Source organism: Dermacentor silvarum, chromosome 11 (assembly GCF_013339745.2).
Source record: "Dermacentor silvarum isolate Dsil-2018 chromosome 11, BIME_Dsil_1.4, whole genome shotgun sequence".
Lineage (NCBI taxonomy): Eukaryota > Metazoa > Arthropoda > Arachnida > Ixodida > Ixodidae > Dermacentor > Dermacentor silvarum.
Genome location: NC_051164.1, coordinates 46,079,754 through 46,151,842, shown reverse-complemented (window position 1 = coordinate 46,151,842; position 72,089 = coordinate 46,079,754). Strand labels below are relative to the sequence as shown.

General features: G+C 47.0%; 1 protein-coding gene across 1 annotated transcript; it reads left to right on the top strand.

Annotated features, from left to right (window-relative positions):
• Positions 1-15,992: 15,992 nt before the first annotated feature.
• LOC125941300 (uncharacterized) lies at positions 15,993-70,079 on the top strand. Its single transcript, XM_049658292.1, has 4 exons — positions 15,993-16,105; positions 20,542-20,618; positions 67,382-67,508; positions 69,890-70,079. Exons 1-4 carry the CDS (start codon positions 15,993-15,995, stop codon positions 70,077-70,079), a joined length of 507 nt encoding a protein of 168 aa, XP_049514249.1.
• The last annotated feature ends 2,010 nt before the right edge of the window (positions 70,080-72,089 follow it).

Genomic DNA, 72,089 nt, shown 5'->3' with positions numbered 1-72,089 from the left:
TATGTCAATAGCCGAGGCTCGTAAGCAGCAAATCATTTCTTGGACGATCGACGCATGTGCTAGGCATTAACTCTCTGCCCGAGCGTAACTTGTTTTATTGGTTACCGTTCGCCAAATAGAGTTAGTTTCGTGACTCACGATTCTTGCTGTTGTGTTGTTCACCGTCACTACAACGTGATATCTCCAAGCGGTGCTTAATTGTGACCGGATACACCCTGCAAGCCGCGAAAACAACATAAACCTGGTCATGGGGATGTGAGCTAGCCACAGGCTACGACTACCGCAAGAGTACGGACGTCGACCCGAGAAGATTAGGAAGACCATGGTTCTGTGAACAGCCACAATGACAGTCCCCGTGTCGCTTGCAATGTTTGTGCTGCAATAACCAAGGTAGGCAAGGAGACACAATCAGTCAGGCAAGGAGACACAATCTTTCCAATACTATTCACTGCATGCTGCAAATGCGCAGTCGGCAACATAACCGCGTAGTGTTTTCGCCGAAGTGAAAAATCGGAGCACTAGGTTCCAATGGGCTCGGAAAAGCCACCAGAGCCGTTGTACCCGAAGAAATGCATAGTATGTTCTAATCGGCGCAACCTCATGTAGCCCTAATTGTTGACGTCGTCTGAGAGGAGTTCCAGCAGTCATTTAGAGTGCCTGAATTACCGCGGCTCACATCGGAAATGATGACATACGTCGTCGTCGTCCATCATCTGTTTCCCCATCCACGCCCGAACCAGAGCGCCGTAACTCCGCAATTCCATCGGCAGTTGCAGCCGCCAATGGACATGATCATCATACCATGCAACGCCGCGAGAAAGACAGACGTGTACCCGAACATCGCCCGCTCTGCTACCACTGCGGAGAAGCCGGCCATGTCTATTGGCGATGCCCATACCGTTAGATAGGACGACAAGGTTTCGCCGGCTACTCTCTGCGTCCACAGCAAGGCCGACGACCACGTCACATCGGTGACAACTTGACTGCAATTTAGTGAAGACCCCGACGACTTTCCCGATCCCCGTCGCCAACGCACTACCTCACTGCAGCGCCCACACTACACTGGCCCAATCCGTGGCCGGTCTTTGAGCCGATATCCGATGAACTAAAAGCGACAACTGATGGAGTTGCGGCTACTGTTCGTTGAAATGCCGAAGATCCTCCGCCGCCTACACAAGATCAATCTACATGACGTAGCAAGGACACGCTGCAATTCCGACGAAGCTCCTAATGCAAACACACGCCGCCGAAAGAAGACGTGACGACCGGACGTAAAAGCGAGACAATGCGACGCAGCCATGATCCGACGCCCATAAATAACTAACGCAAGACCATGCACCACCAACCTCAACGTGCGTCTCGATGACCACGCAGTCGACGCTTTAGTGCACACAGGAGCCGACTATTCCGCCGTGAGCGAATCCATCATCGCCTAGTCGGAGAAGGTCATCACTACATGACAAGGCGCCCAAATGCGGGCAGCCGGAGGTCACCTTATAAGACCGACTCGAATTTGCACGCACGTCGAACACAAGACGTGAGATGCCAGCGTTCTATACGTAACCTTCGCTTACAACGCCGCAGTGCAAGAAACAATTCCGATCACGGCGTTCAAGCTTGTTCGCGGAAGGATCCCAAAGCTCTCAACGTAATGCTACCGCACATCACCGCAGAAGAGGATCTTGGAGACGCCACCTGTTTGCAGCACGCCGAAGAAGCACAACTCGCCTGCCTACGCATCAAGCACCAGCCATGGACGGACAGTGGACGCTACAATCTTCGACCACAGTATATGGAGTACCAGTTTGGCCACCGTGTTTAGATTTGGACCCCGATAAACGGACGTGCACTCAGTGAAAAGCTACTTCGAACTGATTTCTGACCCTACAAGAAAACTAGATGCTACTTTGACTTGACTAATTTGGTCACCTTGTAATAAGCATTCATTCACAGACGTTTAAATTAATGTATTTATTCCTGGGATCGAACATATCATTGCCACCTTTCTTATCTCTAACTTTTACAGAATCAAGCGATTCGCATTCTCGCCTGGAGCAACCAACGTTCACATGTTACTGATCTGTAGCGGGAACTTCACATACTGAATATTGCCAATAAAATCGCATTTAGTATCTGCACATTTGCTTATCAAGCAGTTAAAGACCGCAACCTTCTAAATTGTTTTTATTATCCTAGAGCTTGAGAATTCAAATATTATGCGATTTTCCTCCAATAATAAATTTATACTCCCCAAGGTATGAAATAACTATGGTTCTCAAAGAGTAGCATTTGTTTGAATCAAACTTTGCAATTCCTTGCTTTATAACATTAAGTGTGCCTTCTCTATATCGTCATTGAAACATCAGCTTCGCAATTTCATGTTTAACCTATAGAACCGTATATCGAACATGGCTTTTAAACACAACTTCATTTCTGACGTTTGGAATACTGTTTGGTTCTTTTCCTACTTCAGCTTATCCCTTATCCCTATCGTTTTATATTGTCCATTGTATTATTCTTGCGCCTCGAAGTGTATTTCCATCTGTATTTGTATTTTGTGTTTTTATATTTTGCTGCTTTTCAGCTGTTAAGTAGTATTGGTGTTTTTTAACATTCTACACCCCCCGCCCCCAACAGTGTTTTCACTACGGGACATTTTTCTGTACTACATATCTATACTTATGTATCTGCACTGAGTATACAATAAACCTCAAACTTCAACTGTATGAACACCGTGACCATAGCGATTAGTTGTCGTCTAGGTGTACGACCCAGACAGCAAGATGCAGCCGTCACATTGGAATCATGCGGCATTCTCGAGGCCAAAATAAGCACGGCGGGCGCGCCGCAATGTCAAGGTAATGTTAACTGTGTTCTTCGACTCGCATGGGGTGGTGCATCATGAATACGCACCACAAGGCCAAACCATCACAAAGGAATACCACCAGGAGGAACTTCGTCGCCTCCGTGATGTTGTGCGCAGCACACGCCAGATTTATAGGCAGCAAAAATTTGGCAGCTTCATCAAGATAACGGACCTGCACATTCTCGTCATCTCATTTAGACTTTCTTCATAAAACACATCATTCCTATGGTTCGTAAGGCTTCCTGTTCCCTTGACATGGCTCTATGTGACTTTTGGCTGTTCCCCAAGTAGAAAATGCCGCTGAAAGGAAGCCGATTTGAGTCACGAAAAGGCATCACGCGGAATGTGAAGGTCCTGACTGATCACCATTCCAAAAGACGTTCCAGATGAGTTTCCAAGGATGGCGGGAGCGCTGGGAAAAGTGTGTGCCTAACCAAGGAGACTACATTGAAAGGTATTAGGGTATTGTACCTCCTAATCAATGTGTTTCTGCTCACTAAAGCTTGGACGCTTTTCGGACACGCCTCGTAGTGCTAATAGTCTGGAACTCGGAAGAGCGCCAACAAAGCTCACAATTGTATGTGCTAATGTAAAAGTTGCCGACAGGCATGAGACAGGCAGAGTTTTATTTTATTGAGGAACGCGTATTTAGGCACTGATTTAGTAGGCAGTGGAAACATCTGAGAGGTCATACGGCGGATCCAAACCTAGCCCAACAGTCCCAACCACGGAAAGACGTATTGGTAGCGAGTTACGTATTGTAGGGCCATCGTTATGTGTGCTGAACACTATTTTATCGGTTTAGGCGACAACCCTCTAAGAAACAGCTTACTCCTTCCCAAATACATAACATCAGGATGAGTGCCAGAAAGTACATAAGTTGGAAACTTCAACTCAAGTTACCGGGAAGATAAATGCCCTCTCTAGATTCCCAACTATATATATATGGCGCCCACGTATTTTTGAAGTACTGCCTGCGAGCACGAAAACGCCTATTTCCGTACCAATCAACGCACTCAAAAATAACGGAAATAGCCACTGCTTGCCAATTTGGCCTCACTGGCTAGCTTATGTGAAAGCACCATAAACATTCAGTGAATTTCCGCTCTGTGAAGGTGGATGACCAGCATAAGCTGATATGGTGATAAACTATACTCATTTAAATAAAGACACATACTGCATGAATTGTCATTTTCTACCATCTTTATTATTTTCTCACTAAGTTGACTTAGTTTGTGCTCATATGGTAGACGGCCATGGCTTCTGTAACGACGCTAGAAACGTTTTTCGCGAACGTCAAGTCTATGCAGTGCCGATGACGTGTGGTAGGCCTACAGATGTTTGTATGGCACTGAATGCCGAATCTTTCCCAGAGAAACGCCAAGAATCACTTTCCGTCTGGCCGAGACAGGTCTTTGTAGAAATCACTCACAAATACGATTGGAGTGGAGCCGGTAGGGGTGATGCAGCCGAAGACGTTTATCATCAAGTTCTTCAGGTCTCCCTTTGATGTCCCGGGAAAAACGTAGACCGTTGCGACAACGATTCCGTCCTGACTCTGCACGGCAAAGACATCGGCGTACTCGGCGGCAACGACGCTAAATTTTGAACCGAGGTACGCAAATATTTATTCTGCTAATTCGTGCTCATTGTGACGTCAGCTACGCACACACATTTCGCGTATCACCTTCGTTATTAAATCTGTCCGTCACGTAACACAATGAGCGGATCATATCCCCTTAAGCGATACCAGCAGTCATAGATGCGTTGCCAAATCAAGGATTACAGGAAGCACACTTGCACGCCTTAGGAAATATCTACAACGACTCCTTAGGTACAGTGGTTCTCCACAAGTAAAGGAGAAAGCTACCTATTGAGAAAGGGGTTAGGCAAGGAGACACAATATCTCCAATACTATTCAATGCATGCTTAGAAGGAGTATTGAAGTTCTTAGGCTGCGAAGCCTTAGGATTGGGGATCAACGGAGAATATCTCTGCAACGTTGGGTTTGCAGATTGACATTGTCCTGCTCAGAAACAATCATTAGTTGTAAGTGCACTTACAACTAATGATTGAGGACCTTAACCGAGAAAGTGTAAAATTGGGGCTGAAGATTAATATGCAGAAGACAAAGTTAACGTTGAACATACTGGGAAGGGAACCAGAATTCAGGATCCCTAGTAAGCCTTTACAATCTGAAAAGGAGCACGTGTATTGAGGTCAATTACGCACAGGGCACCTTGATCATGAGAAGAAAAGTTACAGAAAAATAAAATTGGGTTGGAGTGGATACGGCACGCATCGCCAAATCCTGACTGGGAGCCGTTAAAAATAAAAGTGTACCATCATCACATTCTACCGGTGATAACATAAAGGGCAGTAATGTGGAGGTAAACAAGTAAGCTCGAGGACAAGTTAGGGACATCAAAAAGAGCGGCGGAAAGAAAAATATTAAGCCAATTGTTAAGAGACAGGAAGATAGCATCAGAGAGCAAACGGGATAGACGATATTGGAGCGATATTGGGAAATGAAGCTGGGTAGGCCATGTAGTGTGTAGGATCTATAACCGGTGGGCCATTGCACTTACAGTATGGGCTCCACGAGAAGGGAAGCGCAATCGAGGATGGCAGAAAAATTGGTGGAGTTATGAAGTTACGAAATTCGCAGGAACCAGCTAGCGAAAGGCAGGGGTAATTACAGATCGCAGGGAGAGGTTTTCGTCCTACAGTGGACCTAAATATAGGCTGATGATGAAGATGACCCCCTTAAGCAATGGGTCATACCCCTGTAAACGTGGGCTCCTCATTACGACAACAGAAGTGACGTGAAATGCTACGCTGGAATGATGAGCGGCAGCGGAGCCTGCTGTGTAGAGACGACTACGAACGCGTGAGCAGTGGCACGAGCGCGTGTGGCACCAGCGAGCCAGCTGTGGAAGAAGACGACGAGTTCTTGGTCTACGAGCTCGGTCTACGTACACAGTCATATGCTGGAAACTAGCGTATAACAGCTCCGTTGTAAAACGATGCTTTGAAGAACAGATCGTTTAAATAAATGGTGCCCTAATTAAAAAAAAGCTGTTGTCCCCAGACGTGTTTCCAGTTCGGCGCAGTAAGATAAGAATGAGGCGAGTAGCAGACCACCACTTAGTTCTCAAAAACTATTACTGCGGAAATTCGAGATGTTCACAAAATGCCTTGAAATAAAAAAAGAAAACGTCAGAAAAAGTGTTGTTTCTTTCATTGACGAAATATTTAAACCGTCAGCTACATGAATTGTCGGTTGAGGGCGTCTTGGAGAACTGGAATTATAAACAGCAAAACCAATGGCCATGTTGTTGTCGCCTCGCAATAATTTAACACACAGTAAAATTATTAAATTATTTAGGGTGACGTTTCATGTCCATTCTGCTGTGTAAGCATCACACTGTGGTTTGCACACAATTGCACCGCAGGGACTTGTGTCTCCATGTGTTTGGTGGGCCGTGGTACCACTTACTCCAGCACATGGGCTTCGGATCCTCCGGTGCTTCCCCGTTCCCGGCTTAAAGCCCTGTCCGGGGAAAAGACGATCAGAGTAGTTGAGCCTATGCCGAGTGCCAGGGACGTTTAAGATACTTCGGTGGAGGCACACGTTTTCACTTGGGCCTTGCGTAAACGCCAGACTGACCCATACGGGAAAATTCGCCGGCCGCCTTTTCCTCTCCCCGTCTTCGATTGCTTTTAAGCGAAGCTTTATAGGCTCACAAGTGTCGGCGGCAGTGGTGGTGGCGTCACGCTGAAAAGTGGGCCAATCATAGTGACAGTGCGGAAAGGGTCCAAGCTCAAAGGCGCGTACCCGTGTCAAGTGGGCCGATCCTGGTGACTGTGCAGAATGAGTCCAAGCTCAATGGCGCATACCCCTGTGGGCTCGAAGGCGTGTAACCTGCCCTTGAACTACCCTTGTCACACGTGGGAGCCAAAGAGGCAAAATCACCAGCCGTTCCCCTGCCTAGAAAAGGGGGTAAGCGATGGTTGTCGTCCGATTCTAGCGTGAGGGCTTGTCAGTGAAGAGCCGCGAACCCAGAGTTGAGGGAGATAGAAAGAAATAACTTTATTTTGCCCAAAATGTGGTTAGAGGAGGGCGTAAAGACTCTAAACCTCCCCCCTCTCCACTTAAGACGGCGGCCGGCAGCTCCTGGGCCGCTGCGTCGTCTTCAGCGATTTGGAGTAGTCTTGCTTGAACATCCGGGTCCGATCTGAGCGGCATGGTCTCCCGTTGCTCCTCATCTCGTATTATTAAAGTTTGTTGTTGTGTTTCTGACCTGTTATTGTTATTTTATTGTTTCTTTCGGCATGCCCAGATTATGGTTTGAAGGTCATCCGTTGTTAAAATGCTTACATATGTCTGTGTATATGCCTGGGTGATAGTGACTGAAGGCAATGGTGTTAGGGAATGTGTTGGCTTGTATTAGCCGGCAAGCCACCAATTGCCACTTGTTTAACGAGAAATGTGCTTACGGGCATCTAAGCGTGCTAGTTTGTAATGATCTATGACTTTCCTGGAGGACACGAGCCTATCTCTGCCCGACCGGTGGATTGCGAATGCGTCCGTGTTGGTGTTGGTGACGTCGGCTCGGTCCGCGAAACCTCCAGCCGAGTCATGCGCATTCGCGGAACCCGGCAGGCCAGAGTGGCCCGGTGCCCAGATGATTTGTATTCCCCTGACTCCGTCCCTCTAGAAGCGCCTCTCTAGACAGTGTCTTTACGAGTATTTCTATTTTATAGGGTAGTTACAATCACTTCTCTATAGTGCATTCAACCTAATTACATATTGTTACGTGGAAGAACATGAGGGAACAATTTAAAAAGGTGAATTTACAAGGGGTAGCAAGAACTGGCCAACAAAAGCAGCATTTTATGGCTGGTAGATTCAATGCACCACAATTTTCGGGGAGGCTCTCGTTGCGATGCGACAGATCGACTCATAGAACACGCTCTTGTAAACTCCGGCGCCTGCTTATTAAATAAGCAGGCCAGTAATTGCAAGGTATCACACACTTCATATTCTTACATTCATTTAGCGCTTGACTCGGTTGTGCTTCTTCCTCACTTGGAATAGAATGCATCAAAATTACGACTTAAATAACCACTTCCTAGCAGCGTTTCCTTAAGTAGGCACGGCGGACCAACCCTCGGCATGTTGCCTTACGAGCAACTTTTTCGGTTCTTGCAGGCTTTCCTTTTTCAAGTTGGAATGGCCGCCCATCTGGATCTTCCCGTCTACAACAGCAGTGTTGACACGTGCAGCTACGATCAGGAAGTGCCAGAGATGTGTTGCCACTATCTTCATTGGGCTTGTGACGGCATCGCTGGAGCGCCATCTCCTGGGCTGTTCACGTCTTATCCGCTTGCTATAGAAGCCGCATCGCAGAACCTTTTTTTTTTTTAATTATCGGGCTTTAGCCAAAACCACGATCTGATTATGAGGCACGCCGTAGTGGGGGACTCCGGAAATTTGGACCACCTGGGGTTCTTTAACGTGCACCTAAATCTAAGTACACGGGTGTTTTCGCATTTTGCCCCCATCGAAATGCTGCCGCCATGGCCGGGATTCGATCCCGCGATCTCGTGCTCAGCAGCCCAACACAATAGCCACTGAGCAACCACGGCGGGTATCGCAGAATCTTCGCTTCAGTGGGCACGGCGGACCAACCCTAGGCATGTTGCCTCGCGAGCACCTTTTTTGGTTCGCGCAGGTTGGTGAAAGTTGTTGTACTATTAGGAGTGACTTTCGTGGCCTTGTGGTGTTGCCGTGCCCCATGAAGTGCATTGACATTGCTTGTGAAGTGTTTTGCGTGTGCATGCTACTTTTAAGTGAGGATGTGGAATTAAATACTGCCCGTACTACTCAGGAGATGCCAAAGTAGTTGCGGGAAGGTCAGAACACATTAGTTGCTGAAGTTGTACCACTTAGAACCCAGCAGATTAGTTTGCAGGACTTATTTACTGAATTTAATCGCCGGTTCACTGAGCTGGAAAGGAGAACCGCTCCCATAGACGAAATTGAAAAATCTGTTAAGGCTCATTCACACCGGCGACTGACAGTGGTCGCGCGACCAAGTTGGTCGCAAAGCGACCAGTCGCAAATGGTCGCAAATGGTTGCTTTTCTCGAAAAGCAACCATTTTGGGCCAGTCGCTCACTGCGCGATTTTTCAGTCGCGCGACCGTGGTCGCAAAGCTACTCAACCAATCAGCGCCGCGCTGAAAGTGATGTGTGTCGTCGTCCACGCCAAATGCAATGCCCGCGTCACGATATGCAGGCTACAGGCCGGTAATTGGTGTCTTGCCTTGTGATTCTGGGACGCAGCAGTTGCAGCAACGTGTCGAATGTACGCGGTCGCATTCGCTGGAAGCTAAACAGCAGGAAAAGAGAGCACAACACAAACCCTTTTTCCAGCTGCCGTTCGTTGAATGAGTACGCCACCCAAAGGTGAACAGCGGGTGAACAGCTTTGCTTTAATATTATGCACCGAATAATGCGCAATGCGAACTAGAGATTACAACTTGCTCTCTCTCGATAATACTCGTTGTCATGCGCACAAAGTTCGGGCAGGAGGCGGCTTTCCGGTCACTTCACGCGAGCGGAGGCACGGGCGCACCCACGAGCGTCGCGTTTTCTTCGGAGGCTTCCGCGCTGCCACAGCTGACACCCCGGCGGAGCACATCAGCACAGGGACGGCGTCTTCCTGTTCGCTCGAATCAAAATCCAGCCATCGCTCGAAACAAAATGCATGGCTGTTGCCGGAACGCGAAATCAATTTACATAGTGCCAGCGAAGTGCGCGCTGACTGCGTAGATCCCTAGAATTCTCGCTGAAGAACGAGAATGTCCGGGATTGCGACTTGCAGGTCGCGCTCAGCCGGGCTTGCCGATGTGAACATCAGTCGCCTTTAGTCGCTTTTTGTTCGCGAGTCGCAAATGGTCGCGCGACCTCCTCAAGTCGCCGGTGTGAATGAGCCTTTAGTTTCCTTCTTGAGAAGGTCGTTGACTTTGAGGACACCTTATCTAACCTTACTGTCTTCGGTGTACCTGAAAATTCAAAAGAGACTGAACAGGATCTGAAACAGAAAGCTGTTACTGAGGTTTTTTGTGAAAAGCTAAAGGCGTTCTGCAAATCAGTGGGAAGAATTCACCGCCTTGGAAAGATGGGTAAACTGAGACCTGTGATAGTATATTTTCAGGATTATAATGAAAAAGAAGTACTGAAAAACGCATATAAGCTAAAAGGAACGAAGTTATCCATCCACAATGACTATTCGCCTAATACATCGAGGAAAAGAAAGCTTTTGTGGAATAGCGCCAAAAGCGAAAAAGAACAAGGCAAGAGAGTAACACTTACACATAATAAACTGCGGATCGATGGTGATCTGTATTATTGGGACGAAAGCAAGAACTGCCGTGTTAAAATGCCGAGCCGCGAGAAGCGTTCCTATGAAAAGTGACAAGAGCAGACTCAAGAATCTTACTTTCGGCTCCTAAACATAAATGCACGCAGCGTTGTAAACAAAGCTTATGAACTTGAATGCATCCTTCTAAGTTATGTTCCCCACGTTATTGTAATCACAGAAACATGGTTGCACAGTGACATTGACGAAGAAAATGTTTTTCGTCGCTCGTATCAAGTTTTTCGAAAAGACAGACGTTCACGGGGAGGGCGAGTTGCAGTACTTGTGAAAAGAGATATACCGGCTTTACTGACGCACCAAATTGATAACTATGAAAGTATCACGCTGAAGTTATCATATCAGCAACGCCCTTTATTTATGATTGCAGTTTATCGTGCACCCGATTCTCCCCCTGAATTTTGGCATCGGCTGTGTGATGACGTGGCGAGCTTTCAGAATGACAGAATCATTATAGCTGGGGATTCTAACGTTCCAAATGCCGATTGGAATCGGCCATTCTCGAATTGTGACAAATGTGAACATGTTGATTATGTGTCTGACATTATGCTCAGTGCTAACATTTCCCAGATTGTTAATCAACCAACTCGCATTCAAATAATTCTACTTCAATACTAGATCTTATTTTTATCAGCCGTTCGATTGAAAATTACAGTATAACTGTAGAGGAAGGCATCTCTGACCACCGTATGGTATGTCTTACGTGCTCCCTCGAGGTGCAAACAACAATTGTCACGCCAGTTCTGATTAGACTTCTCTCTCGCTAAGGACGAAAGTATTCTGGATTATCTGCTTCATAACCTAGACAACTTTCAAGTACATGATGTCGAATCACTGTGGAATACATTTAAGGGCCTGTGTGCGTGCTGTCTTGATAATTTCGTGCCAAATAAAATTAAAAAACGCGCAAAAACAATCCTTGGGTAACGAGGGATATATTACACCTCAAACGAAGAACTAAAAGACTAAAACAAGCAAAATCAAATAATAAAACAGTGGAAATGGCACTGACAAGGTTGAACGAGGCAATCTATAACGCTAAGCACCATTACTTCAACTACATGTTTCCTAATTTCATTAGAAATTCTCCTGAGAAGTTCTGGCGATACCTTTCCACAAAAAAGAAGTCAGTTGATCGCACTATGTGCGATGGTGTGACTATCGATGACAAACGTAGAATAGCTGAGAAGTTCAGTGACTACTTTCACAGTGTTTTTTCTAGCCAAACTAAACCGTTACAGCGGAGTCTTAAAAGCTGCTACGAAATACCTACCATTATATCAGAACACGGTGTTGTTTGTATGTTACTTAATTTAAAGACAAAGTCTTCACCTGGACCTGACGATATACCGAACCCCTTTCTTCGCCGGTAGGCCGAGATACTTGCTAAATTTCTTATTTTTCGTGTGTCCCTGTCAACAGCTAACATTCCTACTGATCGGAAAATTTCTAGAATCGTTCCTGTCTTGAAAAAAGGAAACACCATGCTATTAACAAACTATCGACCAATCTCATTGACGTTGTCATGTTGTAAACTTCTGGAGCATGTCATCGCGAAGTACATAAACAAGTTTTTAGCCGATAATAACGTAATAATCCCGTTTCAACATGGTTTTAGAAAGCGTCTCTCCACAGTCACCCAGTTGACAACAGTTGTTCATAGTTTCGCCTTGGTTCTGGATAAGTCAGGTCAGGTTGACGTTATATTCTTGGATTTTAAGAAGGCATTTGATCTTGTATGTCATGCAAATCGAATCTTCAAGCTTCAGTCTCTAGGCTTACCCAAATTCATAGTTTCTTGGATTGAAGCGTATTTAAGCGACAGAATGTAGTTTGTAAGTACCGATGGCCATTACTCACAGCAACTACCAGTGAGATCAGGTGTAGCACAAGGAAGTGTCCTTGGGCCCTTGTTGTTCTCATTATACATAAATGATATTGTTGATGTAATTAGTGGGCCAGTTTGCATCCGACGTTTTGCTGATGATTGTGTGTTACTTATTGAAGTAAAATGTTGTGAGGATCAAGCAGTGCTTAATTATATTCACAGAAAATTCATAAGTGGTGTGAATAATGTGACATGGTTCTTAATGCCCAGAAAACTGTTTTCATGAAAAGAAGTAGGAAATTCCCACGTTTTCCCTTTCCGTACTCGCTTGCGTCGCAGCCACTTGTTGAGGTCACAAACTTCAAATACCTAGGTGTAACTATAACAAACACATTGAAATGGAATTCGCACATATCAAACGTTTGCGCGTCCTCCTTTCGCAAACTCTATTTCCCCAGACTTAAATTACAACAAGCATCGGTCGAGGCAAAACTTTTAGCATATTCGTCGCTTATTCGAAAGAAGCTTCAATATGCAACTTTTGTTTGTGATCCGCACACGAAGCTGAACATCGATGCACTCGAGAGGATCCAGCGGAAAGCTATCCGGTTTATTTATTCAAAGTATCGACAGCCAGACAGACTCCCCGACCACCTTAATGCGTCAACATGGCATTCAAACATTGCAGCTTCGGCGCAAGATTCAGCGATTAAAGTTTCTCTTTCAGCTGAAGCACAGGAAACTAGCTTGAAATCCAGATGATTACATATCGCCCCTCTTCACCCGAGAAACAACGCCACACCACGCTGTGTCCCTTACCCCTTTCAGTGCCAGAACTAATGCGTTAAAATTTCCTTTTTTTCCACGCATGGTAAATGAGTGGAACGTTCTTCCATCGGCGTGGCCACACAGCACCGAGATAATCGAGCAAATGGTTACATATGACGTAGTGTTTTTTTTTTCTGCTTTGTTGGTATCTTGTTTCCTTATGTGCTCATTTGTTATTGGGACGTTGTTGCCTTGTTTTTGGTACAGTATTAGGTACCTTTTCACTACCCTGATTGTATAACCTAACCTACAATTGGGTCCTTTATTGTAGAGTTTATAGGTGTGTAAAGGCATCCTCGTTTAGTTTCGTTTTGTTACCAATCTTTCTGCCTTATTTGGTTTTGTTCTTTTTATAGTACTTGGTGTAATTGTATTGATCCATCTGTATTGTATATACGCGTATACTTCTATTACTTTAATGTATCTATATCCACCCCTGCTAGGGCTTCTTGATGGCCTGCAGTGTTCCCTGAATAAAAATTAAAAAAAAAAATAAATGCAGCAACACGCTTGCCCGCATGCTCGTATTTCTGAATCAGCCGATTGGTCGCAGTTTACAGAATCAATATATTCGGTTCGGACGTGCGCACTAAGTTAAGAAAACACTACAGAATGGTGGTAGAAGTCATACTCATGGGCATGACTCAGCAAAAATGACAATGACTCAGCGAAAAAAGAATAATACTCAAAAACGCCTGAAATGGGTTAGGACGTTGGCATTAAGTGAAGCAAACACTAAAGAATTGTGGTAGAAGTCATAATCATTATCATCACTCAGCAAAAATGAGAATGACTCAGCAAAAAACGATTAACACTCAAAAACCAATGGAATGGATTCGAATGTGGTACTAAGTGAAAGAAAAGGCTAAAGATTGATGGTCGAAGTCGTACGAGGTGCTACCAAAAAGTTCCAGGAATTCAGTCGTAGAAAAGAAAATGTTGACCAAAAGGTCTAATCTGCCCTGTATCCTTCAAAGTAGTCTCCTTGAGTATGTATACACCGACCCCGCGTATCTGCAGTGATTTCATGTGTTCATGGAGGTCTCCAGGCGACAGTGTGTTGAGGTCCGCATGCGATTCCGAGTGGATCTCCTCAACAGTGTGAAACCGACGTCCTTTAAGCCTCAACTTGAACTTCGGTAACAAGAAAAAGTCACAAGGGGCGAGTTCAGGTGAACTGCGTGGGTGCGGAAGTACTGCGATTTGTCTGAAAGTCAGGAAAGGTCGAACAAAGAGTGATGTGTGAGGGGGCACATTGTCGTGATGAAGAAGCCAGTTGTTCTTCCACTCCTCCGGACGCTTGCTACGAATGCTCTCTCTTAAGCACCCAAAACATCAAAGTCAAGCTCACGATTCACGGTTTGTGAAGGGTGTAAGAATTCCTTGTGGGCAATTCCGTGTACGTAAAAAAAAAACAAGCAGTGAGCATGTACTTCACATTCCCACAAACTTGACGTGCCTTTTGCGGCCGCTGAGACTTTGGAGACTTCCATTGCGACGACTGCTGTTTGGTTTGAGGATAATAGCCATAAACCTATGTCTCATCCCCTGTTATTACACTGGAGAAGAATGTGGGATTGTCTCTGACTTGTTGCTTCAGTTCCTCACAGACTGAAACACGGTGCAGCTTCTGTTCGTCGCTGAGCAGTCTTGTCACGAATTTTGCAGAAATGCGCCTCATGTTCAAAACATCCGACAAAATTCGCAGAACTGTGCCGTACAACTGTCCTACAATGTCGCAGACATCATTCATTTACAGTTCGCCTGTGATTGTCAAGGATAGCCTTACGTACTTCCGTTATGGTTTCCGGTGTTGTGTTCATTCACGGGCGTCCAGAACGTTCATCGTGATCAACACACATTCGACCCTCTTTGAAGCATTTATGCCATAAGAACATCCTACTTTGGCACATGACGTCGACTCCAAAAGCGTCCTCTAGCATACGATGAGTTTCTTCCGCAGTTTTACCAAGTTTAAAGCCAAACCAGATCCAAATTATTCGCTTCTTGAAGTCTGCCATATTGGTTGCTGAGAAATGCGCCAAATCAGTGAAATATTGGGTTGTAAAACAACCCTTCGGAAAGCAGAACTTCTTCGATGCAAGTCATTCAGCACACTGATCCTCAAGGCATACTGCTAGCCACATCTAGAGGCAGAAATGTGTACCGCACTCAGTTTACCCGTGCTTTTCAAGTTCTCGAAACTTTTGGGTAGCACCTCGTAGTCATGAGTATGACTATGGCGTTCGCCTTAAGGTCGCTTATAGTCGGGTACAACATAAGAAGACAGGAGAGGTCCCGCCCAGATGACCGACGCGCGGCAGCCTATTGCCTCCGCGACTAAAGAAAAAGCCCCACCGGCGCGACTCGGCCCAGTTCGATGGGCGGGCTGCCATGTTCTCCGTCGGCGTGGTCACCGGCCCTCCGGCTTATGACGTCTGTCTATAGTGCGCGCTCATTGGTGGAGGCTCACGTGCATCCGCCTTTGACGGCCACATGCCGCTGCCTTCTAATGTTGTACCCGACTATAGGTGTAGCTAGAGGGAGTGCTGAGGAACTCATGACATGAATGCCATGACATGCGTGTCATGTTCGGCATGAAACAGCCGCCTACGTCTTGGTGCTCTGATGGTCATTTCGTTAACTTGGGGATGTCCCCTCACACTGCTTCGCATAACATCGATTCCCAGAGGGCGTGCGATCTGCCGGGTTTATTTTATTTTACTTGTGGAAGTGAGAGCTAGCTTGGTTAAATAATTTTGCGGAAAGATAGCAAGGGTTATCGGGGGGGGGGGGGGGGGGCTGTGCTAGCGTTCAAACATTTGCAATTTAGCTTGAGACTAGTGGCGTACTCTATATTGGCTCGTTTTTTTCCAGATATGCGCTGTCATTTTATTCAAAATCTCGAAGTGCCAAGATGTTTATTTGTTGGCGTTGTTTCTTGGCATTGAGTGCGCATGCGCGGGGATTCACCATCGCGCAGTTGCGAATATATGCCAATTCCTTGGCATAGAAACGTCCGTCATGGCTGAAAAAAGAAGCACGCCTCCTGCGTTCAGCTCCACAGACGAAGCAACCCCAAGTACAAGCCGTGACAACACCCAGGGTGCTTCATCTACTTTGGGTGCCTACAGAACGTGAGCTCGCTTTTCAAAATTTCATCGAATGCTGTCACCCACAGACTCGACCCAGAATAGTCTTTAACAGCTATACATTCGCTCCCACATAAAACGTGCCATTTTGGCAGCGAACTTGAGCTTTTAAATCGGCGGATTTCTTAGCTTTATGCGCGTCGATGCTTGGGCAGCGCTGAAATATCGCCATGCTCAACGCAAAGTCAGCGGTTAAGCGGTAAAGATACGATTTCTGTCACACCATGAAGCGAATGTATTTATCGAAGAAAATATTTTTTATTTATGTCTGATTATTGTACTTCACGTGGCTGTGCCGTTGCGGTGCTTTAGCTCGAAGTCCCGGCTTCAATTCCGGGTGCGATTCATTCCGGGTCCGTTTGCATTAATTGCCATTAGGCAACAAACGCATAGGACAAGCAATCGTGCCGAATGTCAACAGGTGGGTACAAAAGGGAATTTTTCGACTATGTAGAGTACGGCCCACTCCTGGAGGGAACACACGAGCGCGTGGCGAGCGGTCCGCGGAGCGCCAACTGCTGGCGAGATTTGAAAACGCGCAGCATCACATAGATTCACAAGGGTGGTGCATGCGTTGCGTCGTCTGCACGCGCATGCGCCGTGATAACGATTTGATCGGCGCAAGCGCTCACCTTGAGGTAACAGCTATGTAAGCGCGTGCGCGGCGTTCGATCAGTAGAAGCCACAGGATGCTCAAAGATGGTTCGTACTATCTTTGGGCGGTCGCGAGGAGGCCGCGCTTCGCGATAAATTCTGGAAAATGCTGGGGATGACTTGGTAGTGCTGAGCCCAGCCCAGAAGCCAGGACAAGCTAGGTGCCCATCAGCTCCGCTGTCTCTTTTTTCTTTTACGCAGTGTGAAGCAACTGATACCAACGCTGCCTCCCGCTTATTGAATAGGCGGAAATTTCTTGGTTGGAAGGGCAAACTTCGTCTTCAATTGTCTTGTCTGTTATGAAAAGTGGCCAGTTGCTGTGAGCAGTACGTGGAAAACATACGACTAGCTTAGCGGTTAGCATAGACACAAGGTACGCAAGTGACAGTCTTCGTTATCACTTTTGCCGAAGTTCCACAGTGAGGGGTTGCTCCGTAACCGTTATTGTGTAAATTTGCTCAGCTGAGAGCAGCGCTTGGTCCTATTTTCTTTGCTGAGGTTTGCGTTTTTTTCTTAGTTTATGTTTTTTTTTTTTTTGCTTATTACTGAGCATGGACGGGTGCCAACACACCAGCTTTGCATCCTTCTAACGTCGTGTGACTAGTTCACGCCCCATATACTGTTTTGCTGTACGGTTTTTCTCTTTTACCACACGGATCAAGGAATCCCGCAATACACATTCTATTTACTGATAAAGAGTCATGACTGGTTCGATCAACTCAAGGCAGTCCAGAAGGCCCACGATGCGGCGGTGAGGCTTGGCCTTCCCGTCCCGACGTGGGAGCGGCCCGCGGTCCTCCCTCCGTGAAAACGAGGGGTGACTACTTCAGGGCGTCAATAAAGTTTCCTACCTACCTACCTACCAAATGACGTGTTTTGCTCAAAAGCCCAAGCGGCTGTTCATTCTGTGTTAAACTGCTGAGCCGACATATCGCTTCATAGCGAATCTGTATATGGATACCCCGACAAATTTTGTGCGTCCATGCGCATACACCATCGCGTCGAGAAAAAAAAATTTTTCGTCTCCAGAGCTGGAGTAATTTTGAGTTTCTCCGTAACACAATGTTTTCTGTATGTTCACATTACAATCCCATGCTGTCATGTCTGCAGGCTGTGTAAGTCGTACTTTACCAATTTTCTGACGCACTTTGAAGAATTGAATTAGTTAAATTACGCACTTGCACCAGGCGGAATATCTACTAGAATGCCTATATATGCACCACTCCGGCGCACCTGCGTGTGCGCGTGACAAATGTGGGCACAGGATGCATCTGTCCTTGATAAGTTGGCTTTCTGTCCGTTGCATGGGTCGTGCAGTGTGTGCTGCGACCGTAATCGACTTCAGGGCAACATTAGAAAATTGCAATGACGTTCACTTCGTGAACGCGGGTTACACGAAAGCGTCAGTATGCCGCGAACCTGCAGCGCGCTGTCAAAGCACAATTGGAAAGGCAGCGAACGATGTCGTGGACGCTACATTTATCTCGACGGTGTGACGCCTATTGGTGGTGGCGCTTGTGTGACGTCGTAGACAGCTTCGCTGTACAGTCGAGTGTAAAATATTAGAGACCACGGGAGCGGCGACTAAGCTAAGACTAAGATGCATCGCTGCGCCTTCTGATGGCTGCGCACCTAAGTTCGAGTACAGGTACTGCGCACACGCGGCCTTTTTTACCTGCCAGCCTTCTCGTTCGGTCGCTTCAACCGCGCACGCACCGGAACGCGGGCCACTTCTGCAGTCGCCGTGGAATCAACCGAGTGATTATATCGCCATATCGTGACGAAAACACTTAATTTGTAGTGGCAGCGCAGGGAGCGCGCCACTCTCTACGCCTTGCCGCATGCTTTGCGTCACTTTTTCTGAAATCAAATTATGTGATAAGCTCAGGAAGCAGCGATGTCTTTTGCGCTCTACGATTCCACGGCGACTGCAGAAGTGGCACCTTGCACTCTCCCGCGTTTCGGTGCGCACGCGGTTGAAGCGACATAACGAGCAGGCTGGCAGATAAAAAAGGACGCGCGTGTGCAGTACGCGCTCTCGAACTTGGCCGCGTAGCCGTCAGAAGGCGCAGCGATGCAGTTTAGTACCGTTCCCGTAGGCTCTAAAATTTTGCCCTCGACTGTACATCCACTTTCACAGGGTGAAAAGGAGACGCAATGTAGAAGAATGCAGACGTTCCTAAAAGTAGGAACGGACGCTAAAAGACTTTGTTACGCACCGAACCTAATTGGTCAGCCAGTTTCAATTCAGAAAAGCAGCAAGCCTAGCCTGGATTTTTTTTTCGCTGTCAAAACGCACAAGGTTGATTGACCACTACGAGTCATTATCACTGAGAAGAGGACTTGGTAAAAAGCGGTTGCTTTGTTGTTGCATGAGAAACTTAGCCTGCTTACAGATGTCGACCCTTTTTCTTGCGAAAGACCCTAATGACATCATCGTGTATATTTCAAGTAACGAAAATGGTCTCAACATGTCCTCCATTCACATGAAAGACTTGTTCTGCTCTCTACTGCACGATACGCTGCTACTGTGCGTTAAGGACGGTACTGCCCACTTCGACTGTTTCATTCTATAATTCTTCTGCTTTTTCGGTGCGCGGCTTTCTTGAGCTGCTTGGATTCTACTTAAGATCAACGTTTACATCATGGAATGTGTAAATTTACATTGCAAAGTGGTTTGTACGTTGGTTATTGCATAACAACAATCTCAAGATACATTTTTCGTGCTTACAATGACCGACTTGTTGATAGCCACCTTGTAAAAGTTGGCTGTAAATGTTTTCCTCTTTGTGCATGACTTTTTGTCACTTTTTGCTGGTGAAGGTCAAGGTTTTGAGCCTGCTGTTTCTGATTCACTTTGCGAATTCAAAGAGTGCTTGTCGCCTCTTGTTCTGATGCATGAAATACCAGTGGATGCCTCGTTAAGGTTTTGAGACTTGCTACTTAGGTTTCTCTATATCTCGTTTGACCTGGAAATACGAGAACCGAGGGAACAAACCATTGTGCCTTATCTATCAGCACATGCGAAGTTGGTAAAACATAGCGTTTTGAATCTTTGCTTCCCAAATGATTTAAATAACTCTTGTGGCCACTCTTTACAGCGCAGTCTCCTTGCGCAGGCCTCCCGCCTGACATCTGCAGGGTATCTCGAGCTTTTGTTAGTGTCAGTAACAGGAAAGATATTAAAGAAAGTCAAGCAAGGAACCAAAGCACCAACAGACTACACTGCCAGAGACAAGATGCGAGTCAAGGTGTTCCGCACTTGCACAAGATTCCGCACAGTGGGAAGAAGATATGCAATAAAGTAATTGTTAAAGTTGTTTTTTTCTGCATCGGAGAAATTACCAGTGCTCTGCAGGCAACTGAATTTGGTAAATGTGCCGTAATTCCTAATCACCGAGAACAGCTCACCTGTGAGATTATAGAGGCTTACAACAGCGGTTGGGTGACCTTATCATCAGCATGCCCTCAGATTCCTCAACAAAAACGAAATCAAATATGTGGCCATGATGAGATAAGGGGTATTGAGAAGTGTGACGTCATGTAAATCGTGTTTTTATTTTTTGGTTCATGTCTAAAAGATATACTTCTGGCCTTTTGGTAAATCAGCGCCTGTGTTGTCTCATTTCTTCCGTCCTTGTCTTTTGCGCTGTGCAGTCATTCCGATATTGACTGACCAACCCCCACGAGATTCCACTTCTGCACGTTATAATTCCAACTTCTTTTGTCAAAGTAGTCTCTAAGACCACTACCTTTATTTATTGTAGGGTTTCTGATGGCCCTTGCCCTTACCAGTGGAACACGCAGCGCGGGCCAATACGCGACGGGACTTACAGCGTCGATGGTACGTAGGCGATGGCCGTTTGACACGGGTGCAACTTGCGAATGCACGTCACAACAAACATGGCACACAGCCGCAATGAATGCACCGTGGCAGCAGCGAATTTATTGCGCATAAAGACGCACTTTACCAACACCGCCAAGTGTCGACGGTTATCCAGCAAATGGAATTTCTGTAATTTTCACCTTTTTAATCTCTCGCATTATCTTGTTTTTTAAATATACGCAATGTTTGTACATTTAGGGAAGGTGTGTCCCTAGCTCCATTTCGTGCAGTACTGACTATAAAGTCCGCACTTGTAACGTACTTTCATGCTTTGTGGCATTGACCCGTGAATTAACGCTTCTCCACTGTTTTCCAAGCTGATCTGGTGTCGGCAACACGGCTGTTAAGTGTGCTAATTGAGCAATCTTTTTTTAAATTTCTCTGGTATTCTATCGACGGCCTACACAATGTTGTAGGGGATACCAGGCGTTTTTGTTTTCGTAATGAGCTGCTAAACAAGCACTGCTTACAGCCTGAGGTTTCTTAGTAACTTCAGCTACAGGAGTCAGTAAAGGGACATCGGATAAACGGCTACTGAAAGGAGAGTACGTCTTTGACTGACGCAGGTTTGTGTCATATATAGGAGGTCAAGAAAAAGCGTGAACATAGTGAAGCATCTCATGGACTTATGCCTGGATACTGCAGCAAATATAGTGGCTCGAGGGTTGAACGCTCAAGAAACCGAAATGCCGTTTGTGGCCTCGAACATTTTCCTGTTCTGTCCGGGGTGTGAGATGGAGCTTAGTATTCGTCAGAAGAGCCGAACATTGCAGAAGCTTTCTCGTTCTCGGCTCCCTCATCGGCACGAAGTTCTTGCATACGCTCAAGACAGAGTTTTAGAAAGAAAAAGCGCCATGTACGCAAGCACTGCAGTAACGTTCCCCTACGACTAAACACTTTTTTACCTCGCACCATCCATCTGAATGAAATGTTCATTTCCTATGAATCACCCTTCCACACATGCGAATGATCATCATTGCTGTTATTTCATGCCATACAGGTGCCAGTGACCATGGAAGCACTGGTTCTCTGCTTCAGGGGTCTAGCACCAGTGTCGATAACGCAAGGCCCAGCACGAGCCGTGCTGGCATGCCGGAAACACCAGTCATCTTAGAAGACGGCGCCAGGTAAGCACACATAAAAGTTTCATTGCAAAAAAACTCAAAGACGACAATGAATGCTTGCCGTGGTGCAACTATGCCTGCACGCTCTAACTGTTCCCGGGAAGGGCTAGCTGTGATGCCTGAAACATGCACCACGTCAGCAGTTTTCGTCATGCGACAGTTGGAGCTGGCGTCAACATACTTCATGATTACAACAACGCAACTGGACATGGACAGACTAAAAAAGGGCGCACACCCTACTGCGGAACGGTGAAGCTACACAATCTCGCCCGATTTTTCATTTTGTTAGCACGCTGCAATGTGCGGCACAACTAGCAGGTTTGTTAACAACTTACTTACTCCCCGTTATGGAATATATGAAGGTAGTCAGAAGCAAATGTGTTCATCTGAAAGAAGGTTCATCAAATCAAAGAGAGGATGTCAAATTGTACGAATGCACTGTAGCGTCAGTACGCAGGCAGTAATCAGTGTGGTCGAATTTAATCCGGAGTCCCCAATACGGCGCGCCTCATAATGAGATCGTGTTTTTGGTATGTAGATTGTAGAACCCGAGAATTTTAATATTTTAAATATTTTTGCCTCCACAAAAACTTTTAAATGGCCACAAGAAGAAAAATATTAGGTAGCACTAAGTTAAGTAGTTGCTGAGCCGCAGGTATCGCAGTAAGAGACCATGAAATATGTTAAAACGTCAAGAAAAGTATTGTGCAATCCTACCATTTTTAACTGGTAAATAGGCCTTCCCTATCTTTTATAATCTCAAAGCATATATTTTTTTACTTCTGCGCTTTCTCACTTTGCGCGACACGTAGCTGTGATACGTGAAACTTGACGTCACTGCGCCTGCGCACCGTATACTGATAAGACGGCATATTGTAGTGCTTGTGTTACCTATTAGCTGCTCCCTGACAAGCACAGAGTACCCTCATTGATCCCCATTCGCCCTCACTTCTTTCTCTCCGTCGAGAGTGCAAGAAATGACCAGTAAAAGTAATGTCAATAAGCTTGTCTCGACTTCGCCGGTGCTTAAATACTCCAGATACCCACGTGGCTTTAAGAAAGTATCTTGCAAGGCTTCACCATAAAAATGAAAAGACGTGAACAGATAATGCAGTAGGGCGTGGAAGGGGAGGATCCTCCTAGCAGGAATGACTAGCCGATGACATTTGCTCTGTGCTGCGCTTTGCGCACGCGCTCGCGTTGTCGATTGCTTAACCGCTCCATTGATCCATACGGCGCTGATTGGCACTTTGGTTGACGTGAACGCAATATTATAAAATTGCAGAGCTTCGTACTTCAAAAAAAAAGGTAAGGCGTGCAGACACAGACACGAGAGAAGTGGACAACACAAACGCAAACTATCAACTGAATGAAGCACTGAGGCGCAAAATGAGACGCAAAACTCATCCGCGCATGCTCTAGAATGGTAGCACCACGTGTCAATCGGGTACACGTGCCGGTCTATGTGAGAGATAACTGTTGAGGCAATTGATCTCTTCCTTACGTAAGCTAATCGAATGCGGACTCACGCACACACTTCCACCATTATTGATATGTCAAGCCTCGACTGTATCGCGCTTTCATCTAACTCTGGCGTGCAGTTACAGTCTTGGCAGCCTTTGCAGTGTAAGGAAAGATTGGAGGGCGATCGGTTCGCTATTTACTCCACGATCTTTTATGTTCCATTAGCCACTGACTGATACACCGCCCTGTTTGCCCTACGTAGAAATGGGCACAACTAAAGGGAACTTTCTATACCACACCCATATGACAGTCAGTAAAGTTGTTTTGATGTGCTTCACTGGTCAAATACCTGTTCTTTTATTAGCTTTCACAAGTTCCCTTTTCGTCTGCACGGCAGCGCATATCTTACCTAGCTCCTTGGAAGCATTAACAACACCACATGTACTTGCAACCTTGGTAAGCCTGTGCGATCCTGAATGAATGTAAGGAATAGCCACGACTATTTCCTTGCTATTACTGTTTTCTGTAATCACGTCCGTCCCCCGCGAAATCGGCTCCTTTAGGCGTTCAGCTACAGTGGCCACTGCCATGCTAGGATAACCTGCTTCTAATAGGCGCCGAACCTGTGCCTTAAAACTGGCGCTCATTTTGTGCATGCACGATCTGGTGAGAAAAGACTTCAGGCGCGACATGGCAATTCCAGTTTTACCTACTTTGGAATGCTTGGATTGAAAGTTTAAGAATGGCTTCGACGATCTAGGGGAGTACTGCCACCACACGTGAACCAAGGAAACGCCAAGAAACTGCATTACGCGTTTCTGAGGCAATTGCTTTCCAAACTTCAGTCCTCCTCCATTAAGTTTAAATGGCTCACACACTGAGGTAACAGCGGAATCAAAATCATCCCTATTGCAGAAAATCAAATAATCCTCAGCGTAACGAAATACCTCAATAACACAATCGCCCAAGGCCTTCTCTAAGTAGCTGTCAATCCTGCTCAGGTAAATATCACTATGAATAGGGGCAACATTTTAACCAATACAAATTCCTGATTTCTGCAGAAACACACCCATCTCTCCACCCAACCAGCGTCGACTTTAAGTACATTGAAAGAATTTCTAGAAAGGCGCCCGTGGAAACGCCGCATCTGTCTATAAAAAGATTTTTGTGCTTGTTCTTTAATGCACTCCTTTACGGAATTGAACAACCCTTCATGCGCAAGGAGGCATACAATTCTTCTATATTCATACGAAAAGCTGTACAATCAACGGGATTTTTTCGTCAGAAACTGAACTAATGCCTCAGAATTACGCGAGCGAACGGGGTCTGAGAAAACTAGTGAAGCTAAGCAGTTGTGCAGGTAACTAGCACACAGACCTCCCATGTCCCTTTCTCTGACGCTATAGCACGAATAGGAATATCTTGCTTATGGGTCTTCGCCGAGAAAAACAGTTCTGAGGTGAGCGATTTTGCTTTCTTGACATTAGTGACAATCCTATCTAGAATATGTCTTAAAGGGGCCCTGAACCACCCCTGGGGCTTTGTAAGATAACATAGTCCGCAGGTAACATACGCTGCTGTGAACATCACAGCCAAGTTTTGCTGTCGTATGCGATGCGTGGAGCTCGCAAGAAGGCCGCCAAGTCACCTTTCTCTCAAACGCTCTCATTTCAACAGAACTATGATCCTCACTCTCTTCTGTGTGCTTTGTTGCGCAATAAAGCACATTCCAATATGCGGCTGCTATTCGCCGCTGTTGTCTGTTACACCGCGGCCGCTGCGGAGTGCCGCCACGAGTCCACTGGCTAAGCGCACTGCGGCTCTCTGAGGACAGCCTCATTTGGCTTACGTTTAGCGCGGTGTCGGCACCAAATCGGCAGTTTGAACTACGCGCCACGGTGACGTTTTGAAGGCGGAGCGTTGTGGCCCCGCCGTAGCCTTCGCAGAGCAAGGCATTAAAGAAGAAAGGGGGAGCATAGCTGAGGTTGTGCTTTATTGCCAATAACTCCATTTATGTTAAACGCATTGAAGTAATTTTGCGGCAAAATATGTCTGAAATAGCCTATTTCCACCGCAAGTGTCTTTCTCCACTTCAATGAAAAGTGGTTCAGGGCCCCACGAACAGGAGGTGGACCGCACGTTGCTTAACTGCCGAAGGCTTGAGTTTTACTCGCTGAAATTTCTGTTCTGTAGCTGATAAGGCTTTTACTGAAAACATGTCATCTGGCATAACTGTGAAATAACCTTCCTTGTCCGATACTTGTGGCCAGGTTTAAAATTATATGAAACAGAGTGCCAACATCAGGCGGCCCGCCTGATGTTGGAGAACGGACAAGATTTGCACAAGCATTGCAACAGTTTGTCAGCCTATGCTTACATACGGTAGGTATGTAAACTTTATTGAAAGATGTAATGCTGGTGCACGAAAATATTTTACGAATATTTCATTTGAGGAAAAGTTTATCTGCTCAGCCATGACAATGCTTCAGGCCATGCCACATTCGAGGCGACGCCTCGGACACCCATATCCCGGCATTTCCAAGGCGGCACTATGCGCGTTAGGAAACTTGCATAGAAACTGGCGCCCTCTAGGTAATATTTGGTAAACTCTATGCTAGAGACTCGCGAGGCCTGCTCGCATAGTCGCCACCACAATTCTACTCTTAGCGTCGCGGCATATGTGCGGCCCAGGCAGACTCTTGGAAGTCAAGTGAACTTCTGCAGGTGGGAGGATAACAAATAGATGGCGAGCAGAGAAGACCGTGGTACGCATTGGCTTCCGGCTCATCCAGTGTTGTAAGTGGCCTGATCTGTGCTTCGCAATCACGTGTAAAAGGGAGCGACATGACAGAACGTTGCCATTGGGACAAACACCTGTAGTATCATGTGTCGGTCCTCCCCATCACGCCATCGTTGTGACACCGAGTATTCAAGGTCATTAGGATAAGTTTTATGGGTGTGTTTGTGTACTGGACACAAGCGTTTGGTTAATAAGCGAGTCTGAATTGGAATTTGCAGTCTAGAATGCAACAAGCCTTACTTTGTTTGTTCTAATACCTCGCTATAGCTTCGCTCTTCGGCGGTGACTGCGTTTTCGTGCCACAAGACGGTTTCTATTTGCATCTCATAGCTCGAAGTATATGCCCTGAGGCCAATATGCCTATGTGCCTGAATGGTTCTGGAAGCAAAGGTTTCAACATGGGCAATGGTGGCTGAACGGGCATACTGCGAATGTTGCATCTATTGTTAGCAGCATGACGATCTACATGGGCAGGAGGTTCTGTCATTTCTCTTACTTCCCATGTAATCATCGCGCTGCTAACCAGTTTCAACAAGCAGCCCGGTCGTCGCGAGATAGTCCCCTCGTCGAAACGTTGGCTTCAGCTACAGTCTTTGTGCTAACACTGTTAAACACCTTAGGGCTGAGTGCTCATGTTAATATCTCTTGTGTTCTAGAATTCCTGAGATCACCGAGGTTGGCCAATTCAACACGCAGCACCACCCGGCTGATGGCACATCCGCCGTCTACGGTAGGTGTCGGAATGTTTTCGGCTGCTTGTAAACCACGCCTTGCCCTGCAGGTGATTGGGGAAGCTACCGTCTCCTATCGTGTATGACACACTTGAACAGCATCGCCGCTGGCTCTAAGCTGCACGCTTCTGCCACTATCAATTGGCCCTGTACATTCTACACGGTTTCATACTCACAAACGTGAACCGTGGCCGCATGAACGTAGGTTCACGGGTGAGAAGAACATCATCAGCCTATATTTATGTTCACTGCAGGACGAAGCTATCCCTGTTATCTGCAAATACCTCTGTCTTGCGCTAGCTGATTCCAACTTGCGCCTGCAAATTTCCTAACTTCATCACCCCACCTAGATTTCTGCCGTCCTCCGCTCTGCTTCCCTTCTCTTGGTATCCATTTTTTTTACTCTAATGGTCCAATGGTTATCCATCCTACGCATTACATGGCCTGCCGAGCTCCTGTGTTTCCGCTTAATGTCAACTAGAATATCGGCTTTCCCCGTATGTTCTCTGATCCACACCGCCCTCTTCCTGTCTCTTAACGCTAGGTCTAAATTTTTAGTTCTATCGCTCTTTATACGGTCCTTAACTTGTTCTCGAGCTTCTTTGTTAACCTCCAAGTTTCTGCCCCATATGTTAGCACCGGTAGAATGCAATGATTGTACACTTTTATTTTCAACGACAGTGGTAAGCTCCCAGACAGGATTTGGCAATGCCTGCTGTTTGCACTGTAGCACAATTTTATTCTTCTGTAGGTATCTTTTGGTTGGAAGATATGATAGGTTAATCGCTGTGGCAATAGAGCTACTCGTGGCTGTACGATTCTGTACTGGCCACAAGGATGGTTGGCAGATTACTTGTGAGCAATCCCCGATGCACATTAAAGAAGGCTAAGACAGTGATATGCGCATTTAGGTAGAGGATTCCGAAAAAATGAGGCAGAATGCAACATGTGCCAGAATAGATTTTTCTGGCTATGTTAGAGGTGATAGTCACCACTGCGAAGCAGGTTGTCCCCATTTGCTGTTCAAGATATCGAGTCGACGTCGGGAGAATAAATAAAATAGCAGTGAATTTCTTAAAGCTTTGACATTAGTAGCAACGCTTTCTTCTTGGGGATGTGTTTTGAAGTGGATAAATACATGATGAAATTAACTGCGCTGCTCTTCTAGTCCTTACTTTACATTGAACGAAAAAAAAAGTGCCGTAGATAGTCATAATTATTGCATGCATCAAGAACAATAGACGTCGACGAAAGCGACGTACAACATTTTTAGTACAATCGGCGTCAAATGGAACTCAAACAAGGGTACATAACTGGATGTAAAGTAGGCGGTGTGTAGCTATCACCATTCACAGGCACGCACATCCGGTTTAATTGACCTCACTGCGCGATGATGGTCCCGCTATGCCGCTATATGTTCGTTTCTTAATGGCTTCCTTTTATTTGAATGCTAGAAAAGATGACAGCGTAGTAATGATGGCAGCTCCAACTGTAGCACACCCACCACTGTTCGCGTTTCATTTGACGCCGACAGCGCATATATACGGTTTCCGCCACTGTGCGATAATGCTCACTATGTACTTCGATATGCTAGCCCTGCTTTGTTTCATTTAGAGCGCAGATATTATGGCCCGTTAACACTGAGACAAGCGGCGGCTGGAGCAGCGTGGAACTCAGTTCGGCGGCGGTGAGATGCGCCGGAATAGCTCTTTCGGCGCCGATCGGTCCCAGACCGATTTTTGCGGCAGTTGCCGCCGGATTCCCTCACCCCGACCAATCTGAGTGCGAGTCAGAATTCGAAAGATGGCGGCCACGCCTGACGCGCTCGTCCGTCGCAGTCTTCAAAGTCCGTCGCGACATCGGAAATGCTCATCGTATTGGTGCGTAACGACCCCGTTCTTCTCGGAAAGCGCCACGTGAAGCACAAGGAAAACGTGACCGGACAAGGTGGCGTGACCAAGCTTTACACGCTCTTGGAAAACAGGACGAACCCACCACCACCGCTGGCGTCATCCCTTCGGCGAATGCGTCTTCTGCGCGTCATGCATCGCCAAAAAGGTGCTAGCTAGCAAACCTTCCAAGGCTGCCTCTTCTTGCTAAGGGCATGGCCGCTGAAAAGAGAGAGAGAGAAAGAAAGGTAAAGGAAAGACAGGGAGGTTAACCAGACATTATCTCCGGTTGGCTACCCTGTACCGGGGGAGGGGTAAAGGGATTCGACAGGAGAGAGAGAGAAAAAATAAGTACAAAAAAGGGGAAAAAAAGGAAAGAAAAAAATCACACACACACACACACACACAAAACAGAACTGTTTCTGTGGGCATTGTCACGCAGTCTGCGAAGGCGTTCTAGTGTTGAAAAGTGTCAACGTCCCATCCTACGTCACACAGTGTAGAGTCACAATTTGTCACTGAGTTCGGTGTCTCTTAAATAACATGGCCGCTGAATAATAAAGAAAAAGGTGCGGCCTACTGACGGGGATGGGACGCATCAGCTTCCACGGTCAACAGCGTTCCAAGCGCGTTCCTAGGGCGTTTTCTATGCGGTCCGAGGCATGTTCACAATCACTGGCGCCGCAATGGAGGACACCGCTGTCGATGTACGCCGCAGGCCGCAGGTCTTTTTTTTTTTTTTAGGGGCGAAGCACCTTAGGGCCGAGCCTTGTCCCTCGTTGTCCGTAGCTCTGGTTTGCATGGAGACCACTACGGGCGCTGCGGTGCACAAGGGCATTCGTTCCCGACGTGCGCTCTCTTTCTCTCTCGTCCGTAGCTAGGGGCGCTGCGGTGCAAAAGGGGACAAGGGCGTTCGTTCCCGACTCGCGCTCTTTCTCTCTCGTTCCCGACGCGCGCTCTTTTTCTCTCTCGTCCGTAGCTAGGGGCGCTGCTGTGCAAAGGGCACAAGGGCGTTCGTTCCCGACGCGCAATCTTTCTCTCTCATTCCCGACGCGCGCTGTCTTTCTCTCTCGTTCGTAGCTAGGGGCGCTGCGGTGCACAATGGCGTTCGTTCCCGACGCGCGCTCTTTCTCTCTCGTTCGTAGCTCTGGTTTACCCGAATTATCCCCCGGTGCTTCGCCCACTCATCATCATTAACTTTGTGGATATGTGTTTTTTTTTTTAATCCAGCGGCCGTGCTGAGGATTTATCAATGTCACGGCAAACAGTGATGAAGAGGTGCAAAATAAAAATCATGAGCCATTCCATACTGCGAAAGGGGATGACCAGCCAAGCTGTTTAGCACACGACGCAAAGGTGACACACAATGGGCAAGCCGAGTATAGTCCACACTCCCGAGGAGCAAGGCGCCTACGAAGAGCCATGGCAGCAATACGACGAGAATGCAGTCGTAGTCGGGAGTGAGCACTACACGCAGCCTCCCCATTACGACGAGAGAAGAGAAGTCATATTCAAAATGGAGAACGACACCTTGTCTTATACTCACGCGCGACGGTGCCGCCGCCCCAGAAGAGTGGGAGGAAACTTGACACGAAAGCGGTTGGAACGCTGGTAAAGAGAGGGCGCTGCGAACGTAGACATGGCGAACGCGGGTCGGTCTTTTGGCTTAAGGTTCGATCGTAGTATCTGTTGTTAACCGGTCCTAGGTGTGACAAGTGTAGTTCAAAGGGCCCCAAACCACCCAGAGGTGTTGCAGTTGTGCACGAGTCTACAGCGAACACGTAGCCGCGAGAATTTTTCGAAATGGTGCCGTAATAGCGGAGGTACAGCGTTTGATGATCGAAAAACGGCCCTCGCTCGTTTCGTTCTTTCTTTAGCTACTGTTCTCGTCGGCTGGTGTCTCCTCCTCGCCGAGTGCTGCTCCAAGTGTCACGTGACATACGTCATCGCCAACGCGCTTCTCAAAACACCTCCCACTTGCGGTTAAGGCACGCCCACGCTAGCGGCAAATATACCGACGGCGAACCGGTCTCCCGTGCCCTAGAGCGCCTGCCGCGCGAGGGGTGTCCAAAGTAGACGGTAGTTGGGCTGGCGCACCGCCCGCGGCACGATCAACGGGCCAATCGACGGCTGCGAAGCTGCGCGCCTCCGCCACCGGTGATGAAAAACATCGGCTCCAGTTTCTGTTTCAAGGAAAATAATTTTTCCTAGATAAAGTGGTGCGTAAATTGTACATTTTATGAAAAACGATAACCACTGTCAAACGTTAAACATGAACTCGAGAGCTCCGATACTTGTCGAGCTCAGCTGCAATGCACGGCTACCGACCGTAGACGACCGGCTCGCATCGCAGCCGACGGCGCCGCTACTATAAGCGTGTTTTCTTCTTCGTGTACAATTATTTCGAAGAACGATAACAACGGTAAGAAAAATATTGCGGCTTGTGAGCGTCGGTAATTCATTCCGAAGCGCCGTCCGTTTTCGCTTTGAAGTGAGCCGGAAAAGGCCTAGCCACGTTATCGGCGGTGGTAGCGTTGAGGCTACCGCACAAATAGGTCTCGGTCTCATCCTCTCTACGCCTCACGTTTTCGTGAGGAAAACTGCCGTCGAACGGCGGCCCGCGAATGGCAAACGGCATGCGGCGAGTTACCGTGCCGGTGACGGGGACGTGGACTCAGCGCTTCACCGCTACCCGCTGTTGCTGCAGTGCCAGCCCGTGTTCATGCGAAGCGTGCCGCTATAGACCCTGTGTTGCGCGCTCGTCTAGAAAGGCCAACACTGTCGCACTCTGTTCGCGCAGCTAATCAGACCGGTAAGCACGACTGTGTTGGATGGAACGCGAGTGATTTGGCACTTGCGTTGCGGGCTGTAATTACAGATTCGCAAGGGCGCACAAGCGAGCAACACGACAAGGTAGAGCAGGGAGCGCGCGTACCTGCTAGCAGTCAAACTGGAAGTGGTATGTTCTTGTTCGACCAATGGGCATCGCCCCGACGCTGACATCACCAGATTCACCCTGCTGACCTCGTGGAAGCGTAGAAGGATGATCTGTCGGAACCATGAGACGGAAAGCGGAGGAGGAGGCTATGGCGAAAGCGTGGGAAGAGCGTAGTGCGCCGCCGTTGGCTATGAGATGGCGCCAGAGTAGAGCGCATCGTCGGTTCACCGATGATCCCACTGGTACCATATCTGGGAACACGCTGCATGAGCGCAGGTCTTTCTGCGAATAGCGCCCACAGTCTACTTCTCGTGATCTCACGATTAGAGAGGCAGTCGCGCCGCACTTAGCTCCGTTTGCAACGTGCCGCAGGAGACACTGTCCGCACCAGCCAATAAATATAGCGAAATTAAAACACGTATAGAACTTCACTCCTATTTCGCATTAGAGAGTATCGTAAACGTCGGTGAATTTTTTTTTTAGTTTCGCTTTCGAATAAGAGAACAAGAAAATAAACGACAACATCGCAGTATAGGGGAACGGATCATTCCGTAGTACTGTCAAGCAGGACGCTTCGGTCTCGCTCTCCGCGGTTCGAGTCTCTTGCCAAACAGACGAGGAAAATTACATGCCTTTCTTGACGTCATTGCGATATTGAGTTGCGGATACCCAACAAAACCAAAAATTCCCCATAAGTCATATCCCACGATTCAAATCAACGATTCATTTTGCCATAGTATGCGCGCACTTTGTGGTCTAAGTTTGTTTCTTTCTGCATGTAAGGAGAAATAAACGGCCTCAATGCAGAGGCACTGGAAGATGTATGCCTCCAGCTATTTTATTTGCCCTAAAGAAAAATCCAAAATATGGTTTTAGCAATATGGTTTCAATAATAAAACGAACTCTAAAGTTTTCAAAGGTCATTTTGGCAACGCAAACAAATCCGAAGAGGTAAAAAAAAACGCACAATATACGTGATTCTCTCTGCATGAGACCATCGCTATTATTTTGATTACATGTCCGAATTATTAAAATCGTCTGTAACTACCTAGCGACCTTTTCTCGCTGACCTCGGTAATCTGCAGGTGGCAAAGGTAACTCTAAGCTAGAATCTCCGTTTATTTATTCATCGGTTCGTCACTTCTGTTATGCCATCTGTGTCAAGACGCTAATATCACACTGACATGCAGTTTTCAGTACATCAGCTTCACATTATCATATAGCAAAAAAATTCACCGACGATTACGATACTCCCTAATGGAAATTTTTGGGGCAGCTGTTCAGGTGTTTTGAATTTGCGATTTTATTTGAATTCGTCATTCCGAACTACAGGATCGCTGAGCCTCTGCTCGGGCACCTTGCTTAGCAGCAGCGGCAGACGAAGCAATCACCCCAGTTCCATCGCTCATTGTTCAGAAAGAGAACGTGAACACGGGAACACGTGGCTCGCGCGGAGAACATTCTCTAGCGGCGGCGGCGCAGGCGAAGTGGCGCGTGCGCAGTAGGTCAGAAGCCAACGGCAGTGCTTTGTTTCCATATATGGTATCGGTGGACGCGCTCGCCGCATGCCATGCTCGACGCCATTGAACACGGCTTGTGCAGCCCTTCGCTTTCCTCCTCTGCCTTTCACTATGCTCAACGAAGGAACGAGCGCCAAGAGCTGCGCTCGAGAAGAAATTCTTTTTGACAAGAATCTCCTGTGGGCATAAACGAGCCATCTGCGGAACAGGACGATGACGCTCGAGGCAATGCTGATAATTTTGTGCGTACGTGGACTCCCCCGAAATCTGTAAATTATAACAGGCCTCACTTCAAAAAATCAGACTGCTGCCGCACGCATACTTATATCGTTCTAAAGCCACCCAGCTTTTTCAAAACGTATATCGCGTGAGTAGCGTGCTAGTTTCTAGTGTTCTTTTGGGGCGCTGTTGGACTGCATTGTCTTCCGGATTTGCCCCAATTCTTCAGTATGTTCATGCTAGCAGCTGACGCTTCGTAGAAACTATGCGACGTTGTACCGACTGCATGATTGGCCCAGGTCGAACAGGTTTGAACCTTTTATTGTCGGAATACAAATACCACTGCAGCATTAATGTAAAACGAGTGATATAAGTATAATTTTACACAGTATGTGATTGTAAAACGCTAACACTTACCGCAGATTAGGTCACAATCCGCCTTTCTCTCGGTAATGCCCGTTGAGTATCTCTGCAGAATCCAATAATCGGCATATGTAAATATGCGTCAAACGGGTGCAGAAATCGTGCGGTTCCCACCACACGATCGCCTTCAAGGTGGTCGCATTGGTGCTTTTGCCACACACTCGACTACTATTACGCGAACACGTTGGTCCGCTTGACAAGGTTCCGCGGAACCCCAAACAATGCTGGACAATGCGAGGTACCCGCAAAATGATTCGCATCACGTTGATGTTTCTTTTTTCTGTACAGAAATACGTTTTACAAATCTAGATACTACCCTCGATCCGACCATCAGATGGTCAGGAAGCTGAAGCCAAGCAGTATTTTTGAAAGGGAAATTTGTCATCGACCCGCGTGTAGCACAATTTTACAATGACAACCCAGGCGGGTTTCTCAGAACGAGAGCTGTGCAGTAGATGAGAAAAAAAGAAACGTTCTTTTTTCGTTTTTTCTTTACAGCATGCCGAATAAGCACGAATTTTTCTTTGCCAGGCGGATAACAATTTTCTCTTGCATGAACCTTTCCCTGCTTTTCGGGGTTAACTTATATGTCATCAGCCGGATTTCGTGCGATTGAATTGGAAGGTAAACTATTGAGAGTTTACTTTAAATTCAGCTCTGCCTAAGGCCAAAGCCAGTGATGTTACGAAAAACTTTCACATTTATTCAGAAAAACTGAGAATTAGGAGCCAGTACGAGTGCAATAAATTCCGAAACCGATGCGGATTTCCATCGTACAATTTCTTAAGAACAGCACAAACTGTTACGTAGTGACCGGTCCGTGGATGCTTGTTATATCTTGTTTTGTGACATGCAACACCGGCGGCTGACGCCAAGTAGCCTATCAGAGCTAATACATTATGAAAACGTGACAAGAAACTGAAAAAAAAACAGGTTTTGCAAGGTCAGTTAAGCTCTAGTCCATATTCAGAAAATACAGAGCAATAAAACGATGAACAACTCCGAAAACGCATACTTCTCTTCCTGCTTCTCTTGCTTGCATTTACAGAATCACTTCAGATGGCAGCAATGCTGTCAGTGTTCCTTAGTCCTAAGACTCTACGAAAACTTTTCGCTTCCCGCGCGTTCGTAGCGCGGAATTTCGCACATGTGCGAATCAGCACCTATGATTGCAGGGCATACAGACAAGATAGGAAACGGAAGCGCCGGTTACCCACTTCCGGTGTACAGCAGCAGCGGCGACTACGCAGGGCCCAGTACAAGCCACGTGGCCATGGAAGAAGCGTCGCGCATTTTGGGAGACGACGTTAGGTGAGTCAAACTATTATAAGAATTGCTTTCAATACAGCAACTCATTAAGACAAAACACAACGCTGTCTATGACGCAATTAGGCTTGCACTATTGAACTTGGGCGAGGAATGAAAGTTTTGATGCCTGAATATGCCAAATATCAGTGGCTGCTATGACAGTATCCAGTTGGCGTAAACAGGAGCGCTTTAGCTCAAGACCTACTACCTAAGCACATCGGAAAGGAGAAATTAATTTGATCGGCAAAAAATACCATTAGTGAAGTTTGTGGCATTAAAAAAATTTGATATTGTAATTGAAGGAAGTTTATTTCCCCTTTCTGTCGCATACTTTTAAGGAAAATTGTAGGTGTTGGGCTGCTGAGCACGAGGTCGCGGGATCGAATCCCGGCCACGGCGGCCGCATTTCGATGGGGGCGAAATGCGAAAACACCTGTGTACTTAGATTAAGGTGCACGTTAAAGAACCCCAGGTGGTCCATATTTCCGGAGTCCACCACTACGGCGTAGCTCATAATCAGAACTGGTTTTTGCACGTAAAACCCCATATTCTAATGTAATATAGGAACTCAAGCATCTAAATTACAACTTCAATTTAGCAATGAAAACAACGTCATGCATCTCTAAACTGCTCCTAATAACACAACTAAAGTAATCCACTTGATGTTTTACGCAGTGGTCCGAAATATACTATATTATGAGTAGATCCTTTGCAAATCCTGTACACATTGTAACAGTTTCACGCAAATTACTATTGAATATATGAACTGGTCCGCTTAGGATTCTCTAAGAGATGCCACTAATCAAACTGCGGTATATTTTCTTGGTGCTGTTAAATTTGTAAATTCTATTCTTTCATTTTTAAACTAAGCGGTTTCCAAATATTGGCAAGTTGAAAACCTTAATCAATATTCTGATTGATACAGCCGGTAGAATTCCAACTGTTTAAATCAAATAATATACAGCACTTTTCTTGAGCCGAGACCGGTTCCCTGAAAACGCTGCTGGCGCTGCGGTGGCGAGTTGTTGACTTGTCCTACATGTTATTTATTTATATATTATCATTATTATTGCGTTCTTATCTGTTTGCATTTACTTACCATGTTATAATTTACTCATAACATCTGGCCTAGATTCCCGGCAAGGTGGCAGGATTACAAAAGACGTACGATGTACTAGAGCACTGCACGGGCCGATTTTTTCAGCCCGGGCCCGGCCCGGGCCCGTTTTTACGTTGGGCGGCCCGCCCGAGCCCGATCAAAATATTTATGGCGAGACCCGGGCCCGGAAATAATCTACGTTACCCGCCCGGCCCGGCCCGCCACCCCTTTACCTTAGGCCCGGCCCGAGCCCGACACGAAACCTGCCCGAACCCGGCCCGAGACCGAAAAATAATGTTTCAGATTTGAGACGCCCGAGAATAACTCGCTGCACGTTACATGCACACCACCAGAAAGCCCGAGCCCGGCCCGGGCCCGCGTGAGAAAACTCGAGCCCGGCCCGCGCCCGGGTCAAAAAGCACACGCCGTGCCCGAGCCCGTGAAAAAACTGTTCTACCCGGCCCGGCCCGGCGCACGGGCCGGGCCGGGCTCGGGCTTTCGGGTAAGCCCGAGCCCGTGCAGTGCTCTACGATGTACACATGAGTTGAACCACACCGTAATATTGCATGAATTACGCGAACAATAACCAGCATAAATACAGGTAAACAAATAAATAGTATATTAACGGCACAATAGTGAACAATGTTCATCTAAAGCTTAGCGCCGAAATTTAAAGAAACAAAAGCAGGAGAGAAGACATACACTAGGCACTGGGACATAGAGATCGCTTTCAAGATAATGCACGCGCGGCCCCGCCATACGCAGTTGCTGCAGGAGTAGAACGCGCACCCCTGCCTCCTCTTTCTGGGGTGCCTTGCGCGTGATAGAAAACTGCGCACTTCCTCCCCGCTTTCCCTGCTTGCGCGCGCGGGATTGAGCCACCATTGTCGGCTCACCCTCGCACGCTTTCACTCGCACGCTTTCACTCGCACGCTTTCGCTCGCACATATACAGCAAAGGGCACGCAGTGACGATGTTACCGCCCTTGTACTTCATACGGAGCATCACGGCGACGACGACGGCAGAAATGCGCCTGGAGTGTCCATATCATTGCTCTTGCAATAGAACGCTCACGGCCACGGACAATGTAAGATAGAAGTACTGGTTATGTTTCATTAAAGAAGACTGCAATGAGGGTTTTAATGCATATTTGCAGAATCAGATGAAAAAGTAACTTCCTCGGCAGCATAGTTCAACCAATGTGCGTGAAACTGGATTATTAAAATATTTGCGCTCACTGCGTATCAGGGCATAGATTTTTCGTGCGTCAATTGCTCAATGCCTTTCACAGGAACGGTTTAATGTTCGAAAGCGAGTCGAATGTTAAACGACTTGATACAATGACTGCACATAAACCTAAACCCGGTAGTTTCAGGGCGAAATCCTTAAATATGTTTCAAGGTCGCTGTGAGGTACAGAAAAAGTCAACGAGCTCACCTCGCTCCTCTCGCTTGCCTCGCAGTCGTGCCATTGCTCGCGCGTTCGTCGTCTTCTACCGCAGTTGGCCGGACGTCGCTCATCAGGCCAGCGTTATCATAGTGCCCCTCGCGCTCACGCAGGAGGGCATTGAAGGAAAGGGTCCCGACGGTGCTGGAGAGAAGGTGGGAAATTTTAGCGGTGGCCTGGGAGAGCGCTGACGGAAAAGGCAACTGCGCGCTGGGGAGGAGGAGGGAACTGTCAGCAGCAGTGCAGGAGAGGCGTTGAGGGAAAGCGCATTGGCACGCCGGGGAGGGGAAGAAAATGTCAGCGGCGGCGCCAGTAGAACGTTCTGAAAATGGCGGCAACGCGGTTGCGGCGCGCTCGCGCCTTCTATAGGTCGGGGCGTGGGCCCAGAGCTTCATTCCTCATCGCTGTTGGTCCAAACTAGGCTTTCGCCTTCACATTCTTGGAATGTTGGAAGCATTGCCGGTAATGTTTTTACGTATTCGATATGTAGGGATTCGTTATGACATATGATGTACTACGTGGAGCCAGGCCACCTATACTTGTCAGAAATAGCGTGAATAGCGCGCCTTTAAACTATTTAAAAATTTTGGTAACACACAAGGGGTCCTAAACACGCAGACCTAATTTAGCTCAGCCAAAACAGTCTCTTTCAATACCTAAAGTCTCACTTCGGAGGGCATATTTCTGTACTTCGGCCTGGATACTCTTTGCTAGCGTGTTGAAGTCCCAGATGTATTTGTATTGTTTAGACCGCCCGAGCTTCTTTACTAACCATCACTGCCAGATATTTCAACTCACCTTGACCTTTTACAAATAGGCGATATATGATGCATTAAAAAAAGGCTTTTTATTACTTGCGATTTGAACGAACATAGTTCGCGATTTTAAATTTAGCATCATAGAGCACCAAAAGCACCGGTGTTCAATTTGAGCCAGTCGAGAGCTCAAATCCAGGGCTAAATGTAGAAGCGCAGCAAGTTGCCTCTAAGATTGAGCAAGTCGACTTACCATTACGGCGCGATTTAGAGAGGGATATAAGGAAGACAGGGACATTAACCAGTCAAGAGTCCGGTTGGCCATTATACATCGGGAAAGGGACAATAGGAATACAAATAGTGGAGAGAGAGAGAGAGGGTGGGTGTATGAAGACGTGCACGGACCGTACTAATGAGGCAAAGGCGTTCGTACAAACCAGATGTTCTCGGAAAACACAAAAGTGTCGTTACTACCTTCTGAGCCGATGATCGGTGGGGACGGTGTTCTAGTATAATCTGTTCACTCAGAGGACGATCATATAGTTTATTGATGCGATGATCATAGATTGCCTGTGTGCTTTAAGTTGAGGACAGCGGCACAATAACTGGTCAATGTTTTCCTCGCATCCGAACACCTCACGTGCAGGATTGTCAGGCATTCCAATTACTGTTGAATAAGCGTGTGTAACTCCCAAGCACAACCGACACAGAAGAGAAGCCACGCGTCGGCTCAGTCCGGCTGGAGGTCCGAGTTGCCGCGAAGGGTTTAGTCTGTACAGCCTGGTGCGCCTTGTATGTAGGGTATTCTACTCCGCTAACGAGAGTGTGCGTGCTAGAATATGAAGCGGTCTCGCAGCGTCGGTCCTTGAGAAAGGATTTAGTTTGTCACCCACTCAACTGGCAAATCTCTATTGAAAATCCCGGTATTGCCCATCATCATTTTTATGCTGAACATTGCGGGACGAGTGCTGGGCATACTGGATAATTTGCTGGGCGTTGTGTATCTCATCGTGGCTATGCTGGGTGGACGATGCGTGTTATAGATGGTTCCCGGTAGATGCTGGGCAGATGGTGGAGTAGCTGCTGGGTGACTTGCCTCAATGGTGGGTGTACTGGGTTGATGGTGAAATACGTACTGGGTGATCTGTGCAAATGGTGGGTGAATTATGGTTGTACTGGTTGGATGGTGGGTGAGCGGTGTGCGTGCTGAGTGAATGGTGCGCGTACTGGGTGGATGGTGGGAGGACAATGGGTGACTATACAGGCTGTTTCAGCAAACACTTTCAAAAATGTTTAAACGTTGCCTGTGGCAGATTGCACAATTCTAGTTGATGAGCTGGTCCACTCGAAGAGGCAGACATTGCAAAAAAAGAAATGCATAATCAACCATACAATAAAGAAAAATTCACAAACTAAGTTTTAACTAATTACCTATTGTCTCATAGTCCAATTTTCAAATTCTATGCGTTGAGTTCGCAAGGCGCATTCACGAATTATCAGGATGACACCAGTTTGGAGATATTCCCAAACTTTACGGAAAAAATGTATAAAATATCTACCACAATTCCATTCCTGATCTGGTCTACTCGAAGAGGCGGTCATTGCTTGCACAAAGAATTCAACTCTTCTGTTCAAGTACCAGTGTTACACTTTAAGCCGTTAAATCAACGTTGGAAGTGGTTTATTTTCTACCATCAGTTAAATTAAACGTCTTCAGTCACACCCTCTTTGGAACTTCATCATGTTAAGCTCAATCTTCCTCACTACATGCACATTTTGATAGTGATGTCTGGTTTTTACTCGAAGGGTGGTTGCATTCGTTATCTTTTCTGCATAAACATTAGGTTGTTTTTCAAGGGAAACCGCCTGTGGAATGGTCTTAAAGCTGAATCTGATTGGTGCATGGATTGAGAAGAGTGCATATCAGGGATGTCAAGCTTTTTTCATGAATGCCTTCTCCGCAAAAAAGCTCGGAACGTTCTTGCATTTTGCAGAATCAAGTATATTTATGTATTCCCAAATGCCCCACAGGGTGTTCATTTTTAAGTTTTACTGAATTTTTAAAAGTTACTTGTGGCAGGTAGAATAATTCTTATCATTGAGCTGGGTTATTCGATGAGGCGGACATTAGTAGCACGAGAAATTGAAACACGTATTGAACTAATTAACAAAATTTCACTAATTAACTTCTTAGTGAATTACTTTAAGACACATACTGCCATTTTCGAATTGTAGCCGGTGAGCTCGTCAGGTGTACCCACTTGGAATTAATTGCCAGAATGACACCAGTTTGGAGATATACGCCATCGAACTCGCCATGAAAATGCACTGTTTTCTACGTACTTTTTACCAAAATGCTGTTATATACATGGAAGCACAAAAGAACCTGTAACGCCCATGTATTTCGTCCCACACGTTGGCAAATATCTCGAAACGGGTGTGATCCTGGAAGTTCATTTCAAGTGGATGCGTCTTGCAAAGTCACCGGTTGCAATTCGTAAATTGCAATATGTGCCGTAAAGTAATTAACTAAGACGTTAATTACGTGTTTTAAATACGTGTTTTTATTCACACGCAACCGGCTATCCATTTTGTAGGCCTTGTTCGTCTACTTGCAGGAATGCTAATGGAACTGGAGAAATGGAACAGCAAGATGTCTGCAGTGTCTGTGGGAAGGTTTCAAGCAAACGGGATGCCTTGCAGGGGCAGGCCACCGGACACACGGGCAATGAAGCCCACATTTGCAGACCATGTGACCCATCCGCTGTCGCGAAGCAAAAGTTCGTAAAACATTGCCGGAAGCGTAGCGGCAAGAGTCACAAATGCGAAACGTGTGGTAAATTGTTTCACCGGGCTGACCATCTAACTGCACATTACCGCACGCACACAGACGAGAGACCCTACCGATGCGAAATCTGTGCTAAATCATTCCGCCTGTCTCATCATCTAGATAACCACCAGCTCACTCACACAGACGAGAAGCCTTATGTCTGTCAAGAATGTACTAAACCATTCAAAACCAAGCACCAACTCAAACGTCACCTCAACTCGCATCGTAGAAGGGACACACCTTTCGTTTGCAAAATATGTAGTAAATCATTTAAGTACAACTCGGGTCTCAATCGTCACCGCTGCAACCACGTGGATAAAACGGCCTATCAGTGTACGCAGTGCGGATTTCCTTTTGCACAGAAAGGATTCCTCAGGAGACATGTGTGCGGGAAGGTTACGTGTTACTTCTGCGGACGTTCTTTAAGAGATGGGGAGGAACTGATTACACACCTAGCGACGCATACGAGTGGGCAGCCGTAAGTGTGACTGGTGCGCAAGTGAAGTAAATCGCCCGCGGAATTAGCATAGGAACCAGGAAGTGACGCCGTGCAGGAAAACGTTGACAATCTTCCATAGCAGTGAAAAATTAACTAAATGCATCGAGTGCAAAGACCAGCTTCTTTTGAATTTTTACACACCTGAGTGAAATACGCGATGTTAATGATTCCATCTGGTTTTTTGATATCACGAGACAGGACGTCGTCGCCAGAACTATTTGGGCTTCTTTAATGTCGGAGTGCTGCAGGTCGTGGCCAGAGCTCACTGTTTGCATTGCTATGTTGTTCGAGAACGTAGCTTTCTCAAACTCATTTCAAGACAAAGCCTAATGGGCTGAAAGTTTATGTTTTGCGTGAATAGAAGGTTGCAATGTCCACACACGAACCTTGACTCCTGGTATGGTTAGAGAAAAATTTGGTGCGAGTGTTTTGACAATGTACTAGTGAACAAGATTTAAGGGACCATTTTCTTAATATTCTGCCATGTGAATAGAAGGAAACCTCTCAAATTGGGAGGTGTTTAAAAAGGAGAGACTGTTTACTTGTCAACTAAAACGTTGTCTCTTCCAATATTTGAGGTCTTTAGGCCCTGCTGCCTTCGAGCGACAACACTTACAGATGCTTTTACGACTATAGCCACCTTGTACACTTATGTGATTTTATTTCCTTTAAGTTTTGTTGAATGCACTTACTGCTGTGGTTCTCTCTTTGGCTCTTGTATTCGTACCGGATATCTTTGTTCTATACCAAGAACTAAGCTGATGACGGTAGTGAGACTCAATTAGATGCAAGTCGTTTGGAGCTTCACTATATAGCATGTTCTTCCACTACGAAAGAATGTAGTTATTGTTTTATTGCGGTGTATACCCTCTGTAAGTTTTATATGGCAGTTGTTTATCCACTGGGAAGTCGTCTGTTTTAGCTTGCACTGCTGTCTAGTGTCAGCTCTCGAATCTTTTTAGCCTGGTGTGACAAACGTATGCATGCAAGAAATGACATAAGATACAGTTTTTAGTTATATTGACATGCGTACTTCTATATCTTGTTCCTGGGAACGCATTTCATAGGATAAAAAATATACCCGCCGTGGTATTTTACCTGCCGCGGTATAGCTAAGGCGTTGCGCTGATGAGCACGAGATGGCGGGATTGAAACCCGGCCGCGGCGGCCGCATTTCGATGGAGGCGAAATGCAAAAACGCCCGTGTGCATGCGTTGTTGTGCACGTTAAAGAAACCCAGGTGGTCAAAATTAATCCGGAGCCCTACATTACGGAGTGCCCCATAATCAAAACTGGTTTTGGCATGTAAAACCCCCAAAAAGAAGATATGACAAAAAATGCTAAGTTACCGCTAAGCGAATGACGCGCCTACATGGATCGAAAGGTTCTCGATCTTTCTCGCCGATTTGACTTTTCTCTATGTTGTATTCGAACTCTTTGTAATCAGAGTGCGCGCGCGACGTGGTAAAAGTTGTACATTTTGGAAGGCACGCGAGCACCAACGATTACGATGGAATGTTCGACGTATCATATGTGAACAAACGAGGCTCGTAAGCAGCAAATCACTTCTTGGACGATCGATGCCTGTGCTAGGCATTAACTCTCTGCCCGAGCGTAACTTGTTTTATTAGTTACCGTTCGCCAAATTGAGAGTTAGTTTCGTGATTCACGATTCTTGCTGTTGTGTTGTTCACCGTCACTACAACGTGACATCTCCGAGCGGTGCTTCATTGTGACTGGATACACCCTGCAAGCCGCGAAAACAACATAAACCTGGTGATGGGGATGTGAGCTAGCCGCAGGCTACGACTACCGGAAGAGCACGGACGTCGACCCGAGAAGATTAGGAAGACTATGGTTCTGTGAACAGCTACAATGACAGTCCCCGTGTCGCTTGCAATGTTTGTGCTGCAATAACCAATGTACGCAAGGAGACACAATCAGTAAGACAAGGAGACACAATCTTTCCAACGCTATTCACTGCATGTTCAGAAGTAGTCAAGCGCTTAGATTGGGAAGGCTTAGGAGCGATAATCAACGGCGGATATCTCGGCAACCTTCGGTTTCCGACGACATTGTCCTTTTCAGCAACAATGGGGACGAATTACAACACACGATTCAAGACCTTAACCGAGAACGTGTAAGAGTGGGGTTGATGATTAATATGCAGAAGGCAAATATAATGTTCAATGGCCTTGAAAGGGAAGAATTCGGGATCGCCAGTCAGCCTCTAGAGTCTGTAAAGGAGTACGTTTTCTAGGTCAATTACTCACAGGGGACCCTCATCAAGGGAAGGAAATTTACAGAAGAATAAAATTAGGTTGGAGTACATACGGCAGGCACTACCAAATCCTGACTGGGAGCTCATCACTGTCGTTGAAAAGAAATGTGTGCTGTTATTGCATTCCACCGGTCCTAACATATGGGGCAGCAACAGGAGTTTAACATAGAATCTATAGAACAAGTTAAGGACAGCACAAAGAGCTATGGACCGAAAAATGTTAGGCCTAACATTAAGAGACAGGAAGAGAGCGGTGTGGATCAGAGAGCAAACGGGGATAGCCGATATTCAAGTTGACATTAGGAGGAAAAAAATGGAGCTGAGCCGGCTATGTAATGCGTAGGATGGACAACCGGTAGACCATTGGAGATTGTATTCCAAGAGAAGGGAGGCGCAGTCGAGGACGGCTGAAAACGAGGTGGGGTGATGAAGTTGCGAAACTTGCAGGCGCAAGTTGGAAAAGGCTAGCTTAAGACAGTGGTAATCGGAGATTGCAGGGAAAGGCTTTAGTTCTGTAGTGGACATGGATATAGGCTGACAATGACGATGAACCAAGGGAACCACTGATGATGCGCAGATGATGGTTTGAAGATCGGGAATGCTCCTTGGAAACCTATGCAAGATTTGCCGAGTATAGGAATTGAAACAGGGACGACAAGCTGTGGCATGACTATTTCTTAGTAAAAGGCACCACCGGGACTTAGTTCGAGAATTGAGAGTACAGCGTAAGAACGCGGGAACAGTTACGTAGATGCTCCCTAAAAACGTTTACGAGTGCAGTGCGCAAAGAGGCTGCCGAAGCTCGGCTGGAAACTCGTTTGCAGCTACCGAATGAGAACATCGCAATCGTCATGGAACGGAAGAACTATCTATTCAGCCACGCCAATGCAGACATATCTTAGAAGAAAACTTGTTTACTCATGTACGGTTTGAAGCAAGTGCTTTACGCAGGAATAATTCGTAAACCAGGCAAGCCACGGGCATCCACAAGACGCTGAAAATGCGCAGTCGGCAACATAACCACCTAGTGTTTTCGCCGAAGTGAAAAATCTGAGCACTAGGCTCCAATGAGCTCGGAAAAGCCACCAGAGCCGTTGTACCCGAAGAAATGCATAATATGTTCTAATAGGCGCAGCCTCATGTAGCCCTAATTGTTGACGTCGTCTGAGAGGTGTTCCAGCAGTCATTTAGAGTCCCTGAATTGCCGCGGCTCACACCGGAAATGATGACATACGTCGTTGTCGTCCGTTATCTGTGTCCCCATCGACGCCCGAACCAGAGTGCCGTAACTCCGCAATTCCATCGGCAGTTGCAGCCGCCAACGCACATAATCATCATACCATGCAACGCCCCGAGAAAGACAGACGTGCACCCTACCATCGCCCGCACTGCTACCACTGCGGAGAAGCCGGCCATGTCTTTTGCCGATGCCCATACCGTGAGATAGCACTACAAGGTTTCGTCGGCTACTCTGCGTCCACAGCAAGGCAGACAACCATATGACACCGGTGAAAACTTGACAACTTGACTGGAACGGCGTGATAGGAAACAATTCCGATCACGATGCTCGAGCTAGTTCGCGGAAGGACCGCAAAGCTCTCAACGTAATATTACCGCACGTCACCGCCGAAGAGGATCTTGAAGACGCCACCTGTTTGCAGCACGCCGAAGAAGCACAGCTCGCCCGCCTACTCATCAAGCACCAGCCATGGACGGACAGTGGACGCTACAATCTTCGACCACGGTATGTGGAGTACCAGTTTGGCCACCGTGTTTAGATTTGGACCCCGATAAGCGGACGCGCACTCAGTGAAAACCTACTTCGAACTGACTTCTGACCCTACAAGAAAACAAGATGTTACTTTGACTTGACTAATTTGGTCACCTTGTAATAAGCATTCATTCACAGACGTTTAAATTATTGTATTTGTTCCTGGGATCGAACATATCATTGCCACCTTTCTTCTCTCCAACTTTTACAGCATCAAGCGATTCGCATTCTCACCTGGAGCAACCGACGTTCACATTTTACTGATTTGTAGCGGGAACTCCACATACTGAATATTGACAATAAAATCACATTTGATATCTGCACATTTGCTTATCAAGCAGCTAAGGACCACAACCTTCTAAAATGTATTATCCAACACCTTACTAATTGAAATATTACGCGATGTTTCTCAAATAATAAATCTATACTCCCCAAGGTATGGAATAACTATGGTTCTCAAAGAGTAGCATTTGTTTTAATCAAACTTTACAATTCCTCGCTTTATAACATTAAGTGTGCCTTCTCTATATCGTCATTGAAACATCAGCTTCGCAATTTCATGTTTCAACTATAGCACCGTCTATCGAAACACAACTTCAACTCTGTCGTTTTGAATACTGTTTGCTTCTTTTCCTACTTCAGCTTATCCCTTCTCCCTATCGTTTTATATTTTCCATTGTATTATTCTTGCGCCTCGAAGTGTATTTCCATTTGTATTTCTATTTTGTGTGTTTATATTTTGCTGCTTTTCTGCTGTTAAGTAGTATTGGTGTTTTTTAAGATTATACACCCCGCGCCCCCGACAGTGTTTTCACTACGGTACATTTTTCTGTACTACATATCTATACTTATGTATCTGTACTGAGCATTCAATAAACCTCAAACTTCAACTGTATGAATACCGTGACCACAGCGATTAGTTGTCGGTCTAGGTGTACGACCCAGACAGCAAGATGCAACCGTCACATTGGAATCATGCGGCATTCTGGAGGCCAAAATAAGGACGGTGGGCGCGCAGCAATGTCAAGGTAATATTAGGGTTTTTATTCGACGCGCATGGGGTGGTGCATCATGAGTACGCACAAAGCCAAACCATCACAAAGGAATACCACCAGAAGGATCTTCGTCGCCTCCGTGATGTTGTGCGCAGCAAACCACCAGATTTATAGGCAGTAAAAACTTGGCAGCTTCATCAAGATAACGAACCTGCCCATTCTCGTCATTCAGAATTTCTTCATAAAACACATCATTCCTATGGTTCGTAAGGCTTCCTATTCCCCTGACATGGCTCTATGTGACTTTTGGCTGTTACCGAAGTGAAAGGAAGCCGATTTGAGTCACGAAAAGGCATCATGCGGAATGTGAAGGGCCCGACTGATCACCATTCGAAAAGACTTTCCAGATGCGTTTCCAAGGATAGCGGGAGCGCTGGGAAAAGTGTGCGTAACCAAGGAGAATACATTGAAGGGTATTAGGGTATTGTACCTCCTAATCAATATGTGCTTCTGCTGACTAAAGCTTGGATACTTTTCGAACACGCCTCGTAGTGCTAAATGGTCTGGAACTCGCAAGAGCGCCAAAAAAGCTCACAATGGTACGCGCTAATAAATTTAGAAATTGCCGCCGACATGAGACAGGCAGATTTTTATTTTATTGAGGAACGCGTATTTAGGCACTGATTTAGTTGGAAGTAGAAACATGTGAGAGGTCATACGGCGGATCCAAAGATAGCGCCATACCCATTGACTGCTCAAAGATTGCCCCCAATTAGTCATGTGAATGCAGAACAGTCCCAACCACGGAAAGACGTATTGGTAGCGAGTTACGTATTGTAGGGCCATTGTTATGTGCGCTGAACACCATTTTATCTGTTTTAGGCGACAGCCCTCTAACAAACAGCTTACTGCTTCCCAAATACATAACATCATGATGTATGCCAGGAAGTACATAAGTTGGGAACTGCAACTCAAGTTACCGGCAAGATAAACGCCCTCTCTAGATTCCGAACTATATGGTGCCCACGTATTTTCGAAGTACTGCCTGCGAGCTTGAAAACACCTGTTTCCGTACTAATCAACGCACTCAAAATTACGGGAAATAGCCACTCCTGGTCAATTTGGCCTCGCTAGCCAGCTTATGCGAAAGCAGCATAGACATTCAGTGAATTTCTGCTCTGTGAAGGTGGATGACCAGCATAAGCTGATATGGTGATAAACTATACTGATTTAAATAAAAACACGTACCGCACGAATTGTCATTTTCTACCATCTTTATTATTTTCTAAGTTGACTATAGTTTGTGTTCTATAGGGTAGACGGCCATGGCTTCTGTAACGACGCAAGAAACGTTTTTTGCGAACGTGAAGTCTATGCAGTGCCGATGACGTGTGGTAGGCCCACCGATTTGTATGGCAATGAATGCCGAAACTTTCCCAGACAAACGCCAAGAATCACTTTCCGTCTGGCCGAGACAGGTCTTCATTGGAATCGCTCACAAATACGATCGCAGTGGAGCCGGTAGGGGTGATGCAGCCAAAGACGTTAATCATAAAGTTCTTCAAGTCTCCCTTTGATGTCCCGGGATAAGCGTAGACCGTTGCGACAACGATTCCGTCCTGACTCTGCACGGCACAGACATCGGCGTACTCCGCGGCAACGACGCTAAATTTTGAACCGAGGTACGAAAATATTTATTCTCCTAATTCGTGCTCATTGTGACGACAGCTACGCACACACATTTCGCGTATCACCTCCGTTAAAAAATCTGTCCGTCTCGTAACACAATAAGCGGATCATATCCCCTTACGCGATACCAGCAGTCATAGATGCTGTGATGTTCTTGGGTGCAGGATCACTCCAGAAAGAGATAGAAGCAGCACGCAGAAGCACAAACACACATCAGACTTGTATTGGACACACGTAATACTTTGAAACAGCACATAGGCAACAGTTCCCCAAAATAAGTTCTATAAGATATGCAGCTAATATAAGTTATTCAAATGTAGTCGGCCTACAGTTCATGTAGAAGCAGGTGTCGCCATGTCGGAGACGTCGAGGAACCGGTGTTGGACAGCAGTGTCGGACAGCAGTGTCGGACAGCAGTGTCGGACAGCAATGTCGGACAACAGGGTCGGACGGCTGGGTTGGACAGCAGGGTCGAACTACAGGGTCGGATCGCCTTGTGGAGCTCATGTGGCCCTGCGCCACAGTCGATGTAAAGCAGCCTCCGCGTGTCCAGTTACCCGATGGCGGGGTTTGCGCCCCGGAGAACACTGCGGCAGCCCACCGGGTCACGTTCACAGCTGGCGAGGTAGCCCTGTGGCCGCTCACCCGAACGCTCGATCAGCCAGGCTCAGGACCGCCAGCCCTCCTGGACCAGTTGCCCAGCAGAAGAACTGGACGAGGTAACCCTGTGACCGCTCACCCGAACGCTCGAACAGCCAGGTTCAGGACCGCCAGCCCTCCTGGACCAGTTGCCCAGCAGAAGAACTGGACGAGGTAACCCTGTGACCGCTCACCCGAACGCTCGAACAGTCAGGCTCAGGACCGCCAGCCCTCCTGGACCAGTTGCCCAGCAGAAGAACTGGACGAGGTAGCCCTGTGGCCGCTCACCCGAACGCTCGATCAGCCAGGCTCAGGACCGCCAGCCCTCCTGGACCAGTTGCCCAGCAGAAGAACTGGACGAGGTAACCCTGTGACCGCTCACCCGAACGCTCGAACAGCCAGGCTCAGGACCGCCAGCCCTCCTGGACCAGTTGCCCAGCAGAAGAACTGGACGAGGTAACCCTGTGACCGCTCACCCGAACGCTCGAACAGCCAGGTTCAGGACCGCCAGCCCTCCTGGACCAGTTGCCCAGCAGAAGAACTGGACGAGGTAGCCCTGTGGCCGCTCACCCGAACGCTCGAACAGCCAGGTTCAGGACCGCCAGCCCTCCTGGACCAGTTGCCCAGCAGAAGAACTGGACGAGGTAGCCCTGTGGCCGCTCACCCGAACGCTCGAACAGCCAGGCTCAGGACCGCCAGCCCTCCTGGACCAGTTGCCCAGCAGAAGAACTGGACGAGTTAACCCTGTGACCGCTCACCCGAACGCTCGAACAGCCAGGCTCAGGACCGCCAGCCCTCCTGGACCAGTTGCCCAGCAGAAGAACTGGACGAGGTAACCCTGTGACCGCTCACCCGAACGCTCGAACAGCCAGGCTCAGGACCGCCAGCCCTCCTGGACCAGTTGCCCAGCAGAAGAACTGGATGAGGTAACCCTGTGACCGCTCACCCGAACGCTCGAACAGCCAGGTTCAGGACCGCCAGCCCTCCTGGACCAGTTGCCCAGCAGAAGAACTGGACGAGGTAGCCCTGTGGCCGCTCACCCGAACGCTCGAACAGCCAGGTTCAGGACCGCCAGCCCTCCTGGACCAGTTGCCCAGCAGAAGAACTGGACGAGGTAGCCCTGTGGCCGCTCACCCGAACGCTCGAACAGCCAGGCTCAGGACCGCCAGCCCTCCTGGACCAGTTGCCCAGCAGAAGAACTGGACGAGGTAGCCCTGTGGCCGCTCACCTGAACGCTCGAACAGCCAGGCTCAGGACCGCCAGCCCTCCTGGACCAGTTGCCCAGCAGAAGAACTGGACGAGGTAGCCCTGTGGCCGCTCACCCGAACGCTCGAACAGCCAGGCTCAGGACCGCCAGCCCTCCTGGACCAGTTGCCCAGCAGAAGAACTGGACGAGGTAGCCCTGTGGCCGCTCACCTGAACGCTCGAACAGCCAGGCTCAGGACCGCCAGCCCTCCTGGACCAGTTGCCCAGCAGAAGAACTGGACGAGGTAACCCTGTGACCGCTCATCCGAACGCTCGAACAGCCAGGCTCAGGACCGCCAGCCCTCCTGGACCAGTTGCCCAGCAGAAGAACTGGACGAGGTAACCCTGTGACCGCTCACCCGAACGCTCGAACAGCCAGGTTCAGGACCGCCAGCCCTCCTGGACCAGTTGCCCAGCAGAAGAACTGGACGAGGTAGCCCTGTGACCGCTCACCCGAACGCTCGAACAGCCAGGTTCAGTACCGCCAGCCCTCCTGGACCAGTTGCCCAGCAGAAGAACTGGACGAGGTAGCCCTGTGGCCGCTCACCCGAACGCTCGATCAGCCAGGCTCAGGACCGCCAGCCCTCCTGGACCAGTTGCCCAGCAGAAGAACTGGACGAGGTAGCCCTGTGGCCGCTCACCCGAACGCTCGAACAGCCAGGCTCAGGACCGCCAGCCCTCCTGGACCAGTTGCCCAGCAGAAGAACTGGACGAGGTAGCCCTGTGGCCGCTCACCTGAACGCTCGAACAGCCAGGCTCAGGACCGCCAGCCCTCCTGGACCAGTTGCCCAGCAGAAGAACTGGACGAGGTAACCCTGTGACCGCTCATCCGAACGCTCGAACAGCCAGGCTCAGGACCGCCAGCCCTCCTGGACCAGTTGCCCAGCAGAAGAACTGGACGAGGTAACCCTGTGACCGCTCACCCGAACGCTCGAACAGCCAGGTTCAGGACCGCCAGCCCTCCTGGACCAGTTGCCCAGCGGAAGAACTGGACGAGGTGGCCTCTCAGCTGGTGCTAGATTTGATTGGGGTGCAGACGTAGTGACGCGGCGAGGAAGCTCCGCCATCGAACGCCGAACCTCGCGCACTTCTCACGCCACGGGCCACGCTCTCTCGAGCCACGCTTCTTGAGGCGCCACTGTCGACGTTCACCAATCGGTGTCGATGATGATGATGACGACCTTAAAGTACATACCCACCCATGGGTATTGGCCAAGAGTCGTCGTCCTCTTCGCCACCACACGGCACACTGTCTTCATATGTTTGTGTTTGCCACTCCCGCGTGCAATATATTATGACACATGCATTGCCAAATCAAGGATTACAGAAAGCATACGTGAATACCTTAGGAAATGTCTACAAAGATTCCATAGGTACAGTAGTTCTCCACAAGTAAAGTAGAAAGCTACGTATTAAGAAAGGGGTTAGGCAAAGAGACACAATATCTCCAATACTATTCACTGCATGCTTAAAAGGAGTATTGAAGTTCTTAGGCTGGGTAGCCTTAGGATTGGGGATCAACGAAGAATATCTCAGCACCGTTGGGTTTGCAGATTGACATTGTCCCGCTCAGCAACAATTGGGGACCACTTCCCACTAATGATTGAGGACCTTAACCGAGAAAGTGTAAAAGTGGGGCTGAAGATTAATATGCAGAAGACAAAGCTAACGTTGAATATACTTGGAAGGGAACCAGAATCCAGGATCCCTAGTAAGCCTTTACAATCCGAAAAGGAGCACGTGTATTCAGGTCAATTACGCACAGGGGACCCTGATAATGAGAAGAAAAGTTACAGAAGAATAAAATTGGGTTGGAGTGGATACGGCAGGCATCGCCAAATCCTGACTGTGAGCCGTTAAAAATAAAAGTGTACCATCATCACATTCTACCAGTGATAACATAAAGGGCAGTAATGTGGAGGTAAACAAGTAAGCTCGAGGACAAGTTAAGGACCGCACAAAGAGCGGTGGAAAGAAAAATATTAAGCCAATTGTTAAGAGACAGGAAGATAGTGGTGTGCATCAGTGAGCAAACGATATTGGAGCGATATTGGGAAATGAAGCTGGGTAGGCCGTGTAGTGTGTAGTATCTATAACCGGTGGGCCATTACAGTTACAGTATGCGTTCCACGAGAAGGGAAGCGCAATCCAGGATGGCAGAAAAATTGGTGGAGTTATGAAGTTACGAAATTCGCAGGAACCAGCTAGCGAAAGGCAGGGGTAATTACAGATCGCATGGAGAGGCCTTCGTCCTACAGTGGACCTAAATATGGGCTGATGATGAAGATGAACCCTTAAGCAATGGTTCATACCCCCGTAAACGCGGCCTCCTCATTACGACGACAGAAGTGACGTGAAATGCTACGCTGGAATGATGAGCGGCAGCGGAGCCTGCTGTGTAAGACGACTACGAACGCGTGAGCAGTGGCACGAGCGCGTTCGCGCGGTTGCGCCGAGTGGCACCAGCGAGCCAGCTGTGGAAGAAGACGACGAGTTCTTGGTCTACGAGCTCGGTCTACGTACACAGTCATACGCTGGAAACTAGCGTATAACAGCTCCGTTGTAAAAAGATGCTTTGAAGAACAGATCATTTAAATAAATGGTGCCCTAATTTAAAGAACATCTGGCGTCCCCAGACGTGTTTTCAGTTCTGCGCAGTAAGATAAGAATGAGGCGAGTAGCAGACAACCACTTAGTTCTCAAAAACTTTTACTGCGGAAATTCGAGATGTTCACAAAATGCCTTGAAATAAAAAAAGAAAACGTCAGAAAAAGTGTTGTTTCGTTCATTGACGAAATATTTAAACCGACAGCAACATGAATTGTCGGTTGAGGGTATCTTGGGGAACTGGAATTATGAACAGCAAAACCAATGGCCATGTTGTCGTCGCCTCGCAATAATATTTAACACACAGTAAAATTATTAAATTATTTAGGGTGACGTTTCATGTCCATTCTGCTGTGTAAGCATCACGCTGTGGTTTGCACAAAATTGCATCGCAGGGACTTGTGTCTTGGTGTGCCGTGGCACCACTCACTCCAGCACATGGGCTTCGGATCCTCCCGTGCTTACCGGTGCCCGGCTTAAAGCCCTGTCCGGGGAAAAGACGATCAGAGTAGTTGAGCCTATGCCGAGTGCCAGGGACGTTTAAGATCCTTCGGTGGAGGCACACGTTTTCGCTTGGGCTTTGCGTAAACGCCAGACTGACCCATACGGGAAAATTCGCCGGCCGCCTTTTCCTCTCCTCGATCGCTTTTAAGCGAAGCTTTATAGGCTCACAAGTGTCGGCGGCAGTGGTGGTGGCGTCACGCTGAAAAGTGGGCCAATCATAGTGACAGTGCGGAAAGGGTCCAAGCTCAAAGGCGCGTACCAGTGTCAAGTGGGCCGATCCTGGTGACTGTGCAGAATGAGTCCAAGCACAATGGCGCATACCCCTGTGGGCTCGAAGGCCTGTAAGGTGCCCTTGAACTACCCTTGTCACACGTTGGACCCAAAGAGGCAAAATCACCAGCCCTTCCCCTGCCAAGAAAAGGGGGTAAGCGATGCTCGTCGTCCGATTCTAGCGTGAGGGCTTGTCAGCGAAGAGCCGCGAACCCAGAGTTGCGGGAGATAGAAAGAAATAAATTTATTTTGCCCAAAATGTGGTTAGAGGAGGGCGTAAAGACTGTAAACCTTCCCCCTCTCCACTTAAGACGCCGGCCGGCAGCTCCTGGGCCGCTGCGTCGTCTTCAGCGATTTGGAGTAGTCTTGCTTGAACATCCGGGTCTGAGCTGAGCCGCATGGTCTCCCATTGCTCCTCATCTCGTATTATTAAAGTTTGTTGTCGTTTTTCTGACCTGTTATTGTTATTTTATTGTTTCTTTCGGCATGCCCAGATTATGGTTAGAAGGTCATCTGTTGTTAAAATGCTTACATATGTCTGTGTATATGGCTGGGTGATAGTGAGTGAAGGGAATGGTGTAGGGGAGTGTTGGTTTGTATTAGCCGCCAAGCCACGATTGCCAATTGTTTAACGAGCAATGTGCTTACGGGCATCTAAGTGTGCTAGTCTGTAATCATCTATAATTTTCCTGTAGGACACGAGCCTATCTCTGCCCGACCGGCGGATTGCGAATGCGTCCGCGTTGGTGTTGGTGACGTCGTCTTGGTCCGCCAAACCTCGAGCCGCGTCATGCGCATTCGCGTTACCCGGCAGGCCAGAGTGGCCCGGTGCCCAGAGGATTTGTCTTCCTCTGACTCCGTCCCTCAAGAAGCGCCTCTCTAGACAGCGTCTATACGAGTATTTCTATTTGATAGGGTGGCTACACTCTCTTCTCTATAGTGCATTCAACCTAATTACATATTGTTACGTGGAAGAACAGGAGGGAACAATTTAAAAGGTGAATTTACGAGGGGTAGCAAAGAATTGGCCAACAAAAGCAGCATTTTATGGCTGGTAGATTCAATGCACCACAATTTTCGAGGAGACCCTCGTTGCGATGCGACAGATCCACTCATAGAACACGCTCTTGTAACATCCGGCGCCTGCTTATTAAATAAGCAGGCCAGTAATTGCAAGGTATCACACACTTCATATTCTCACATTCATTTAGCGCTTGACTCGGTTGTGCTTCTTCCTTACTTGGAACAGAATGCATCAAAATTACGTAAATGACCACTTCCTAGCAGCGTTTCCTTAAGTCGGCACGGCGGGCCAACTCTCGGCATGTTGCCTTACGAGCACCTTTTTCGGTACATGCAGGCTTTCCTTTTGTAGCGTTAGCTACACTGGCCTAACCAAGCCCGTTTCGCGCGGCACATCAAGAGCCGTGCTGCGCATGCTCAAGGATCAGTGATGTCACACGGCTTGCGCACCGGAGCCACCGGAGCCGGCACCTCGCGCGCACTCCGCCGCTGCCGCGCGCGACTCACCGTCGCCGGTCTGCGCATTCCAGAGGAGTGACGTCGTAGCCGTGGTAGACGCACTGGCGCCGGCGCGCGCTCGCTGTGCAGTCGCCGTCTGACACTGCGCTGCAGCCGCTGCGCTTCTGACTGGCGTTTGCCAGTGTGGTATAGCCATGGAGGAGGAGAGCGCAAATGCTGCTCAACAGCGCAGAAGAACGGAGAAGCTTGACTCATCGGATCCCGAAGTAGTTGCCTGGCAATTAGCGGTTGAGCGTAAGAGGAATGAACAGAAGAAGGATAAACGTGCTGCGGAGACACTGGAGCAAAGGGACGAACGTCTAGCAAAGCGGCGTCGCCAGGAGGCTGAGCGACGTGCCCGACCACCCCTGCAGCAACAACAAAACGCCGTCGATGACGTCAAGGCTCGCCGATCGACTGAATATACTGTGAAACTTTGCGAAAGCGCCAGTGCGACTCGGACCTTCAGCTGAACCTTTGCTAACGCTACGTATATCCTGGCATAGCCAAGCTAAGCCACTGCAACAATTTTTCAAGTTGGAATTGCCGCCCATCTGGCTCTTCCCGTCTACAACAGCAGTGTTGACACGTGCAGCTACGATCAGGAAGTGCCAGAGATGTGTTGCCACTATCTCCATTGGGCTTCTGACGGCATCGCTGGAGCGCCATCTCCTGGGCTGTTCACGTCTCATCCACTTGCTATGGAAGCCGCATCGCAGAATCTTTATATTTTTTTAATTATCGGGATTTAGGTGCCAAAACCACGATCTGATTATGAGGCACGCCATAGTGGGGGACGCCGGAAATTTGGACCACCTGGGGTTCTTTAAAGTGCACCTAAATCAAAGTACACGGGTGTTTTCACATTTTGCCCCCATCGAAATGCTGCCGCCATGGCCGGGATTCGATCCCGCGATCTCGTGCTGAGCAGCCCAACACAATAGCCACTGAGCAACCACGGCGGGTATCGCAGAATCTTCGCTTCAGTGGGCACGGCGGACCAACCCTCGGCATGTTGCCTTATGAGCACCTTTTTTGGTTCGCGCAGGTTGGTGAAAGTTATTGTACTATTAGGAGTGACTTCCGTAGCCTTGTGGTCTTGCCGTGCCCCATGAAGTGCATTGACATTGCTCGTGAAGTGTTTTGCGTGTGCATGCTACTTCTATGTGAGGATGTGGAATTAAATCCTTGCCGTACTACTCAGGAGATGCTAAAGTAGTTGCTGGAAGGTCAGAACACACTAGTTGCTGAAGTTGTAGCACTTAGAACCCAGCAGAATAGTTTGCAGGGCTTATTTACTGAATTTAATCGCCGGTTCACTGAGCTGGAAAGGAGAACCGCTCCCATAGACGAAATTGAAAAATCTGTTAGTTTCCTTCTTGAGAAGGTCGTTGACTTTGAGGACACCTTATCTAACCTTATTGTCTTCGGTGTAGCTGAAAATTCAAAATAGACTGAACAGGATCTGAAACAGAAAGCTGTTACTGAGGTTCTTTGCGAAAATCTAAATGCGTTCTGCAAATCAGTGGGAAGAATTCACCGCCTTGGAAAGATACGTAAACTGAGACCTGTGATAGTATATTTTCAGGATTATAATGAAAAAGAAGCACTGAAAAACGCATATAAGGTAAAAGGAAGGAAGTTATCCACCCAGAATGACTATTCGCCTAATACATCGAGGAAAAGAAAGCTTTTGTGGAATAGCGCCAAAAGCGAAAAAGAACAAGGCAAGAGAGTAACACTTACACATAATAAACTGCGGATCGATGGTGATCTGTATTATTGGGACGAAAGCAAGAACTGCCGTGTTAAAATGCCGAGCCGCGAGAAGCGTTCCTATGAAAAGTGACAAGAGCAGACTCAAGAATCTGACTTTCGGCTCCTAAACATAAATGCACGCAGCGTTGTAAACAAAGCTTCTGAACTTGAATTCATCCTTCTAAGTTATGTTACCCACGTTATTGTAATCACAGAAAGATGGTTGCACAGTGAAATTGACGAAGAAAATGTTTTTCCTCGCTCGTATCAAGTTTTTCGAAAAGACAGACGTTCACGGGGAGGGGGAGTTGCAGTACATGTGAAAAGAGATATACCGGCTTTACTGACGCACAAAATTGATCACCACGAAAGTATCACGCTGAAGTTATCATGTCAGCAACGTTCTTTCTTTCTGATTGCAGTTTATCGTGCGCCCGTTTCTCCCCCTGAATTTTGGCATCGGCTGTGTGATCACGTGGCGAGCTTTCAGAATGACAGAAGCATTATAGCTGGGGATTTTAACGTTCCAAATGCCGATTGGAATCGGCCATTCTCGAATTATGACAAATGTGAACATGTTGATTACGTGTCTGACATTATGCTCAGTGCTAACATTTCCCAGATTCTTAATCAACCAACTCGCATTCAAATAATTCTACTTCAATACTAGACCTTATTTTTATCAGCTGTTCGATTGAAAATTACAGTATAACTGTAGAGGAAGGCATCTCGGACCACCGTATGGTATGTTTTACGTGCTCCCTCGAGGTGCAAAAAAAAATTGTCACTCAAGTTCTGATTAAAGACTTCTCCCTTGCTAAGGACGAAAGTATTCTGGATTATCTGCTTCATAACCTATACAACTTTCAAGGACATGATGTCGAATCACTGTGGAAGGGCTGGATAAAGACTTCTCTCTTGCTAAGGACGAAAGTATTCTGGATTATCTGCTTCATAACCTATACAACTTTCAAGGACATGATGTCGAATCACTTAAGGGCTTGTGTGCGTACTGTCTTGATAATTTCGTGCCAAATAAAATTAAAAACGCGCAAAAACAATCCTTGGGTAACAAGGGATACATATTACATCTCAAGCGAAGAATTAAAAGACTAAAACGAGAAAAATGAAATAGTAACACAGCGGAAATGACACTGACAAGGTTGAACGAGGCAATCTATAACTCTAAGCACCATTACTTCAACTACGCGTTTCCTAATTTCATTAGAAATTCTCCTGAGAAGTTTTGGCGATGCCTTTCCACAAAAAGAAGTCAGTTGATCGCATTGTGTGCGATGGCGTGACTATCGATGACAAACGTAGTATAGCTGAGAAGTTCAATCACTACTTTCACAGTGTTTTTTCTAGCCAAACGGAACCGTTACAGCGGGGCCCTAAAAACGGCTACGAAATATCCACCCTTATATTAGAACCTGGTGTTGTTTCTATGTTACTTAATTTAAAGACAAAATCTTCACCTGGACCTGATAATATACCGAACCCCTTTCTTCGCCGGTATGCCGAGATACTTGCTAAATTTCTAGTCGTTATTTTTCTTGTGTCCCTGTCAACAGCTAACATTCCTACTGATTGGAAAATTTCTAGAATCGTTCCTGTCTTCAAAAAAGGAGATGCCATGCTATTAACAAACTATCGACCAATCTCATTGACGTCGTCATTATGTAAAATTCTGGAGCATGTCATCGCGAAGTACGTAAACAACTTTTTAGCCCATAATAACATAATAACCCCGTTTCAACATGGTTTTAGAAAGGGGCTCTCCACAGTCATCCAGTTGGCAACAGTTGTTCATAGTTTCGCCTCGGTTCTGGATAAGTCAGGTCAGGTTGACGTTATATTCTTGGATTATAAGAAGGCATTTGATCTTGTATGTCATGCAAATCGAATCTTCAAGCTTCAGTCTCTAGGCTTACCCGAATTCATAGTTTCTTGGATTGAAGCGTATTTAAGCGACAGAATGCAGTTTGTAAGTACCGATGGCCATTACTCACAGCAACTACTAGTGAGATCAGGTGTAGCACAAGGAAGTGTCCTTGGGCCCTTGTTGTTCTTAATATACATAAATGATATTTTTGATGTAATTAGTGGGCCAGTTTGTATCCGACCTTTTGCTGATGATTGTGTGTTATTTATTGAAGTAAAATGTTGTGAGGATCAAGCATTGCTTAATTATATTTACAGAAAATCCATAAGTGGTGTGAATAATGGGACATGGCTCTTAATGCCCAGGAAACTGTCTTTATGAAAATAAGTACAAAATTCAATTGTTTTCCTTTTCCGTACTCGCTTGCGTCACAGCCTCTTGTTGAGGTCACAAACTTCAAATACGTAGGTGTAACTATAACAAACACATTGAAATGCAATTCACACATATGAAACGTTTGCGCGTCCTCCTTTCGCAAACTCTGTTTCCTCAGACATAAATTAAAAAAGAAATCGGTCGAGGCAAAACGGTTTGCATATTCGTCGCTTATTCGACCGAAGCTTGAATATGCAGCTTTTGTTTGGGATCCGCACACGCAGCTGAACATCGATGCACTCGAGAGGATCCAGCGGAAAACTATCCGGTTTCTTTATTCAATGTATCGACAGCCAGACTGCCCGACCACCTTAATGCGTCAGCATGGCATTCAAACATTGCAGCTTCGGCGCAAGATTCAGAGATTAAAGTTTCTCTTTCAGCTGAAGCACAGGAAACTAGCTTTAAATCCAGATGATTACATATCGCCCCTCTTCACTCGAGAAACAAGGCATCGCCACGCTGAGTCCCTTACCACTTTCAGTGCCAGAACTAATGCGTTCAAATTTCCTTTTTTTTCCACGCACGGTAAATGAGTGGAACCTTCTTCCATCGGCGTGGCTACACAGCACCGAGATAATCGAGCAAATGGTTACATAGGACGTAGTGTTTTTTTCTGCTTTGTTGGTATCTTGTTTCCTTATGTGCTCATTTGTTATTGGGACGTTGTTGCCTTGTTTTTGGTACAGTATTTGGTACCTTTTCACTATCCTTATTGTATAACCTAACCTAATAATTGGGTCCTTTATTGTAGAGTTTATAGGTGTGTAAAGGCATCCTCGTTTAGTTTCGTTTGGTTACCAATCTTTCTGCCTTAATTGGTTTTTGTTGTTGTTGTAGTACTTGGTGTAATTGTATTGATCCATCTGTACTGTATGTACGCGTATACTTCTATTACTTGAATGTATCTATATTCATTCCTGCTAGGGCTTCTTGATTGCCTGCAGTATTCTGTGAATAAAAATTTTTAAAAATGCAGCAACACGCTTGCCCGCATGCTCGTATTTCTGAATCAGCCGACTGGTCGCAGTTTACAGAATCAATATATTCGGTTCGGACGTGTGCACTAAGTGAATAAAACACTAAAGGATGGTGGTAGAAGTCATAGTCATGGGCATGACTCAGCAAAAATGACAATGACTTAGCGAAACAAAAATATTAACACTCAAAAATCACTGGAATGGGTTCGGACGTAGGCACTCGGTGAATGAAATACTAAAGGATAGTTGTAGAGGTCATAATCCTGAGCATAACTCAGTAAAAATGACAATGACTCAGCGAAAAAGAATAATACTCAAAAACCACTGAAATGGGTTTGGACGTTGGCATTAAGTGAAGCAAACACTAAAGAATTGTGGTAGAAGTCATAATGATGACCATCACTCAGCAAAAATGAGAATGGCTCAGCAAAAAAGGATTAACACTCAAAAACCAATGGAATGGATTCGAATGTGGTACTAAGTGAAAGAAAAGGCTAAAGGTTGATGGTCGAAGTCGTACGAGGTGCTACCAAAATGTTCCAGGAATTCAGTCGCAGAAAAGTGTTGACCAAAAGGTCTAATCTGCCCGGTATCCTTCAAAGTAGTCTCCTTGAGTATGTATACACCGATCCCGCGTTTCTGCAGTGATTTCATGTGTTCATGGAGCGCTCCAGGCGACTGTGTGTTGAGGACCGCCTGCGATCCCGAGTGGATCTCCTCAACATTGTGAAACCGACGTCCTTTAAGCCTCAACTTGAACTTCGGTAACAAGAAAAAGTCACAAGGGGCGAGTTCAGGTGAACTGCGTGGGTGCGGAAGTACTGTGGTTTGTCTGAAAGTCAGTAAACGTCGAACAAAGAGTGATGTGTGAGGGGGCACATTGTCGTGATGAAGAAGCTAGTTGTTCTTCCACTCCTCCGGACGCTTGCTACGAATGCTCTCTCTTAAGCACCTCAAAACATCACAGTCAAGCTCACGATTGACGGTTTGTGAAGGGTGTAAGAATTCCTTGTGGGTAATTCCATGTACGTAAAAAAAAACAAGCAGTGAGCATGTACTTCACATTCCCACAAACTTGACGTGCCTTTTGCGGCCGCTGAGACTTTGGAGACTTCCATTGCGACGACTGCTGTTTGGTTTGAGGATAATAGCCATAAACCTATGTCTCATCCCCTGTTATTACACTGGAGAAGAATGTGGGATTGTCTCTGACTTGTTGCTTCAGTTCCTCACAGACTGAAACACGGTGCAGCTTCTGTTCGTCGCTGAGCAGTCTTGTCACGAATTTTGCAGAAATGCGCCTCATGTTCAAAACATCCGACAAAATTCGCAGAACTGTGCCGTACAACTGTCCTACAATGTCGCAGACATCATTCATTTACAGTTCGCCTGTGATTGTCAAGGATAGCCTTACGTACTTCCGTTATGGTTTCCGGTGTTGTGTTCATTGACGGGCGTCCAGAACGTTCATCGTGATCAACACACATTCGACCCTCTTTGAAGCATTTATGCCATAAGAACGTCATACTTTGGCACATGACGTCGACTCCAAAAGCGTCCTCTAGCACACGACGAGTTTCTGCCGCAGTGTTGCCAAGTTTAAAACAAAACCTGATCCAAATTATTCGCTTCTTTAAGTCTGCCATGTTGGTTGCTGAGAAGTGCGCCAAATAAGTGAAACATTTGGTTGTAAAACAACCCTTCGGAAAGCAGAACTTCTTCGATGCAAGTCATTCAGCACACTGATCCTCAAGGCATACTGCTAGCCACACCTAGAGGCAGAAATGTGTACCGCACTCAGTTTACCCGTGCTTTTCAATTTCCCTAAACTTTTGGGTAGCACCTCGTATTCATGAGTATGACTATGGTGTTCGCCTTAAGGTCGCTTATAGTCGGGTACAACATATGAAGACAGGAGAGGTCCCGCCCAGATGACCGAAGCGTGGCAGCCTATTGCCTCCGCGACTAAAGAAAAAGCCCCACTGGCGCGACTCGGCCCAGTTCCATGCGCGGGCTGCCATGTTCTCCGTCGGCGTGGTCACCGGCCCTCCCGCTTATGACGTCTGTCTATAGTGCGCGCTCATTGGTGTAGGTTCACGTGCATCCGCCTTTGACGGCCACATGCCGCTGCCTTCTAAAGTTGTACCCGACAATAGATGTAGCTAGAGGGAGTGCTGAGGAACTCACGACAGGAATGTCATGACATGCGTGTCATGTTGCGCATGAAACTGCCGCCCACGTCTTGGTGCTCTGATGGTCATTTCGTTAACTTGGGGGTGTCCCCTCACACTGCTTCGCATGACATAGATTCCCAGAGGGCGTGCGATCTGCCGGCGTTATTTTATTTTATTTGTGGAAGTGAGAGCTAGCTTGGTTAGATAATTTTGCGGATAGATAGCGAGGGCTATCGGGGGGGGGGGGGGGGGGCTGTGTTAGCGCTCAAAAATTTGCAATTTAGCTTGAGACTAGTGGCGTACTCTATATTGGCTCGTTTTTTTTTCAGATATGCGCTGTCCTTTTATTCCAAATGTCGAAGTGCCAAAATGTTTATTTGTTGGCGTTGTTTCTTGGGATTGAGTGCGCATGCGCGGGGATTCAACATCGCGCAGTTGCGAATATATGCCTATTCCATGGCATCGAAACGTCAGGCATGGCTGAAGAAAGAAGCACGCCTCCTGCGTTCAGCTCAACGGACGAAGCAACCCCAAGTACAAGCCGTGATAACACCCAGGGTGCTTCATCTACTTTGGGTGCCTACAGAACGTGAGCTCGCTTTTCAAATTTTCATAGAATGCGGTCACCCACACTCGACCCAGAATAGTCTTTAACAGCTATACATTCGCTCCCACCTAAAACGTGCCATTTTGGCAGTGAACTTGAGCTTTTAAATCGGCGGATTTCTTAGCTTTATGCGCGTCGATGCTTGGGCAGCGCTGATATATCGCCATGCTCAACGCAAAGTCAGCGGTTAAGCCGTAAAGATACGATTTCTGTCACACCATGAAGCGAATGTATTCATCGAAGAAAAAATTTTTTTATTCATGTCTGATTATTGTACTTCACGTGGCTGTGGCGTTGCGGTGCTTTAGCGCGAAGTCCCGGCTTCAATTCCGGGTGCGATCCATTCCGGGTCCGTTTGCATTAATTGCCATTAGGCAACCAATGCAAAGGACAAGCAACCGTGCCGAATGACAAGTGGGTATAAAAGGAAATTTTTCGACTATGTAGAGTACGGTCCCCTCCTAGAGGGAACACACGAGCGCGTGGCGAGCGGTCCGCGGAGCGCCAACTGCTGGCGAGATTTGTAAACGCGGAGCATCACATAGATTCACAAGGGTGGTGCATGCCTTGCGTCGTCTGCACGCGCTTGCGCCGTGCTAACGATTTGATCGGCGCAAGCGATCACCTTGAGGTAATAGCTATGTAAGCGCGTGCGCGGCGTTCGATCAGTAGAAGCCATAGGATGCTCAAAGATGCTTCGTACTATCTTGCCAAATCCTGACTGGGAGCTTACCACTGTCGTTGAAAAGAAAAGTGTACAATCATTGCATTCTACCGGTGCTAACATACGGGGCAGAAACTTGGAGGTTAACAAAGAAGCTCGAGAACAAGTTAAGGACCGCACAAAGAGCAATGGAACGAAAAATCTTAGGAGTAACGTTAAGTGACAGGAAGAGAGCGGTGTGGATCAGAGAACAAACGGGGGTAGACGATATTCTAGTTGACATTAAGCGGAAGAATTGGAGCTGGGCAAGCCATGTAATACGTAGGATGGATAACCGGTGGACCATTAGGGTTACAGAATGGATACCAAGAGAAGGGAAGCGCAGTCGAGGACGGCAGAAAGTCAGGTGGGATGATGAGGTTAGGAAATTCGCAGGCGCAAGTTGGAATACGCTAGCGCAAGACAGGGGTAATTGGAGATCGCAGGGAGAGGCCTTCGTCCCGCAGTGGAAATAAATATAGGCTGATGATGATGATGATGATGATGATGACTATCTTTGGGCGGTCGCGAGGAGGCCGCGCTTCGCGATAAATTCTGGAAAATGCTGGGGATGACTTGGCAGTGCTGAGCTCAGCCCAAAAGCCAGGTGCCCATCAGCTCCGCTGTCTCTTTTCTTTTACGCAGCGTGAAGCAACTGATACCAAAGCTGCCTCCCGCTTATTTAATGGGCGGAAATTTGTTGGTTGGAAGGTCAAACTTCGTATGCTCACTCCATCAACTTTAATTGTCTTGTCTGTTTGAAAAGTGGCCAGTTGCTGTCTGCAGTACGTGAAAAACATACGACTAGCTTAGCAGTTAGCATAGACACAAGGTGCGCAAGTGACAGTCTTTGTTATCACTTATGCCGAAGTTCCACAGTTAGGGGTTGCTCCGTAGCCATTATTGTGTAAATTTTCTCAGCTGAGAGCAGCGCGTGGTCCTATTTTCTTTGCAGAGGTTTGCGTCTTTTTCTTTTTTTTTTTTTGTTGCTTATTACTGATCATGGACGGGTGCCAACACACTAGCGTTCCATCCTTCTAACGTCATGTGACTAGTTCACGCCCCATATACTGTTTTGCTGTATGGTTTTTCCTTTTTACCAAATGACGTGTTTGACTCAAAAGCCCACGCGGCTATTGATTCTGTGTTAAACTGCTGAGCCGACATATCGTTTTAGTGAAGCTGTACATGGATACCCCGGCACATATTCTGCGTCCGTGCGCGTACACCGTCGCGTCGACAAAAGAATGTTTTCGTCTCCAGAGCTGGAGTAATTTTGAGTTTCTCCGTAACACAATGTTTTCTGTATGTTGCCTTATCTATCAGCCCTTGCCAAGTTGGTAAAACATGGCGTTCTGAATCCTTGCTTCACAAATGATTTAAATAACTCTTGAGGCCACTCTTTGGGTAACCTCCCTGCCTTCTGCCTTTCTCTTGCTTTCTCCCTTGAGGCCACTCTTTAGAGCGCAGTCTCCTTGCGCAGGCCTCCCGTCTGACATGTGCAGGATATCCCGAGCTTTTTTTTTTTTTTTGCTTCGGCAACATGAAATATATTAAAGAAAATCAAGCAAGGAACCAAAGCACGAGCAGACTGCACTGCCAGTGACAAGATGCGAGTCGAGGTGTTCTGCACTTGCACAAGATTCCGCACAGTGTGATAGGCAACATAGGCAACAAAGTAAATGTGAAAGTTGTTTTTTTTTTTTTTTTTGCTCCAGAGAAATTACCAGCGCTCTGCAGGCGTGGGAAGGGTCATGCCACACTACGAAATATGTGCACTACTAACCATAGGAGGTGGTTTGTAGCATGCGCTGTGGGTGTGGTTCATATGGTTCCATTAGCTAGCGGAAGGAAGTACCTTGGCCACAACGATCAGACGTTTAAATGACTGATTGAAAGAGCATTTTTACCATGTTCACAAAGCAGTCCAAAATTATCTTAACGTCCACTGCAGAGACGACGGTTCTGCAACTCAATTTGGTAAATGTGCCGTAATTCCTAATCACCGAGAACACCTCACCTGTGAGATTATAGAGGCTCACAACAAACAGCGGTTGGGTGACCTTTGCATCAGCGTGCCCTCAGTTTTCCTCAACAAAAACGAAATAAAATACGTGGCCATGATGAGATAAGGGGTCTTGAGGAGTGTGACGTCATGTAAATGATGTTTCTATTATTATTTGGTTCATGTATAAAAGATATACTTGTGGCGGTTTCGTAAATCAGCGCCTGTGTTGTCATTTCTACCGGCCTTGTCTTTTGCGCTGCGCAGTCGTTCCGTTATTGATTGACCAACTCCCACGAGCTTCCACTTCTGCACGTTCTAATTTCAACTTTTTGTCTAAGAAGTGTCTAAGACCAATACTTTTATTTATTGCAGGATTTCTGATGGCTCTTGTCCATACCAGTGGAACACGCAGCGCGGGCCAATACGCGATCGGACTTACAGCGTCGATGGTACGCAGGCGATGGCCGTTTGACACGGGTGCAACTTGCGAATGCACTTGACAACAAACATGGCACATAGGTGCAATAAATGCACCTTGGCTGCAGCAAATTTATTGCGCATAAGGACGCACTTTACCAACACCGCCAAGTGTGGACGGTTATCCAGAGGAGGGCATTTCTGTAATTTTCGCCTTTTTGATCTCTCGCATTATCTTGTTTTTTTAACTTCACGCAATGTTTGTACATTTAGGGACGGTGTGTCCTTAGCTCCATTTCTTGCAGTACTGACTATAAAGTCCGCATTTTAACGTATTTTTATGCTTTGAGGCATTGCCCCGTGAATTAACACTTCTGCACTGCTTTCCAAGCTGATCTGGCGCCGGCAGCACAGCTGTTACGTGTGCTAATTGAGCAATCTTTTTTTTTAAGTTCTCTTCTAGTCTATCGATGGCCTGCACAAGGGTGTAGGAGATACCAGCCGTTTTCGTTTTCGTAATCAGCTGCTAAACAAGCACTGCTTACAGCCTGAGCTTTCTTGGTAACTTAAGCTACGGGAGTCAGTAAATGGGCATCGGATAAACGGTTACTGAAAGAAAGTACGTCTTTGACTGACGCAGGCTTGTATCATATATAGGAGGTCACGAATTTTAGGGTATGCTTCAAACGAAAACACTGTTGCCTCTCGGTTGAAATGTGTCCTCTCACTTTTTTTGTCCTTGACTGCAACGGGGAATGTATACCGTTTGTAATAGTTGAACAAAAAGCGTGCACTTAGTGAAGCATCTCATGGACTTATGCCTGGATACTACAGCAAATATATTAGGTGGAGGGTTGCAGGCACAAGAAGCGGACATGCCGTTGGTCGCGTCGAATACTTTCCTGTTCTGTCCGAGGTGTCAGTTTGAGCTTAGTATTCGTCAGAAGAGTCGAACATTGCAGAAGCTTTCTCGTTCTCGGCTCCCTCATCGGCACAAAGTTCTTGCATGCGCTCAAGACAGTGTTTTAGAAAGAAAAAGCGCCATGTACGCAAGCACTGCAGTAAGTTTCCCCTATGAACAAACACTTCTTACCTCGCACCATCCATCTGAATAAAATGTTATTTTCTATGAATCACCCTTCCACAGCGGCGAATGATGACCGTTGCTGTTATTTCACGCCATACAGGTGCCACTGACAATGGAAGCACTGGTTCCCTGCTTCAAGGGAATAGCACCAGTGCCGATAACGCAAGGCCCAGCACGAGCCGTGCTGGCATGGCGGAAGCACCAGCCCTCTTAGAAGACGGCACCAGGTAAGCACACATTAAAAAGTTTCATTGCAAATAAACTCCGAGACGACAATGAATGCTTGCCGTGGTGCAACTATGCCTGGACGCTCTAACTGTTCCCGGGAACGGCTAGCTGTGATGCCTGAAACAGGCACCACGTCAGCAGTTTTCATCATGCGACAGTTGGAGCTCGCGTCAACATACTTCATGATTACAACAGCGCAACTGGACACGGACAGACTAAAAAATTTTGCAGTGGCTTAGCTCGGCTATGCCAGGATATACGTAGCGTTAGCAAAGGTTCAGCTGATTATTTTTAGCTTTCCTGGTTGTCTAGATTGTCAAGGATTAGCTTTATTGTCATGCTTACTGCTGCTCCAATGACACCCACAAACGCCAGTCAGAAGCGCAGCGGCTCCAGCGCAGTGTCAGAGGGCGACTGCACAGCGAGCGCGCGCCGGCGCCAGTGCGTCTACCACGGCTACGACGTCACTCCTCTGGAATGCGCAGACCGGTGGCGGTGAGTCGCGCGCGGCGGCGGTGGAGTGCGCGATAGGTGCCGGCTCCGGTGGCTCCGGTGCGCAAGCCGTGTGACATCACTGATCCTTGCGCATGCGCAGCACGGCTCTTGATGTGCCGCGCGAAACGGGCTTGGCTAGGCCAGTGTAGCTAACGCTATAAAAAGAGGGACCACCGCACGGCACTATGAACACCCCACTGCGCAAGCATGAAGCTATACAATCTCGCCCGATTTTCCATAGTGTTAACACATTGCAATGTGGGGTACACTTCCAGGTTTGTTACCAACTTACTTACTCCCGTTATAAAATATATGAAGGCAGTCAGAAGCAAAGATGTTCATCTAAAAGAAGGCTCATCAAATGAAACAGATTATGCCTAAGTTTGCGAATGCAATGTAGCGTCAATACGCAGGCAGTAATCAGGGTGGTCGAAGTTAATCCGGAGTCCCCCAGTACGGCGCGCCTCATATTCAGATCTCGTCGGGTTCTCGATTATTTCACCGCTCCATTGATTCATACGGCTCTGACTGGCAATCTGGTTGACGTGAACGCAATATTATAAAATTGCAAAGCTTCCTAATGCAATAAAGGTAAGGTGTGCACACACGGACACAAGATAAGAGAACTGGACAACACAAACACCAACTATCAACTCAATGAAGCACTGAGGCGAAAAACGAGACACAAAACTCAACCGCGCATGCTCTGGAATGGTAGGAACACGTGTCAATCGGATAAACGTGCAGGTCTACGTGAGATAACTGTTGAGGAAATTCATCTCTTCCTTATGTAAGCTAATCGAAGGCTGACTCACGCACGCACTTTAAGCAATATTGATATGCCAAGCCTCGACAATTAGATGCATATCTTCATTCCTACGTCAGTACAGTATCGCGCATTCATCTAACTCTGGCGTGCAGTGACAATCTTGGCAACCTTGGCAGTGTAAGGAAAGATTGGAGGGCGATAGGTTCGCTATTGACTCAAGGCTCTTTTATGTTCTATTAGCCTCTGATTGATACACCGCCCTGTTTTCCCTACGTCGAAATGGCCACAGCTAAAGGGAAGTTTCTATACCACACCCATACGTCAGTCAGTAAAATTGTTGTTCTTCTTTACTAACCATCACTAACAGATATTTCAATTCACCTGCACCTGTTACAAATAGGCGATATATGATGTAATAAAAACAGGCTTTTTGTTACTTGCGACTTGAACGAAGATAGTTCGCTATTTTAAATTTAGCGTCATAGACCACCAAAAGCACCGGTGTTCAATTTGAGCCAATCGAGAGCTCAAATCCAGCGCTAAATGTAGAAGCGTAGCAAGTTGCCTCTAAGATTGAGCAAGTCGCCTTACCATTAACGCGTGAGTTAGAGAGGGATATAAGGAAGGCAGGGACTTTCATCAATCAAGAGTCCGGTTGGCTATTCTACATCGGGAAAGGGAGAAGAGTAATAGAAATAGTGGAGAGAGAGAGAGAGAGGGTGTGTGTATGAAGACGTAGCACGGACCGTACTAATGAGTCAAAGGCGCTCGTACAAACCAGATGCTCTCGGAAAGCACAGAAGTGCCTCTACTGCCTTCTGAGCCGATGATCGGTAGGGACGGTTTTCTAGTATAATCTGTTCACTCAGAGGACGATCATACATTTTGTTGAATGCGATAGTCATAGATTGCCTTTGTGCTTTAAGTTGAGGACAGCGGCACAATAAGTGGTCAATGTTTTCCTCGCATTCGATGACATCACTTGCAGGATTGTCAGGCATTCCAATTACTGCTGCAATATCTGCCGTAAAGTAATTAACTAAGAAGTTCATTATACGTGTTTTATTCACACGTAACAGGCTAGCCATTTTGTACGCCTTGTTCGTCTACTTGCAGGAGTGCTAATGGAACTGGAGAAATGGAACGGCAAGATGTCTGCGGTGTCTATGGGAAGGTTTCAAGCAAACGGGATGCCTTGCAGGGGCACGCCACCGGACACACGGGCAATGAAGCCCACACTTGCAGACCATTGCGACCCATCCGCTGTGGCAAAGCAAAAGTTCGTAAAACGTTGCCGGAAGCGTAGCGGCAAGAACCACAAATGCGAAACGTGTGGTAAATTGTTCCACCGGGCTGACCATCTAGCTCAACATTACCGCACGCACACAGACGAGAGACCCTACATATGCGAAATATGTGGTAAATCATTCCGCCTGTCTCATCATCTATATAACCACAAGCGCGGGCACACAGGCGAGAGACCCTACAGTTGCAAAACATGTGGTAAATCATTCGCGCGCTGGACGACTCTCCATCAGCACCAGCGCACTCACACAGACGAGAAGCCCTATGCCTGTGAAAAATGTACTAAACCATTCAAAAGCGATCAGGAACTCAAGCGGCACCTCAAATCACATAGCAGGGACTGACCTTTCGTATGCAAAATATGTAATCAATCCTTTAAGTACAACACAAATCTTAGTCGTCACCGCTACAATCACGTGGATAAAACGTCCTATCAGTGTACACAGTGCGGATTTCGTTGTGCATACAGAATCCTCGACAGAAATGTGCGCAGGAAGGTTACATGACACTTCTGTGGACGTTTTTTGAGATGCGGCTGAACTGATTACACACCTAGCGACGCATAGGGGTGGGCAGCCGTAACAGTGTGATTGGTGCGCAAGTGAATTAAATCGCCCGCGAATTTGCATAGCAACCTGGAAGTAACACCGTGCCGGAAAACAACGTTGGCAATCTTCCAATAGCAGTGAGAAACCAACTAAACGCATCGAATGCAGATACGAGCTTCTTTTGACGTTTTACACGGCTGAGTTGAAATACTCGATGTAAATGATGCCATCTGGTTTTTCGATGTCACGAGACAGGACGTCGTCGCCAGAAGTACTTGAGATGCTTGAATGTCGAAGTGTTACAGGTCGTGGCCAATCTCACTGTTTGCAATGCTATGTTGTTCGCGAACGTAGCTTTAGCAAACTCATTTCAAGACAAAGCCTAATGGGCTGAAAGTTTGTTTTTTGCGTGACTAGAAGGTTGCAATGTCCTCGACTCCTCGTTTGGTTAGAGAAAAATTTGGTCGGAGTGTTTTGACAGTGTATTGGTGAACAAGATTTAAGGGACCATTTTTCTTAATATTCAGCCGTTTGAATAGAAGGAAAACCCTCTCATTAGGAGGCGTTTAAAAATGAGGGACTGTTTTCTTGTCCACTAAAACGTTATCTCTGCCATTAATTGATGTCTTTAGGCCCTGTTGCCTTCGAGAGACAGCACTTACAGATGTTTTTACGACTATAGCCACATTGTGCGCTTATGAAAATTTATTTACTTCAAATTTTGTTTAAAGCTCTTACTGTAGTGGTTCTCTCTTAGGCTCTTGTATTCATACCGGAGATCTTTGTTCTATACCATGAACTAAGCTGATAACAGTATTAAGAGTGAATGAGATGCAAGTCGTTTAGAGCTTCACTATATAACCTGCTCTTCCACTAAAAAAATTTAGTTATTGTTTTATGGGGGTGTAACCTGTGTCAGTTTTATAGGGCAGTCATTTGTTCACTGGGAAGTCGTCTGTTTTAGCTCGCACTCCTGTCTAGTTGCAGCTGTAGAATCTTTTTAGCCTGGTGTGACGAACGTATGCATGCAAGAAATGACATAAGATACAGTTTTTAGTTATATTGACATGCGTACTTTTATATCTTGTTCCTGGGAGTGCATTTCACAGGACAAAAAAATACCCACCGCGGTATAGCTGAGGCGTTGCGCTGCTGAGCACGAGATCGCGGGATTGAAACCCGGCCGTGGCGGCCGCATTTCGATGGAGGCGAAATGCAAAAACGCCCGTGTGCTTGCGTTGTTGTGCACGTTAAAGAAACCCAGGTGGTCAAAATTAATCCGGAGCCCTACATTACGGAGTGCCCCATAATCAGAACTGGTTTTGGCATGTAAAACCCCAAAAAAGAAGATGTGACAAAAAATGCTAAGTTATCCTCTCAGCGAATGACGCACCTGCATGGATCAAAACGTTCTCGATATTTTTTGCCGGTTTTAATTTTCTCTATGTTGTATTCGAACTTTT

Bases quoted from the DNA above. Each gene is read 5' to 3' on its own strand.
- LOC125941300 (XM_049658292.1), top strand. From the start codon at position 15,993: ATGGCTGAAAAAAGAAGCACGCCTCCTGCGTTCAGCTCCACAGACGAA. The intron at 16,106-20,541 runs GTGAGCTCGCTT...TATTTATTGTAG, and splicing joins ACTTTGGGTGCCTACAGAAC to GGTTTCTGATGGCCCTTGCC. The intron at 67,509-69,889 runs GTAAGCACACAT...GTCTACTTGCAG, and splicing joins CTCTTAGAAGACGGCACCAG to GAGTGCTAATGGAACTGGAG.